At 43.3% G+C, this 72089-nt stretch overlaps 2 protein-coding genes and 1 long non-coding RNA gene across 7 annotated transcripts; 2 read left to right on the top strand and 1 right to left on the bottom strand.

Moving 5' to 3' along the window:
* Positions 1-31105: 31105 nt before the first annotated feature.
* Positions 31106-37165, top strand: pnpla4 (patatin-like phospholipase domain containing 4). Of its 4 annotated transcripts, XM_085448915.1 has the most exons (8): positions 31106-31207; positions 31591-31779; positions 32278-32372; positions 34122-34257; positions 34500-34565; positions 34976-35046; positions 35499-35651; positions 36253-36316. In XM_085448915.1, the coding sequence occupies exons 2-7, from the start codon at positions 31597-31599 to the stop codon at positions 35641-35643; spliced, it is 696 nt and encodes a 231-aa protein (XP_085305041.1). In that variant the 5' UTR covers positions 31106-31207; positions 31591-31596; the 3' UTR covers positions 35644-35651; positions 36253-36316. The 4 variants fall into 4 exon arrangements, with proteins under 4 accessions (XP_085305041.1, XP_085305038.1, XP_085305039.1 ...); XM_085448913.1 differs by lacking the exon at positions 34976-35046 and having other exon boundaries at positions 31116-31207; positions 36253-37165; XM_085448912.1 differs by lacking the exon at positions 34976-35046 and having other exon boundaries at positions 31108-31207; positions 35499-36318.
* Positions 37166-42730: 5565 nt separating this feature from the next.
* LOC146682248 (steryl-sulfatase-like) lies at positions 42731-65195 on the bottom strand. 2 transcript variants are annotated; one of them, XM_085448617.1, is made up of 11 exons: positions 65101-65195; positions 61351-61407; positions 58419-58591; positions 56868-56989; positions 56484-56606; positions 51862-52267; positions 51647-51783; positions 49331-49468; positions 47379-47538; positions 47033-47154; positions 42731-43196 (listed from the first exon to the last, which is right to left on the bottom strand). In XM_085448617.1, exons 3-11 carry the CDS (start codon positions 58571-58573, stop codon positions 42844-42846), a joined length of 1716 nt encoding a protein of 571 aa, XP_085304743.1. In that variant the 5' UTR covers positions 58574-58591; positions 61351-61407; positions 65101-65195; the 3' UTR covers positions 42731-42843. The 2 variants fall into 2 exon arrangements, with proteins under 2 accessions (XP_085304743.1, XP_085304744.1); XM_085448618.1 differs by lacking the exon at positions 61351-61407.
* Positions 65196-68138: 2943 nt separating this feature from the next.
* LOC146682247 (uncharacterized) lies at positions 68139-68810 on the top strand. Its single transcript, XR_014918293.1, has 3 exons — positions 68139-68306; positions 68401-68518; positions 68608-68810. It is a non-coding gene; the product is annotated as an uncharacterized LOC146682247 (long non-coding RNA).
* Positions 68811-72089: the final 3279 nt, after the last annotated feature.

Raw genomic sequence — 72089 nt, 5'->3', positions numbered from 1 at the left:
TGTGTGTGCAGCTTTTGTGAAATGCTGAAAAAGAGACATGCACTGATCGTACAACCTGGCGTCCCACGTGGAACCTGAGGCTTTTTGCGAGGCCAGCTGAGGGCACCAGCACCAACTCTCTGAATGAATCCTCCTGAGATTGAACCAAAACACGTGAGAGCTGCAGCTCATCCCTCATTATTGATGTGTAGAAGGCCCTGCAGGCCTTCAATTCACACTGTGCTGTGATTTCTTACTGTCAGTTTTTCTTTGTCTGCTATTTGCATGATACACTGGGGATAAGAGCCCTGAAGCTGGAAACATGAGTGTTGCACTCGTCTTCTGCTGCAAGAATATCATACTCTTTCTCTGTGCAAATATGTGTTACTGTCTAACAAAAAAAGAAGGGATAACACGGCAAACAGAAGTCTGCTGACTGATGAAACTGGAACAATTAAGAGGCCGTTCAAGTAGTTCTTCAATCAACACTCACTGGGACATATTCATGTTCAATGACAAGCGAGAAAAAAACTTCCTCTGCAGGATTTTTTTGACATGGCCCCAAATTAAAGCCCAGTAACGATTACTGAAACATCAATAATAGTTTAAAGCGCACATTCCCCTTGCTAATTAGCATGCCAGTGTCACCTCTTCTCCAACTCAATACTGTGACGGTGTGCATACAGATCAGTGGGTGTGAAGCTCTGCTAATGAAAACATTGGGCACCGTCATTAAAAGCTCTGGATCTGTTCATAAGGCTCGTCCATATATGATCGCATATCATCATAACCCACGGCTGATTAAAACCGTGACTACAGTAATTAATGTGTCATTATGAAGAGCACAGTTCAACCATATGCTGCTGTCTTTGACCTCTTTGACCAGTTAGATGAAGTTAGTGTAAAGTTAACTGAATTAGGCTAATTGTTAAATATGGATCTGTCGACTAGCCTGAAGCTCTGAGACATTTTTTCATTGCAGACTGTGAAGATGCTACAACACAGTGCCTCATGTGGAGCCTGGATGGGTAATTTAGAGTATTTTTTCTTCAAAAGTAATTAATATTTAATCCATGCTCTGCTTTCCTCTGCCATTTGCTAAGACCTTTTCATTCAGTTTGAAAGTACTGCATCACCAAGAGCTAGCTGATTAGGGAGAGACTATTATCCCCAGCACATTATGTGATATAATTTTATTATGATAAACATATATGCAAATGTTCAAATGTTTTGGTTAATAAGATCTTAAGTTTAAGAAAAAATGTTTTTTCTTCTTGCATGCACGTTGAATGGGCTCCCTGCTGTGCACAGGCCCATCTGCACTGCTTAGAATAATGCCCACTGGATAATCAGACTAGAAGCAATGTTTGAAAAATAATAATTTCTTTTGCAAGTTCGGTTTTAACAGAAGACATAACTGCAACACTGATTACGTGTCTATTGGAACATAGTGCAAAGTGATCGAAACATGCCTGTTTGGAATAGTGTGACTTTCAGCATGAGTGAGTGATTGGAGTCATTCATGGCAGAAGGGACAAGAATGTCAACAATATGTATCGTTTGACTGCCACAATGTAGCTATAGTTGGAAATACTGATCTTTAAATCGCTACTTTTGACTGTTTCCTTGTCTCGAGGGGTCACAGCAGCTGTTTGATTTGGCGGTTTTACACTGGATTCCCTGCCTGACACAACCCCAAAGCAGATTTGTGTCTCCAGCAGTTGAACCAATAACTTTTCACAAATGTAATAACCACTCCACCATCAATCAACATATATAACATGATCTAGGTTGATATTGTGTGTTATTCTAGCATTTAATGTTACTAAGGTTAGTTGTGGAGTTCCAAAGGGTTCCATGCTGGGTCCAATTGTTTACACTGTACATCATAGGTGTCAAACTCTGGCCTGCGGGCCAAATTTGGCCCACAGCCTAATTACATTTGGCCCGTGAAGCCATACCAAATTACTATTAGAGCTGGCCTGCTGGTATTATACAGCTAATATATATATATATTGTTTAGTGTTAAGCTTTGCTTGTTCCATATTCAGTTTTTCAGCAAAACTTGTTTGAGTCCATAAGAAAAGATTCATTCTTATATCTAGAGGAAGATTTTTTTTTCAGTAAATATTAATGTTAGCTCGCGACTTTGTTCCAGTTTTGAATTTTGGCCCACTGTGTATTTGAGTTTGACACCCCTGATATACATGCTTCACCAAGGCAGAAGGAGGCATAGCATCAATTACCTCTAGGCTAGACTATAGTCCTGAATAATCTTGAATAAACAGGCCCCATCTTATCTTAAAGACCGCATAGTACCATATCACTGCAACAGAGCGCTTTGCTCTCAAACTGTTACTTGTGGTTTCTGGGATATTTAAAAGTAGAATGGGAGGCAGAGCCTTCAGCTCTCAGGTCCCTCTTCAGTAAAACTAGCTCCCAGTTTGGATTTAGGAGACAGACACCCTTCTGTATTTTTAAAATGAGGCTGAAAACTTTTCTTTTTGATGAATAATATGTAGGACTGGATCAGGTGACCCTGAATCTTCCCTTAGCTAGGCTGCTGGGCGAGTATTTCTTCTTTCCTCACCTTTTTTCACTCACTATATATTTAGAAACCACTCTTAATGTAATCATTAATTATTTTTAATTTCATCCACAGTGTGCCTTTTATCCTGTTTTCCTCCCTTCAACCCCAACAGTCACAACACATGGCCCTACATATAGTAGCAAAGCATATAGTTAGGGCTGGATCAGGTGACCCTTTACGAATTTCTTTAACTAAATCCTTAGTTTGCATTTTAGACTTCATTCCTACAAGACTGCTCAAAGAAGTTGACGATTAAATAATGCTTCAGTTTCAAATATGTTTAATGTATCTTGATTAGCAGACTCCATGGCTGGCTTTTAAGGTGGCAGCAATTAAACCATTACTGAAAAAGCCCTTATTTGATGCAGCTGAGTTAGTTTATTATAGATTGATTTCTAACCTGCTTTTATTAAAAAACAAATTCTTGAAAGAGTAGAAATAAAATGGTTAACTTATAATTTGCAGAGGTTTATTTGAAGAGTTTCAGTCGGGATTCAAATGTAGCAGAGAAACGGCACTAGTGAAGCGTCTCGACACCAACTCTCTGCCATCTATAATCCAGTTTTGAGATCCCTCCCCAGACGCCTTAACGCCCACTCACATCCTGGGCCATCTGACCTCAGGACATCACATGATAAGGTGGGGCCAGGTTTCACAATGAGCTCACCCGAAACTCTGGCTGATTGTGACCCACACCCAGTTTCACACCTTGGCTCAGGCGATTAGAGGATCATCAGGGGGTCCTTTTGTCCCTCTGTGGGGGGAAACTCCCACTAGGTTTATATCTGGGACTCTCCACCATTTGACCTTAGAACTGAAGAAGCTTCTCGGATGAGAGGTGAAACGTCTTCAAGCAACTTAAAGAAGTCCAGACGCTTTTCTTTGCAAGCTCCTTTGACTACGATGACCTGGATGCCTGAGAACCTTCACAGACATGTCTCGATGCATGCTCAATCGAGAAGTTCATCTGGACGTAACGTTTTCTCCCACGTTATGTCCAGATTATAGAATCAACTTTCTGGGAGCACGAGTTAGGTTAAGCTTGAAAATGGATTCAGTGTTCTTTGCCCTACAATACAAAAATGCTTTGAGGTGACTCATGGGCAGAAATCTGTGCCATCAGAAACTGGATTTGAATAAATTAAATTTGAACCTGAATTGTAACTTGAATAAATGCTTTTACAAACTGAATATGAATTAGCCTAATTTGAAATTCAATTTATTGGTTTGAAAATGATCATCACTGAATTGAAATTGAATTTTATATTTTGAAAATGAATTCATTTGCTTTGAAACCGTATTTTATCCTTTAAAAATTTAGCTCTCGAATAATTTCAGATTCACTTCTCACCGTTCAGTTTCAGTTCCAAAATTCAGTTTTTTGGGACTTGCATCCGGTTCTGGTTCAAGAGTAATCGAGGGCAGATTAATAGAACTACGTTTTACTAGCGGACCGAAAGTGTTACTGACGGGAATCTACAGCGTCTTGAGCTGAATTAAGACTTCAGAAGTCATTCGTCATGTCGACTGACCAGCGGATAAACTCTCAGGTTGGTAATCCAACCAACCATCCAACCTGACCGGTGGATGGATGGATGGATGTTTCAGTATTTGCTTTGCTTTCTTTGTGTCATGGTCTTGGCTAGTTTCAGCTGTGTCTTGGAGCGCCTTCTCATAATTCCCTATATGTAGGGTAACTGCATGTAATATGTAATTATAAAAGAATTTAACGGCCTATTTCTTTTGTAGTTTTTTCATGTTTGCCATTTGTCCTTCTGTGGTCTTTCCCTTTACTGTGTCATAGACATCTCCATACAACTTAATTAAATGTTAGAAACGTGCAGGTTAAACTGAAAACTAAAGCATTGACATTTCTTTAATTCCACACTTCGCGACAGATCACAAACGCATATGCACATGAAAAAATCTGTTTCACAATAAAGTGCACAATCAATACATAGGTTTTTCACTTTTGATCAATTAAAAATGTACTATTTTAGAGTTGCCACTCTTTACAATCATATCTCTTAATCACACTGTTCCGGTATAAAAATGACAGTCGGTCTCCCACCCCAGCACCAAGGTGCTTTTTTTTAATTTACACGGTAGGCTTAATTACTGATTTATATTTCTCTAATTATTTTTACCTTATTTTATTTTATTATTTTTCTATTTAATTAAAAATGCCTTTTCAAGCTTAATCCCAGCAAAGGATAAAAATATGGAGTAGAGAACAGGGTGCTAGTAGTAGACCAGCCAGTTCTGGCATTCTCTGTGTTTGATCTGCATGCTGCTGAGCAATGAGCACAGGTCCAACTAAAGGATTGTGGGACCTCATGCCACTGTCATGGAGTTTGTTTCTCACAGTTCTAACTGGTGTCACAAACTGGGCTGCACGACTATGACAAAAACCTGCAGATGCATCGAAATGTTGTCCAGAAAATGATTTTATTTTAAGTAAACAAAACAAAACAAAAACAAGAAACCTTACACAAACCATGGCATGTGTAGTCAGTACAATCAGTGGTATAGAGGAATCCATGGGTGGAAGAATGGTGCATGCAATGTTGTTTAATGCTAAACCAAACTAACCCAAACCAAAGGCTACTAAAATCCAGCAGGGTATCTCAGGGGAAGCATCACCTAGCAACCCCAGGTATTGCAAGTGTCACTAATTGGGAACGGGAACTCCCAGTTAGTGAGTTGGGGGTCTGCATGCAGATGAGACACACAAACAGGCAAAAAGGAGTCGTCAATAGGATCTCTGTCCCCTGATACCAGTTAAACTTCTCGGAAAAGAAACTATCACCCTCTTCATCTGTTCGCATCAGCCCAGCTCCTACACCCACATAACTTGCAGCTACCATCAAAGGCTTCTTGGCAATCTGCTGACAACGCAGTTGAGCAATTTCCTGGAAAGCCAAACAGCATCACTTTATAAGAATACATCCCGGATGGAAAAATAAACATTGCCACTTCCTGTGCTCTTCGAAAAGGGAACCTGCTAATAGCCTTTCAATAGATCAAACTTGCTGACATACTTAGCCGCACCAACCTGGTTCATACTGTCCTCCATGCGAGGCAATGGAAAGGAGTCTGGTCTTGGGACCCTGTTCACCTATCCAAAGTCAGTACAGAACCTAGGTGTGTTATCACTTTTAGGCACCAATTAACATGGAGATGCCCAGCTATATGAAAAAGGCCAACCAAGGTCATGTTTAACCATGTATTCCACCTCAGCATCCAGATATTCACGCTTCTTGGGAGAAACTTTATAAAAATGCTGTACATCCCCAACATATATACCATGCTGTGCCCAGTCTGTCAAGAAGGCACATCATCAAACAAACATGAATACTATTAGTTTAATGGCCCAGAAGACATCCCAGATTCCAAAGAGTCTCTTCAGGCACCCAGACAATAACCCCTCACCTGGTTCAAGAACAACGTCGTTCCCTTGCGATGGCATTTATTGCACCAGCCACAAAAACAGGATACACAATTGTCTCCTTTTCTTGGGAGACAGGACAGGATTTTTTTTTTGGGCTCTTGATGAAGGTGGTCACACTTTTCTCCCTCTCCCTTATCTTTCCTGCTTGGCTTCTCATGTCCTAGTCTTGTCTACTTTTCTACTTTTACCCTGGAAGAGTCTCACGGTCTGTTCTACAAAACCTAAAAGACGAATTATGGATTTGATCAACTGGTCCCTGAATGCAATTGACACCCTCTTCTCAACGAGAAGCCTGCGTTCAGGAGAGCCTGAGTGTCCAGAAGGGACGTTCCCTGTCAGATACACGAAGAACGGGTGGAGGAACTGAAGGGTCGTGTGCTTGGCGGGACTGTCGATCGAGGACATTGAAGACATCTACCTTTTCTAAACCATGATAACAGGGTTCATGCTGATCGGAGCTGGCTTGACCCTGGCTTATTGAAGATTAAAGAAAGCGGAAACGGCTGTTCAAATCCCCACAAGGCTGCCCGCTGTGATTGAAACAGCCGTGGCTTCTCAAAATGTGCTCATCGAACGCAGCACGGACAAGATCGTGGAAAAGCTCGAGGCTGTCATGAGTCAGGCTATGCTCTTTGAGCACAGATTTGATACCATCTTAGAGAAGCTCACGGCTCCCCAACAGGAGATTGAGAGACCAGTGAGATCAACTGTAAAACTGACAAGCAGTTGTTCGCACTAAAGGAAAACCACCATCACTTCATGCGGCTACCATATCTGCGCCAGCTGCAGCCTCAAGGCTGGAGTTGGACAACAAAAAACTTTCTCCCTGATAACAGACTGTGTTTAGACTCTTCGTCCCCATCCCACGTCCCCCAACGTCCCCCAAATGCCTTCGAACGCTTATCTCCAAGGCCGAGGTCAGACGGCGGATCTGGGCGCAGCGTTGGAAGAATAGCTGCAGTGAGGATGGCTGTGTCTACAATTTGCTCACCTCTCACCCCCTACCCACCCCCATTACTTGTCATGTGCTTTCATGGTGTTGTGATGTGGAGATTTCTGTGCTTTCTGTGCAGAGGAGTTATTTTTTTGGTTTTCTGTTCTCACACTGACCTCCCACGAGGAGCCCAGTGTGAAAAGTCTCCCTTTCCCCCCTTCCTCCACTTGCCCATTGTATTGTACACTTCATTGTTCTTCCAGTTATTACCTAGGCTGAGCTGTGTCTCCCTCTGTGTGCATTTATAGTGTGTGTCCTCTTGTGCTCGTCACTGGTTCGTCTGCGTTATTCCCCTGCGTCTCCCTGCGTCTCCATTTCAAGTTTCTAGGTTTCAAGGGTTCAGGTCTGTTTTTGGTTAGTTTTTCCCAGTTTAGGTTATTCTTAGGTTTTGTTTCATGCCTACTTCCTGTTTGTTTCTCCTATCGTATTAGTAAAGCTCACTCGCTTCAGAAGCTGCCTGCATCTTGGGTCCTTTATTAAAACCCACATGGCTTGCCCCATTACCCGTGACACATGTGATGTCTGTGCTATGTATGTATGGTCAGGAGGGTCCCACACAACACACACTGCAAAAGCAAAATCTGTTCAGTCCTACCACTTTCCTGCCTCGGTCACACGTTCAAATAGCTCCCACCTTTGTTTTTCCTTTTCATGTGACATTTGCAACAACATTAGCTCTTTCTGCTGCTCAAAAATCAAGTTTCCTGGTGACACTCCCAGTAGCTGTATTAATGGCTGACCAGTTCCCTTTTCCCCAGCCACCAACACTCCTTTTTCAACCAACTGCAACTAAATCTTAGAATTTATGTCGTCTTTACGACACTTATTACCAAGAACATTCAAATCAAGTTCATACTCATCTACAGCTCTCAAACGCTGGTCTCTTTAGTGCAATTATCCAGCAACATGGCGCAGCAACATATTCCTCTGTTCCTTCCATGACTCTACAAGGAGCAGGCAGAGAAACAGAGCAGCATGTCTTTATCCTGTCTTCCTTCTCTCACCCCAACCAATCGCAGCAGATGGCCGCCCCTCCCTGAGCCTGGTTCTGCCGGAGGTTTCTTCCTGTTAAAAGGGAGTTTTTCCTTCCCACTGTCGCCAAAGTGCTGCTCATAGGGGGTCATATGATTGTTGGGTTTTTCTCTGTATCTATGAAGCGCCTTGAGGCGACTTATGTTATGATTTGGTGCTATATAAATAAAAATGAATTGAAATTGAATTGAATTGAATTGGTTGACACAGCTCTGCAATGTTGCGTGGAGATCCGGGGCGGTACCTCTGGACTGGCAGACCAGGGTGGTGGTTCCCATCTTTAAGAAAGGGGACCGGAGGGTGTGTTCCAACTACAGGGGGATCACACTCCTCAGCCTGCCTGGGAAAGTCTATGCCAGGGTGCTGGAGAGGAGAGTCCGTCCATTAGTCAAACCTCAGGTACAGGAGGAACAATGTGGTTTTTGTCCTGGTCGTGGAACACTGGACCAGCTCTTTATCCTCTCAAGGATACTTGAGGGTGCATGGGAGTTTGCCCAACCAGTCTACATGTGTTTTGTGGACTTGGAGAAGGCATTCGACCGTGTCCCTCGGGGTGTCCTGTGGGAGTGTCCGGTGGGAGGTGCTACGAGAGTACGGGGTGTTTGGCTGCGGTTCATTCGATTCCTATACAACCGTTGCAAGAGCTTGGTCCGCATAGCCAGAAGACTCAGACACGCTCCTAGTGGGCTCCGCCAGGGCTGCCCTTTCTCGGCAAAGGGCAGCCCTGGCATCTGTCATGTCTCGTTACAGTAACTCATGTAACGAGTTACTGCCCCAAATGAAAGAGTTTAAGTGTCGGGGTTTTGTTCACAAGTTATGGGAGAAGGGAGCGGGAGATCGACCGATGGATTGGTGCAGCTGCAGTGATGTGGACGCTGCACCGGTCCGTGGTGGTGAAGAGAGAGCTGAGTGTAAAAGCAAAGCTCTCAATTTACCGGTCGATCTACGTCCCTACCCTCACCTATGGCCACGAGCTGTGGGTAGAGACCGAAAGAACGAGATCGCGGATACAAACGGCAGAAATGAGCTTCCTCCGAAGGGTGGCTGGCCTCTCCCTTAGAGATAGGGTGAGAAGTTCAGCCATCAGGGAGGGGCTCAGAGTAGAGCAGCTGCTCCTCCACATCGAAAGGAGCCAGCTGAGGTGGTTTGGGCATCTGACAAGGATGCCCCCTGGGCGCCTCCTGGGCGAGGTGTTCTGGGCATGTCCCACCGGGAGGAGGCCCCGGGGCAGACCCAGGACACGCTGGAGAGATTATATCTCTCGGCTGGCCTGGGAACACCTGGGTATTCCCCCGGACAAGCTGGAGGAGGTGGCTGGGGAGAGGGAGGTCTGAGCTTCTCTGCTTAGGCTGCTGCCCCCGCGACCCGGCCCCCAATAAGCAGAAGAAGATGGTTGAATGGATGGATAAATAAAACAAAACAAAAATAAAGAAACCTTACACAATCCATGGCATGTGTAGTCAGTACAGTCAGTGGTGTAGAGAAGTGCATGGGTAGAAGAATGGTGTAATGCAAAAGTAACCAAGATCCATCAGGGTGTCTCAGGGGAGAGCACCACCCAGTACCTTAGCTCTGAAGGCTTTTATAGAGCACCAGTACACTGGGCCCAGCTGCTGCCAGTGTCACTAAGTGGGAATGGGAACTCCACCCCTCCAATGCCTGCAGACAAGACACACAAACAGGCCAAAAGTAAGGCAGGGTGGAGTGGGTCATCACACTGGTGGCCCACTGGAGGTGATTTTGTGGGACTGACAGTGTTTTGTTTAATCCCTCATGCCCAGAGAAGCAGATGCCAGTTCTGTGACTGGGCTGATGCCCTTTTCCAGTCCTCTCCCACTCTCCTATGTCATGGTATCTCTACTACACTCTCCCATTATGGTGGCACTAGACTACCTGAATGGACGTCTCATACTACCAGTAGTGACAACACAGTAACAAAAAGCAAAACTGGAAAAAAATCAGTCAGGACTGATATGGAGAGGGCAATGCTGCAAACATTTTTCACCTACCTTTTTCTCAGGTACGTAGGTTTCATAGGCATGTTTGCCGTAACCAGCCTTTAGTGTTATTTACTGTATGTTTATAGCCTCTCAATGTACTGAATGTATGAAACGCAGTATTTTTTAATGCAAGGGTAAAACTGAATTCTTGTCTCGTACTGAAAAAGATTCACTTAGGAACAAACCTTTACTTAGCTTCATCTCAGCTGATGGTTTGAAGCTCCTCTGGTCTACATCACCTGCTAAAATGATTTAATTTCACAGAAATTTCACCCTCACCACAATTAATCTGCATAAATCTCTGTACACATGGCTCCTACCTTCCACCCAGAGAGCCTGAAGTCTAATCATGAATTTAAGATCAACAGCTGAACATTCCTCTTGGCCTCCCTCAGTGATGGCAATCTGAAATGCTCCTCTGCTGTCTGTTTTATCTGTGTTAATATGGCTCATTACTCCCCGAGACTTGCTTTTAGCCGCTGGTGAGGAAAGATGTAGGACACCTTCAGATCCTCCCCATGTCCTATCAGCCTGCACTGCTCATCTCCATGTCCTCATTGGGAGAGAATATCAGCAGATGTGTGCATTTTAAGAACTGTGTTTATCCAGAGAGCGCTGCTGTGCTCGCTGCTGTTTTTCAGTTATTTCCTGCTCTCACACACTCTGTGCATCGACACCTGGGAGCTGCCTTTAAGTATATCACTCAGGAGCAATAGGATGGAAGCTGCTGAGCGAAGCAGGAGTGTTACTCATCACCTTTTCCTCCCACACAGTTCTTCAGCCACTGCTGTGAAATACAACATGCCAAGATGCTTGTAAATGCTCATCTGGCTGTCCTGAAGAAGAAACAATGCACTGGCAAAAAAAGAGGCCAAGAAGCCCTGCATTTCTTCTTATTGCTAAAATATTTACATTACTGATTTGTACTTTAATACTATTTTTGCTTCCAAATACTAGAAATCATAGAAAGAAATACTAAAGCGGGAAACAAGGATCAACAACAGGCTACAATGAGCTGCCTTATTTCTAATGTTGCATGTCATCAGATGATTTTGGGTTACAGATTTGTGGTCGTAACTGAGGGTGTACATAGGGAGCTGAACAGGATACAGCTGCCCCACCCCTGCAGTGTATCAAATCCACAGTGGTCAGGGACTTATGTGATTGATCAGGGTGAGCTTTACTACACTGGAGTTGGACATGTACACTGAATTGACTTCACCATCAGCAAGAAGTATCGCTCTTGTCATCCTTTAGAGGCACGCGCTATTCTTTGGTTTGTATTTATGTGGCAGCGGTTTCCTACTATGGGTGGCATTGTGGTGTGGTGGTCAGCATCATCACCTCACAGCGAGAAGGCCGCTGGGGTTATTTCCAGATACTCAGTTTCCTCAGTCCAAAAACAGGCAAGGGGTTAGGTGAATTGGTGAGAGTGAATGACTGTCTCTTTGCATCAGCCCTGTCACCAACTGGCAACTTTTACAGGGTAAACTCTGCTGCTCACAGCAAAATAATGAGCCCGAAAACAACACAAAGCTTTCCAACAAATATAGGAAGATGTGAGAATATCCAGGACTGCTGGATACGCAGAGTTCCTACAGTCACCAGAACTCAGGTGACTGTGTTGGAACTCTTATTGTGGCACTGAAACAAAAGCCAAGCATTATTACTGGAATAACATTGTTTATAATATGGCTTATTAATTAATATGGCCACTAATTTTCCACAATTTCCCTTCACTGTCCTAGCCACTCGCCTAGCTTGGGAGTCTCTGCAACTAGTGCTCCGATTACCACTGGGACCACTGTTACCTTCACCCTCCACATCTTCTCCAGCTCTTGTCTGAGCCCTTGGAACTTCTCCAGCTTCTCGTGTTCCTTCTTCCTGATGTTGCTGTCATTCAGTATCACTACATCTATCGGTTTTTGTCCATCTGCATCTGGAAGTCCCACAGGACATTAGCTCGGTCATTCTCCACCACGATCGATAGATAGATAGATAGATAGATAGATAGATAGATAGATAGATAGATAGATAGATAGATAGATAGATAGATAGATAGATAGATAGATAGATAGATAGATAGATAGATAGATAGATAGATAGATAGATAGATAGATAGATAGATAGATAGATAGATAGATATGGGGAGATTGAAAATGGAGCACAGAATCACTGCTGAAGGTGTAAAAGCTGGTTTCACACTATGGTGCACAACAAATAGGCACTCTGGCAGTGGTGAGTTGTGCACCTGAACTGAGTGCTAACTAGAACGCTCAACGCTTCAGTGAGAAAAGGGCTGGAAGTCACACTTAATCACAGTTTGCAGAGCTTCCCACCTTTACACTTTACAGTAAATTATGGTTCATAACTTATAATGGAGACCCCGGGGATTATAATCGCCTAAAAGACAAAGAAAAACACAAGCAGTTGCTCTACACTGATAGGAATTGTTATTACTTTTGCTGAGTCATGAATAATGGATTGAGTTGCTGTATAATCTCCGGGTGATTACTACCCAAATCAGCAAGGAGGAAAAGGTTTGAAACAGAAGGTGCTGAAGGAAACAAGAAGGAAGCGGCACTTGTGTCACAGGGCGACCGGCATTATGCAGCATCAGCCTTCCCTCTAATCAACCCAGGCTTCCCTATAGCAGCTGTGACATTTTATTGTTTGCAAATCCATCCACCTTGACCAAGTGTACTCTGCCAGCACACAGAGGTCTGACTAGAGATGTGGAGGATCGCTATAGCAACACGACTGTAGGATGTTTTATGTCCGCAGCAAATTCAGGCTGCTATCCACTCCATGGATGGATATCGGTAACATCTCTTAGGTAAGTGATTGTATTACAGCGACTGACGGGACTAAAGCACATCTATTTCAGAGCACTATTCTTTGGATTGTGTTAGAGAGCTGAATAACAAGCAGATTCAGGAGGGCACAAAGAGCAGCTGCAGAGCAACTGCTCCCCCATATGACAGTAGATGGTACTACAGTGTTTCAGAAGACACACCTACGCATCAGATGTAATTCAGTGCATGTGCCTAATGACACACACGTGCCTGTTACAAATGTCTAAGCTTAAAAAGCTGTTGACATTTGTGACATAACACATCTGATGAATACAATGAACACAAAAAAGGTAGCATTAAATTAAAAGAATTTACTCCACTTAATGTAAAGATGTCCTGTCCTCTGGTTTAATGATCTTACTGATTTTAAAGTTTAGCAGAGCTATTCACACTGCAACAGGAAGCTGAAAGACACGACAGGAAATGGATTTAGTGGGAAAATGAGCAAAGATAGTAAAATGAAAGTTAGTATATGTTCACAATTTGTTACTAAGTTTTAAATGCAATGATGTCACAGCTGAGTATATTGCCCCAAGCACACAAAATATCACACAAATTCTTCTGTTAAGCAACTTTTACACACACACACACACACATACACATTGAACGTGGTGCAGAAATTGTGATATAAACTCCTGAGGTGAAAAAAAATGTGTCAAATGAAATGCCATTTTGTAAAGAAAACTACACCGCTGAGCGGCAGGTTGACTTTTACAGAATAGTAGCCTAACCTTTTGGGGTCAGATTCACAGGAGAATGGAAACAGGCGAGAAAAAGGGGCAGCTGCATTCTGGTTGGTGTGCGAGAGAGGCTGTTCTTCTCTGACAGAGCAATGTCGAAACTCTCATCTAAAAATAACCTCATTGGATAAGACTTTGTTTGAGGAATAAAAATAATTGGCATACGGTCCAAACAGTTTATCACATCGTCTCATTGGTTACTGATGGTACAGCAACATCATGCAAGCTGAAACATTAATTGCAGTCATAAGGAGTGGCTAACTTTCTTGACTTTAATGGTTACTGTAAGTTTCTTTTAGTCACAAATAATTCAAACCAAGCCCAGCCTGCTCACTGCCAGGTACATCTGTTTAGTCAAAGTCACTGGCGCACATTCAGGAGGCCTGTCAAATACTGACTTCTAGTAACAGTGAGATCTGTGCCAGACCAGTACCAGTGGGTAAATGATCATACAGAGCTAATGTTGTCTAAATGTTTTATCCAAACAATAATAATAATAATAATAATAATAATAAACAAACCAAGCTAACAAGCAGCTTGTGGTGCCTTAAACTAGCGAGTGAAAGCAAATGTAAAAAGAATCTGTTTGTTTTGTCTGCAAAGCAAAATCTGTGGGTTGCAAAGTGGTCTGCAGCAATAGGCAATTTAAATAATGGAATAAGCTAAGCTATCAGCTGAGCTCCCTGACAAGCTTTGACTCTTATGAACTAATATGATGCTAGATTTATAATTGACATAAAGCATCTCTTCTAGGACTAATTTCCACAGCAGACATGCAGGAAGTCCATGGCGGCCATGTCGGATTGCTTTGACAGACCAGTGATCTGCCTGTGTCTGACTGGACATTCACGTTTCCAGACCAAATAAATCATTTGTTACAAGTGTCCTGTTTTATTGTTGCGACTGAGAATCCTGGGACATTTCTGCTGGAACTCCACAGAGCATCTGCTCACGTATCAAGAGCCTGCACCCTGTTGGAGATGTCCACAGATCACCCTGCAGTCCTTCACACATAACTGTTAGGATCTAGTCCCATTTTAGAAGGTAGCGTAGTGTTCCAGATTATTTTCCAATGACTTAATGTGTTTCAGACACAGACGATAACTGGAGATGCATTCAGAGGTGGAAATAAAGCTACAGAAAAATTAACCGTGTCTATGGGTTTGACGTTGAAAACATGGATTATCAATAACCCGTACACGGAGTTCCTATGGACATCAACACTACACGTTCAGTAGTGGTGTGGAAAAAGAGACATCGCCTGGCAACAACAAAAGAACCCTTCAGTGCACCATAAATGACTCCAACGTCACTTTGTGCAGTGGGCTAATGCACCAACCTGCTGTGGAGCACAGTATGTTCTTGACAAACTTACTGAGTTGATAACCACCTTCATGTGGTAGGATAAGTAAATTCTGTTGATCTGGCTTTGTAGTAACAATCATTTCTCTTGGAAAGCAGATCCACCAGAGACGCTGTCACGGCTGAATTCTGATTCGTTTTGATCCAAATAGATTAGAGTCAGAAATATTAGAATCATCGTGGACTGTCGTACTGTCCCGTTTATATCCAAAGCAGTTACAGGATTGCACTTGTTGTTTAACTTGTGATACACACTGATTGTCATCGCGCCTCAGTGATAGTGTAGTGATACAGTTTCCATTATTTTCTGCAGTTTTCTTCACCAGCTTTGGCCGTGTTGCTTCCAGCCTCTATTTTAGGATCGTAGGATTAGGCTGTACTTGATGTGGGATCATTTGCAGCTATATCTGCAGAGATTTGCGATTCATCTTCTGCCAACACCCCGTTTAAATATGAGTGCAGCTGTCGGCTTAGTGCAGGCAGGTAATGAAAAAGATATCACAGACCCAAGATGACTCCTTGGTGTCAGTGGTTGGGAGTACATGTAATTATTCTAAATCTTAAAGGAGCTTCAGGTAATTCAACTGATTCCAGTCGTTCGTTTTTCTCCAGGTTTTGTATTTACTAACACTGAAATTACAGTTTTATGCCATCAGAGGAAAGAATGATGATGATCCATCTCCAGCTCATCAGGTGTTCCAAGGCCTTATTCCACTTATCCATTTCAGCATGGTTGAACTGGAGTCTATCCCAACTGTTGGCCAAGAGCCCTACTACTATTATTATTATGATGAAGATTACAAAGATGATGAGGATCTTAAAGATTGTTGTTGTTATAAGACAATTGCTTTTCCGCTTTAAGTGGAGCCCCTTTAATTTCCCACGTGTGACTAATAAAGGTTTCTCTTATCTTACCTTATCTTACTAAGTCTCATCCATTGTTTCCATCATGCTCCTCCTCACCTGTGAGGAGCCTATCACAGTGAGAACGTTCCTGGTTCAAACCTCGACTGGAGCCTTTCTGTGTGTATGTTGTGTGTTCTCCTTGTGCCTGCATGGGTTTCCTCCAGGTGCTGCATTTTCCTTCTATAGACATGTGAGATTCACTGACTCTGAGCAGAACATGTGAGGAAGATAGAGTGTTGTGTATAAAACATGTGGTTTAGCCTGAAGTACCTTGAATGGCCAAGAAGAGTGGAAGTGCTGTGTAAACGTGAGTACATTACATCCTGACCACTGTAAAGGCACACAGAGGTTTCCCGGGAATTGTTTGGAAAAATCAGTAAAAAGACACATTTTTATAATACGCACACTTGTTGCCTACATCCTCTGCCAGTGTCCTGTCTCTGAATTTGATGTGTGCGTATGTGTGTAACATGTACACAAAGAGAGGGAGAGCAAGCGAGGATGAGTCAAAATGCACTGAAATACCTTAACTCTTGTGTCTGAGGAGGAAACGTTGATTTCCTGCTGAGCTGACATAAAAACTGCTTTTATCAAATAAATTGCTTTAGTGAAGAAGTTTGTCTGGCTGCTTTTCTCTCATCTACTCTGTGCTGTTGTCATAGTTTGGAGTCGGTGCGAAACAGAATGACAGGTTCATCATTGCTCACATGCTACTCATGTGTTGTAACCAGGTTTCCCAAGTGGGGCAAATCGGTGTATTGCTATAATCCCCAAAAGGTACAGAGGGAAGATGGAGAGTTCTGTGTGTGATCAACAATGCACACTTTATAAGCAAAGATGTTGCCATTTCATTTCAGTAATGATCAACAAAGTCAAGACCATCACTGGTCTAAAAAATGAGAAAGCCTGATGAGGGAGGGAGTAATCTAACCAAGATAATAGTGTGAGCACAGGTTTGACAAATCAAAGGAAGGCAGCTGAAAAAGATGTATTTCGACAATATGCAATTGATCTGATGCTAAAACGAAGCACGTCAAAGTCAGTTTGCTCAGATTTGTGTGTGTGTGTGTGCAGGTGCACTATTTAAGACACTGGTGCTTCGTACTCTGTGCAGCAGTGACTGATTTCTATTCTTCCTATTAAGCTGTGCTTTGCTGCATTAAAAATGTGTTTCTGCTGCAGTAAGTCAAGTTTGTATTGTAGCGGGTCAGGGCTGTTTGGGGTTTGACAGCTATGTCCTGTTGTTCCAGGCGGCAGCGTTACGGTTGCCATGGTTACAGGGTGACGCGCTCTCTGCAACTGTGTGTTTCTGGGTGGCGAGAGCGCTTTTGTTGTTGTTGTTATGCTAAGCTACGTTGGGTTTGTGCTCCCTGGCTAACTCGGGGAAGCAAGACCGAACGACACCTCTGTCTCCTCCTTGTCTGAGCTCGCCACAGCATATTTCCTTTAAATACCTTTCCTTTCAGATTTTGTGATCTGATGAATAAACTCTTACATATACAAATGCAATTAGCCACAAAAATAACCGCAGCAGTGAGAATTTTGCTATTAAAAGGAGTCTTCTATATCCTGCTTAAAGTTTGCTTCTACAAAGCAACAGTAGATCCAACTCTAACAAATTCTAACAAATCGTAACTATTTTTCACATCCACACACAAAAACATCCACATACTGACAACGTTCATATTCATCCACTGCACTGAAAGATCTTTTAAACTGCTCTTGAAGGTTAAAGAAGTGAAAAAAGGGGAGTCTTCACTTCCTAGAAGGGTTCCCTCTCATCAGTAATCATTATCCTCAGATGAGTCGTCGTGCACCTAGGGCTTGTTTTATGACATTAGACCTAAGCAGAGGCAACACAGATCATCTGATGACGGAATAAGTTTTATTTGTACAAATACAGACAGCTGTACATTAGCTATGCCACAGAACAAGGCTGTGCAGCAGCTAAATGTTTCCAAAGGAGTTTCCTTTCACGTTTCAGAAAATACTCATTTGGAGTCTCTTTTAATGTAATGTTAAGAGAGGAACACAGATTAGAAAACTGATCAATGTTTCCTGAGATTCATCACCGGGAATATGAAGTGAATAAAATTATTCCACCTTAATTTGGAGACAAATTTCCCTGAATTATGATCTTTGTCAGATGCTCTTCTTGAATATCATCAGGCCAAATCTGTGCAACAATGGGCATTCGTTGTCATTTTCTGTCAGGTAGTCACACTGTCATGACGTTCTCACGGCAAACGTTCCCTTTGTGAACGTAGTCGGGTTTTTGAACTCCATAAGCAGCGTCTCTCACAGCCCGCCATCACTGGTGGGACGCAGTAAGACGGTCATTTGGAATTTCTTAAATGATCCTGAGGGTTATGGAACAAAAACGTCAAGAGGAAAACCCCTGAAAATTTCACCAGCACTGAGTCGGAGGATCCAATTGGCTGTCCGTCAAGACACTGGACGATCCTCGACCCAAGTTAAGGCCGTTACTGGTGCCGACTGCAGCCCCATAACCATCAGACGTCATCTGAAACTGAAGGGCTTCAAAAACAAAAAATGTCTTCAAAGGCCTCGCCTCTTTGAACGCCACAGAACTGACTGTTTGGACTTTGCAAGAGAGCACCAAACATGGGACAGAACTTCCCACTACAAAACCTAGTTACTCATCTTTGTATATGGGATAACTAAAGAGTCTGAGAGGGATGCTTGGCAGCAGTGCACTCAGTGAAAGGGAGGAAGTGAGTTACTCATGGAGAAACCTGCACGCTTGGATAGGCTGAAATGGGCCAAACTGGCAGGTGTTACATGTGATGGCTGTCCAAATGTGACAAAAAAAAATTGGGCCTTTTGAAGTGGATCAAAAAGTGAGTGAAATTAAATGAGAACTGAAACTGATCGTTTTTGCTCTTATTATATACCAGAAGGTGTTAAAAATGAACCATCTTGTTGATGTTTTAGCTAAATTAGCTAACTTCATCAGGGACAGAGGACTGAATCACTGCTATACTGTTGCACTTTTGGAGGGACACAAGAGCTTGGTGACAAAGCCACAGATGACAGGTGGCTCAGCCCGAGAAAAGTGTTTAAAAGAGGAGAAAGAAAAACAGTCCTTAGAAGGTACAACACAAAAAGAGTTTAAACCCTAGTGGGAGTTGAGCCACTACTGATCATGTGCCAGACAGTTGGTATCACAGGCCACCCTGTGATACCAACCAGCCAAGATGGTCGTTCACAGTGGACATCGATGCTTCTTTCGCTCCACTTTAAAACCATTCGTCTTCTCTGCCCAAAAAATGTAAATAGTTTTTCAAACTTACTGACAGTGTCTGACACTCTTAATCACAATGGTTATTTTATTTGCTTGCCAGAATGCCAATATTTGGGAGAACATTACATAGACTTCATTGCACAGCAGTTACACTGTTCGTGGTTGAGGTCGGGATAATCACCAGTGGTGACTCAATCTCAGACGGTCATTTTTTGCATCAACTTTGAGTCTAAACTGGAATTATTATTTGTAAGTATGTAAAAAGGAACACAAGGCATGGTTATTTAATCAAACTAAAGAGCTTTCATACACACTGCAGTCTGTTTTCATTTTGAGTTGTGAAGTGGACACATTATACAAACGCAAATGCATCAAAAATATTTTGAAAGTTTAAATCAAATCTCAGTCAAACGACTCTGAAATCCATGCAAGCTGAATCTGTACTTTACAGTTAATCAAATGAAGCCATTAACAGTATGTCTGCAGGGAAAGGACCTGTGAGCTGCTTAGCATATGCATTTCTGTGCGCTTCTAATGACTGCTGTAGCTAATTATGCAGGTTTTCCTGGTCAGCATTTCCAGGCTTACTGTGATCAATGGAATTATCAGGAGAACATCCCACTTTGACCAGAGGCCTAAACAACACACTGGAATGGTTAATGTCAGTCTGTGTGGTCTCTCTGGGTACTGATCATGCATTGCCCGTGGAACTGTGAGGGAACTTGCTGAATGCTCTCATCCTGTGATTGAGCTCTGACATTAAAAACAAAATGCCTCGTAGCCTCCTGTTTATAATCAGTTTGTATGTTGTTCAAATTAGTCAGGACATGGAATCTGTCTCCTTAGTGACTTACATGCCCTGAGGCATACAAGCATGAAATGCTGTTATGTGTCATGCAAGAAAAAAGGATCCCCAGTGAAATTAGAAATGTACCAACATCTCTGACTCCACTGGTTTATTTTAAGTAAGAATCAGGCTCGCAGACAGCAGATCCGTTCTGGCAGAAAACAAACAAAACTGCAATTTTTAAAAAGCTCACATGTAGACAATCTTTAATGGCAAAGCGCAAAAGACAAAGGTTGTTTTGCAGATGAACTTCTCATCCTTGAAATAATTATTGGATATCAAGGAGCAAAGTATTTGTCAGAGTTAGTCCGTAGATTTGATTTTATCTGGACTGGATTCAAACCCAGCGCAGTCTTGCTGTGACTACAGTGCTAACTACCACACCACCTCGTCAGTATCTGAGCAGATCTATGGCTCAAACTGTGGTCAAAATTATTTTGTACTTGTAAATCAACAAACAACAAAAACAAACAAAACAAAAACAAATTGGTGTTTGTGTAATTATTTTACAAATCTTTTTTACACACACAAAAATTCTCATCTATGAATGCACAAATATAAAATTTCAGATATTTTTGTTTACAAGGTTACAAGGTTGTGAATAACATGTACATTTATAACGCACTGAAAGTGTTTAACAGAGCTGTGTATAAATGAAAGCCAACAAAACCCAAGTAATTTTAAATAGATTTGTGCTTATAAAGTGGTGCTCAGTACTCTCATTGACCCAGTTACACACATTCATACAGCTTAGTTTTCTGTGCATAACACTTACTAACCTTGACACACACACACACACACACTGATGGATGGATGGATCAAGAGCAACTGGGCGTTCCCTACCTTGCTCAAGGCTACCCTGCCATGCAGACTGGAAGAGTCCAGCATCAATCGTTCATCTGAAGGTTTAGTCATGGACTGTTTTTCATATACAAATTCTGCATTTTGGCTTAAATAACGTCATGTTTCCTTTTCATAATGCATGAGAAAAATGCAAAATGATTCCTTTTATGCAGTAAAAAATAATTTTTATTATCAATTATTTACTTTTAAATCTCTTTTCCACCTAAATACTGCTGCAGTGTTTACCCATCCACAGGATTTAAATATTCTGCTGGCGTTGTTTAGTGTCAAGACCAGATCACAGTAAAGCCAGTTTAACACTTGTCTCTAACTTATCGACCATAAAAACAAAAACAATACCACAAAGCAATGATATAAACCCAGAGCGGTGGAAAAGGGATGGATGCACAACAAAGCAACTGAATGCTGTCTGGAGTCTCGTGGAAATAAAGTTGATGACTCATAAGTGTTTGGTTAATGGAGGGAGAGATATAGACAACAGTGAAGATGCTCTGTGAAAACTGCCTGAGCAGCTAGTGTGGAAAAAGTTCGCACAGCTGTACTAAAGAAGCTTAATGGTAATGTGATGAAGATGGTACTGTTTATTGTTCATCAAAGTCGCATGATATCTGCCCTTTTCCTTCGTGGTGCCGCGCACCTGTGCCCCGCACCTGTGCCGCGCACCTGTGCCCCGCACCTGTGCCGCGCACCTGTGCCCCGCACCTGTGCCGCACACCTGTGCAGCGCTAAGTGAACAGAGGTCCCCTCTTGTCTTACATGTATGTTGATGTTGTGGTGGTCCCCAGTATATCCGCTGTATCATTTGCCTGCTGTCCTTTAATATGTGCAGAATGTTCTTTGATATTTATCTGGTTGCCATGCAACAGTAAAGCACCTGAATCAAGGTGGTCACAATGCTTTGGAAAAAATTTAGAAATTTCAGAAGGCAATAACCCAGACAAAGTCTGATAAAGAAGGATCTATAATACGAGATGTTTTGACCCCTCTGTTTGAAATGTACTTCAAAATTCTGGAGTGACCCTTTATTTCTGATGGATATATTTTTATGAGTTCACAGTATGAACAACAATCCACCTGCAAGAATACAATATCTTCAGGATCATGTAAATAAGAGCTCAGTAGAAAAAAAATAGATCGGGTTCTCTGTGCAGTGTTAAAGAAATACATTCAGACGTCCTCAAAAGCATTTATTTAAGGCTGGATGTACATATAAAAGCATTTTGCACGCGTACATTTTTGTAGGGTTAATTGAGGTTACATTTTAATATGCAAATGATTAATTTGAGGATATTAAGATCCTAATTATCCTCCTTGACATTCCAAATCTGACAAAAGTACATTTATATCTCTCTGTAGGGATCCATTTGTTTTGTTTTGAAATGTGTAATATTGCATACATACATCTGGTCCCTGGATGATGTGCTATAGTAGAATATATTGTCATATGGACATGGAACAAAAGAGAGCAAAGAATGTGTTTAAGGACTTATAATGATACAAAGTCCCTTCTGTCTTTTCCTCCCAATTCAGAGATGGATTTTCAGATTTATTTTTAGAAAAAAAGAGATAAATATTTAATCGGCTTGAGCAACACACAGAGTGAGGACACCGTCTGCAATTAGCTTCAAGGTTTGACAAATAGCAATTCATGACAATTAGTTTATTCATGACCATTTTTTATGTTTTGTTTATGTTGTAGGCTGCAGCCCCAGCAACTTTGATGGCAGAGGATGGATCAACGGACGGACGGATGGAGGGACAGACAGATGGATGGATGGATGGATGGATGGATGGGCGAACATATGGACAGACGGATGGATGGATGGATGGATGGATGGATGGATGGATGGGCGAACATATGGACAGACGGATGGATGGATGGATGGGCGAATGATGGGCGAACATATGGACGGACAGATGGATGGATGGATGGATGGATGGATGGATGGATGGATGGATGGATGGATGGATGGACGGACAGACAGACAGACAGACGGATGGATGGATGGATGGATGGATGGATGGATGGATGGATGGATGGATGGAAGGACGGACGGACGGAGGTAGGGAAGGACAGACAGATGGATGGATGAACGGATAGATGGATGATGGATGGATGGGCGAACATATGGACAGACGGATGGATGGATGGATGGATGGATGGATGGATGGATGGATGGATGGACGGACGGACGGACGGATGGATGGATGGATGGATGGATGGATGATGGATGGACGGACGGACGTAGGGAAGGACAGACAGATGGATGGATGGATGGATGGATGGATGGATGGATGGATGGATGGAAGGACGGACGGACGGACGGACGGATGGATGGATGGATGGACGGACAGACAGACAGAAGGACGGATGGATGGATGGATGGATGGATGGATGGATGGATGGATGGATGGATGGATGGATGGATGGATGGACAGACAGACAGATGGACGGATGGATGGACGAATGGATGGATGGATGGATGGATGGATGGATGGATGGATGGATGGATGGATGGATGGACAGACAGACAGATGGACGGATGGATGGATGGATGGATGGATGGATGGATGGATGGACGGACAGACAGACAGATGGATGGATGGATGGATGGATGGATGGATGGATGGATGGATGGATGGACAGACAGATGGATGGATGGATGGATGGATGGATGGATGGATGGACGGGCGGACAGATGGATGGATGGATGGATGCGTGGACAGACAGACGGATGGACGGATGGACGGATGGATGGATGGACGGATAGATGGATGATGGATGGATGGATGGATGGATGGACAGACGGACGGACGGACAGATGGATGGATGGATGGATGGATGGATGGATGGATGGATGGATGGATGGATGGGCGGATGGGCGGATGGAAGGACGGACAGATGGACTGACAGACAGATGGACGGATGGATGGATGGATGGATGGATGGATGGATGGATGGATGGATGGACGGACGGGCGGACAGATGGATTGATGGATGGATGCGTGGACAGACAGACGGATGGACGGATGGACGGATGGATGGATGGACGGATAGATGGATGATGGATGGATGGATGGATGGATGGACAGACGGACGGACGGACAGATGGATGGATGGATGGATGGATGGATGGATGGATGGATGGATGGATGGATGGGCGGATGGGCGGATGGAAGGACGGACAGATGGACTGACAGACAGATGGACGGATGGATGGATGGATGGATGGATGGATGGATGGACGGACAGACAGATGGATGGACGGATGGATGGAGGACGGATGGATGGATGGATGGATGGATGGATGGATGGATGGATGGATAAATGGACGGACGGACAGACAGATGGACGGATGGATGGACGGATGGATGGATGCACAGACAGACAGATTTTTTCTGAGCAATAACCTTTGTCCTATAATCAAACCTTGTAGTGGTTCCTCATGATGGAATAGGGAGTTTTTCCCTTTAATTTTTCTGTATCTAGATGACCACCAAAGTCAGCTCTCACTGGAGATCTGGGGGTAACAGTGTCACAAGTCTTTCAGTGTGAAGGAGAATATGCTGGTGATGAGAAAGAATGTAGTTCACACTGTGGTTATTTGTTGTGACACAACCAAATTAAAGCTGAGATTTAGAACACAGTAGTTTCTGTAAAGTTGTTCAGTAACAGCAAGACCACAAAACTTTTAGACCTTCTCTTTCAACTAAACTTGTCTGATTGCAGAAAACGATTGAGTTTCGACTGGGTATAATGTGATACAGGACACTGAGTTTTCTTTTTTCCTCCCCTGCCTGGGCATCCGTTCTAAAAATCGCAATTACAGTTGTTCCTCTTTTCTCCTCCTGAACGATATCCAATTTTCTCTTCCTTAAATAGTTTGTCCTCCAGTTTCCAGAGGAGACACTGTAAGATTTTAGAAATTGCTCTGAGACGCCGGGCTACTGCTCATTCCTGTGATCGATGCAATTCTACTTTTTTCCTGCTCGGCTTCTCAGAATGTTAACAGTCTCACATGGCGTGACACTGTCCTTTCACTTCGGCCTCAACTCAATCTACTCCGATGTTATTCAGTCAGGGCTGCTTGTTTCTATTTGTTGTCTGTAAGCAGCTAATCTTTAGTCCAATGGGAGATTGCTATGAAATACCACTAACGCAGAGCTGACATTATGATGAGTCATCTCCCAGTGAGGTGAGTAATTCTCACCTCCTCGTCCTCTGTATGCAGATCTGCAGCAATATGACAAGTACATGTTTGCACTGTGTTGATGTGATTGGCCTAATGGCCTTTCAGCCAACCATCACCTCTCATCTGTCGCATCGCGTCTGTTCTCCTTTTCTTGTTGTTGTTGTCTTCACACCCACATGCTGTCTTTCCATCACAACCTCAGCCTCTCTGCTCTGCTTTTCAATTTCACTTTGATTTTCTCCTCTCCCGGCTTGGCTACAAATTCCTTTTTTTATCTACAGGAACTATTTGATCTGTTAACAGATTTTCTTTATCTGTATGACCTTGTGATGGCTTTCCAGCAACACGTGTGGGAGTATATAGGGAGGACAAGGATGGGGTTTTCTTTCTCTATAATTGGCCTGTGGAAAAAAATTAAAGCTTTGTCAGCTGGCCTGAGCCCTGAGAAGTATAATTCCTCCCACAATTTCCTCCGGCCACTCAAATACAAAAACATTCAGCCCATGTTCTCACAGTAAATGTGACTTGAAGGGATAATGCTTCCTCCATCATTTTTCTGAAAGTGCCTCTTAATTATAACTTTGCTCTGGATAATGACTCTGATATCTGAAATTGGAGTTCTTCGTTTCTTTTATCCCAGAATTTCACAGACTGTGGGATGACAGTGTGTCACACGTACACTTTCTAACAGCTAAGCTTTGCCACAGGCTTTCCACTGAACAACTACCAGCTCCTTTGTCTAGAAGGATAATTAAATCACAGCTCAAGGCTAAACCTCTGCTGCTACTTGAACAATAATGAATGACTGAGGTTAGCATTGCTCTGGTACTTGTGTCACCGTGCTTGGGTATCTAAAAAAAAAACAAAGAGTTTCAAAATAAATAGATGACACAGCAGCAGGTACATGTTTTATTTGTGCTCATGAACATCTCTATTTGTTTCAGTGAGCTCCAATTTTTGTAGAAAGTGCTGTGAGCGGTGGTGAAGAGCATTCACTTAAGGAAAAAGAAAAAAGAAATGCTTTCTGGTTAGAGTGTGACTTGATTTACTGACCTTCTCGTATGAGCGCTCCCAAACCTTTCAAGGTCCTGTGGGCAGAGATTGCTGTAAAGTCTAAAGTGATTAGCATTTTCTATTTTCTTATTGACCACCACAAGCCTCACTCATACATACAAACACGTTGCATTTTATTTTAAAGGTGCAAAGCAGTTTCAGTATTTACCTGCCCTCAATGATCTAAGCACACAGAAGCAGCCGAATAATTCTTTGACAAGTGACAGGTACATTGTCTTCTTTATCAAAATGTTCCCTTTTCTGGACAGTTATACAACTGTATGAACAACGGCAAATGCACTGCAAACATATGATATAAAAGAAGACCTGCATAAGTATACATTAGGGGGTGGGGCGATTGTGGCTCAAGAGTTGGGAGTTCGCCTTGTAATCGGAAGGTTGTCGGTTCGAGCCCCGGCTTGGACAGTCTCGGTCGTTGTGTCTTTGGGCAAGACACTTCACCCGTTGCCTACTGGTGGTGGTCAGAGGGCCCGGTGGCGCCAGTGTCCGGCAGCCTCTCCTCTGTCAGTGCGCCCCAGGGTGGCTGTGGCTACAATGTAGCTGCCATCACCAGTGTGTGAATGGGTGGATGACTGGATATGTAAAGCGCTTTGGGGTCCTTAGGGACTAGTAAAGCGCTATATAAATACAGGCCATTTACCATTAGACATAATTGGTGCTAGATTAGATCAAAAACAAATGCAGTTGAGAAATTTTGCACAGTTTAGCTACACACCTGACACGCTCATAGAGTACAAAGCAGACAAGGTGCAATGGAACCTGCATAGTCACGATATGCAGTCTTAAGTTGGTGAAAAGAATTCTAATGATCACTGTGCTTCTTTCAATACGGCTGTGATTTTTTATGAAAGATATTTAGGGTCATTTCGACGAACAAATTCTCACAGGCACTGTTTCCTAATAAAGAAGGGTGCCTCTAAAATAATAACAAATCTGACCTCTTCAACTTTCAACCCTGAGAGCACAAGTGAGTCCCTCCCTGTTTTACAAAAGCCTAATTAGCTACTGCAACACACAAAGTAGGGAATCAAAAAAAACAATAGCACCACCTGTTGGTGAGATTTCATAAAGAAACAGGACAAATAAAACAGAACACATACAGTGGTTTGCAAAAGTATTTGGCCCCCTTGAACTTTCCCACATTTTGTCACATTACAGCCACAAACATGAATCAGTTTTATTGGACTTCCACGTGAAAGACCAACACAAAGTGGTGCACACGTGAGAAGTGGAACGAACATCAGACATGACTCCAAACATTTTTACAAATAAATAACTGCAAAGTGGGGTGTGCGTAATTATTCAGCCCCCTGAGTCAACACTTTGTAGAACCAGCTTTTGCTGCAGTTCCAGCTGCCAGTCTTTTAGGGTCTGTCTCTACCAGCTTTGCACATCTACAGACTGAAATCTTTGCCCATTCTTCTTTGCAAAACAGCTCCAGCTCAGTCAGATTAGATGGACAGCGTTTGTGAACAGCAGTTTTCAGATCTTGCCACAGATTCTGGATTGGATTTAGATCTGGACTTTGACTGGGCCAGTCTAACACATCCCATTGTTGCCCTGGCTTTATGTTTAGGGTCGTTGTCCTGCTGGAAGGTGAAGCTCCGCCCCAGTCTCAAGTCTTTTGCAGACTCCAACAGGTTTTCTTCCAAGGTTGCCTGTATTTGGCTCCATCCATCTTCCCATCAACTCTGACCAGCTTCCCTGTCCCTGCTGAAGAGAAGCCCCCCCAGAGCATGATGCTGCCACCACCATATCTGACAGTGGGGATGGTGTGTTCAGAGTGATGTGCAGTGTTAGTTTTCCACACATAGCGTTTTGCATTTTGGTCTCATCTGACCAGAGCAGCTTCTTCCACATGTTTGCTGTGTCCCCCACATGGCTTGTGGCAAACTGCAAACGGGACTTCTTCTGGTTTTCTGTTAACAATGCTTTCTTCTTGCCACTCTGCCATAAAGGCCAACTTTGTGCAGTGCACGACTAATAGTTGTCCTATGGACAGATTCCCCACCTGAGCTGTAGATCTCTGCAGCTCGTCCAGAGTCACCATGGGCCTCTTGGCTGCATTTCTGATCAGCGCTCTCCTTGTTCGGCCTGTGAGTTTAGGTGGACGGCCTTGTCTTGGTAGGTTTGCAGTTGTGCCATACTCCTTCCATTTCTGAATGATGGATTGAACAGTGCTCCGTGGGATGTTCAAGGCTTGGGAAATCTTTTTGTAGCCTAAGCCTGCTTTAAATTTCTCAATAACTTTGTCCCTGACCTGTCTGGTGTGTTCTTTGGACTTCATGGTGTTGTTGCTCCCAATATTCTCTTAGACAACCTCTGAGGCCGTCACAGAGCAGCTGTATTTGTACTGACATTAGATTACACACAGGTGCTCTCTGTTTAGTCATTAGCACTCATCAGGCAACGTCTATGTGCAACTGACTGCACTCAGACCAAAGAGGGCTGAATAATTACGCACACCCCACTTTGCAGTTATTGATTTGTAAAAAATGTTTGGAGTCCATCCATCCATTCGCTTCCGCTTATCCTTTTTCAGGCTCCAGCGCCCCGCTGGACCCTATCCCAGCTGTCATAGGGCGAGAGGCGGGGTACACCCTGCCTCTCGCAGGGCCAACACACAGGGACAGACAACCATTCACACTCACATTCAAACCTAGTGGCAATTTGGATTATCCAATTAACCTATCCCCACAAGCTGCATGTCTTTGGATGGTGGGAGGAAGCCGGAGTACCTGGAGGGAACCCACGCAAACACGGGGAGAACATGCAAACTCCACACAGAAAGACCCCGGCCTGGTGGTGGAATTGAACTCAGGACCTTCTTGCTGTGCGGCAACAGTGCTAACCACCGTGCCACCGTGCTGCTGTTTAGAGTCATGTATGATTTTCGTTCCACTTCTCACGTGTGCACCACTTTGTGTTGGTCTTTCACCTGGAATTCAAATAACATTGATTCATGTTTGTGGCTGTAATGTGACAAAATTCAAGGGGGCCGAATACTTTTGCAAGCCAGTGTAACTGTGCCTGACACATGACTGTCCGGCCTACAGTTAGCTGTTCTGGGTGTTTCTCATCGACTGGCAGCTGGTTCATCTGTGCTGCCAGATGCTTGTGGAGTGCAGTCAGCTTCTTCAGCCAGTAGATGTGAACCATGTCAGTGTCATGGTCCTGAGTCTGCCGACTCAGTGTTTCTTTATGCTTTTGTTTATTCTGAGTATGTTTTCTGTTATGATTTTGTTATAATGTTTGCCAGAAAACCATCAAATCTGAAGGAGTGAGAGAAATGTGCCAAGAAAGAATGAGTTGTATACAGTAAATCATTAGCGAAACGTCTTTGATAGAAACTAGAATAAGCAAGTGCAAATAAAGTAAATTTAAGAACTTGTAAAATACATATAAGAAAAGATCCAATAAAGCCACACCATAAAACACAGATAATAAAACATTAAAAACACAACATGGGTTTTCAACATTTGCTCTGTTGTTCCACTTTCCAAAGCAGTTTCAGTGAGGACCAGGTGCTCGTTCTGAAGTAGCAAAATGCCAAGACAGCAATACTCAAAATTATGTTCTATAATAAGATTATTCAATTATAACGTTTTGCTAATGGCAGGCAAAGGTTTATTAAATTTTAATTTCATTAATTTAGAGTTCAGATTAAATTTCGTGTGGACATTAGAAGGATTTTCACTTTTGAACATACATTTTGATGGTCTGTGAGGTTGGTATGTTGCACAGTACTCTCATGAGTTTATGGACTATACATGCTGACCAGAAAAACAACAACAACACAAAAAAATCAGTCCACTCTTCTATCTCAGAGAAGCAGACAGATTTCATAATGCTATGGCGATTTGTGTCTTTATCAAAAAACAAACAAACAAAAACATTATTATATTATAAGCTAAAGAAATTGATTCTTTTCTACTCTCCTGGAGTACTCAAAGCGCTCTATACAGCATGCCACATCATACACACAAGCACTCTACACTTTGTCAGGGGTTTCTAACAAACATACACTTTCATACTGGTGGGGGTTAAGACTGGGGGAGCCAGGAATCAAACCACCAACCTTCTGATCAGCAGATGACCTGCTCTACCTCCTGAGCTACAGCCATCACCTGCAGTAGCTAAAGAAAAGAAAAAAACTGAACTGAGCTGAATGCATGTGTTTAGCGCCAGAGTTTGGAGGGCCAGGAGTGACTAAAATATGCCATTAAATAATTAATTAAACGTTTCATTAAATAATTAAAACTGGAATTAATTAATTTAATTAATATTTCAATAAATATTTAAATGCCCATTCATTTTATTTAAAACATGTAATCAATTATTTATGTCTTCATTTCCAATTTTTAAATTAATGACACATTTAATTAACAATTAATTAATTACTACAATATTGACACATTAAATTATTTATTTATTAAAATTTTTAATTATTTATTAACAGATTTAAATCATTATTTAATGGTGTATCTACCCTGACCCTGCGGCTGTCTTCATGAATTTATTTTATCTGTCAGCCTCACCCATCAAAGTCAGGGGGTGGAGTCAACACCATTGCTTTGGCCTGGTGGCCATGTTTTAGTGGGTGTTTCTCAGTGCCAACAATGCACATGTGGAAATAACTGAACTGTACTTTGAAATACCCTGTTTGTATGTCACCAAATATACTTTGAATATTTTTCTAGCCGGGAATGTAGTGTTTTAGTCTTGAAATATCTGGTCGGTTTGTCAAGATTTGTCAAGAAATTGGAATTAATTGATTAAATAAATATTTCAATAATTAAATGCCCCTTCATTTAATTTAAAACATTTAAAAAATTATTTATTTATTTGTTTCACATCTTAATTGTAATTATTGACACATTTAATTAATAATTTATTGGTGTATTTAATTAATTCATTTTGTCACTCCTGGCCCCCCATCCACAGAGTTGAACTCGCGTTATCGCGAGGTTGGTCTTATTTTGAATTCAGGAGCAGGGCTTTGTTTACTTCCGGTGTACACAGAAAGGTTGAAAACGGCTGGTTCTCCAAGAAAAGGTACTCAATATGTTGACAGTGATGGTTTCAGCATTAACCGCGTTATAGGAAATGTGCTTTCGTCACTTTTTGTGTGTGTTTTCAGCGAGCTTTGCTTTTCTGTCCTGTTATCCGATCACGACGGTGAGATAAGCATTTGGCCCTAAAGCTGAAGTTTACACAAGTAACAAGCTTGGCGCGTACGCGATGAGGAGTGAAAAAAGGCTTTCTGATGGACACGTGCTTTCATGCAGTCATGTTTGCAGCAGGGCGGAGGGGTCAGACTTCCCTGCCTTCTTGGTTTATTCGTGCTACTCGTATATGTGGCACTAAATTGCAGTAATCACACGGCTGGACTCAACAACGCCACGTGTGACTCATGTCATGTTTGCATGTTTGTGCAGGTGTTAATGATGACGGTCCTGAATCTGTCCTTTGCTGCGTGTGGTTTCCTGGGGATCTATCACTTGGGTGCCATGGAGGCCTTTCTCCGGCATGGGCACAAGCTGCTGGGCTCCCTCGGGGCCTGTGCAGGTGCTTCTGCTGGGGCACTGGTGGCTGCTGTAATGGTCACAGCTCCTGAAAAGTTGGAGGTATGGTGTACAGTCCAGGGGTATGTGGGGTTAGTGAAACCCTCTGGTCTCTGAGCAAAATGGAGACAAACTATTTCTCGCTCCTGATTCTTGCTTCTTCTTTAGTACTGGCAGTTTTTATATGTGTGTGTACGGGACTAAAGACTTTGTCAGGGTGAATGATGCTCAGGGATACTTGCTGTTTTAGTGATGCACACTGTAACAGCCGATCCTATAAAATAACAACTCAGATGTTAGCGTACTCAGAGTGAGTAATTAGCTGTAAATTCAGGAATCTAGATGAACAACAAGCGATTGAGTGAAATGTTATTTACAAGGCGCACTGTGCTCATATATCCTCTGTTCTCAGTTAGTTTTGCAGATTTCAGACTTTGATTGTATTGAGATAAATCACCAGCTGTGCAGGAAAAATGAATCTGTGAGTGTAGAGCTGAGTGAATGAGCTTTGTTACACTAGTGACTGAATGATATGACTGTGCTTTTGTTTCCTTCTTCCAGCACTGCAAAGACTTCACCTACAGGTTTGCTGACGGTGTGAGACAGCAGCGGTTTGGGGCCGTCACACCAGGATACAACTTTATGCTCACACTCCGGTAACTACTTAGCAGAAGTCTCCTCAACAATCACCGGGCAATGTTACACGATGGAGGTGTTGATGTCTCCCATTGTGGACCTGCAACACGTGTTGCTGTGAATACTGGTTGGTGGTCAATGACCAGCTTAAACACTGAAAACACTGTGGAGATATTTTCCACCTGCTGCAGCGTCATAGCTCTGTGTCACGCAGTGGAAGGTGCACTGAGTTTGTTTAATGCCACAGTAGCAGTGGAATAGACAGATTCATTATCCCCTGAGGTTAACTTGCAGTTACTTTTATGATCCTCATGTTTTGTACCTTACACCATTATCAGGTCAGAAAGCTAAAGCCTTTACCAAACCAGTCAGTCTCTTCAGATTCAGCAGGCATGAAGCACAAGTAGTATCTATGGGTTAACAAGCCTGTTTCAAACATTCCCACAGTTCATACTTCATGTCAGGACTAAACAAACTACGTAACCCTGGAGCACCGTCAGCTGTAGCTGTGCAAAGATGTTTGGTTCTTTCTAAACAAGTCACTGTTTGGCTGAATGGAGCCTGAGCAAGACGTGTTTGGCCCGGGTGCGATCAGGACTTTGTGGAAGAACAAGATTCGACTGAACTCTTAACACGTGCTTTCTGTCAGTGAGCTCGGGACGTTTGTCAGAAAGACTCAGCTGCAGGTCTGTTAATCAGAGTCATAATGGCTTTTTAATTTTCATCTTTTTGTTTTCAGCTTTGTTTGGTTCCAGTTTGCTTGCACTGTGCGGTTTCATGCTTCAGTTTAGTTTTTTAGTTTTAATGCAGTTATTATATTTATATACACTGCCAGTCAGACGTCTGGACACACTTTGTCATTTAATGATTTTTCATTATTTTTACTACTTTCTACATCGTAGATAAACCGAAGACATTCAATATATTTAGATTCCTGACAGTAGCCGCCCTCTGCTGTGTCGACAGCTGCAAACCCTCGGCCTTCTCTCAGTGAGCTTCATGATGTCGTCACCTGACATGGTTTCACCTCACAGCCTGTCATTGGTGGAGTTTCTTGCCTTCTTAATGACGTTGGCACCATCGGTTGTGCAGCAGTCAGGTTGGTGCACAGCTGACAGCCCTATTTGACAACTGTTAGAGTTCATATTATGACAAGAACCATTCGGAGTAGAGAGAAACAACAGCCCATCATTACTTTAAGAACTGAAGCTCAGTCTGGAAAATTGGTCAAACTTTGAATGTGTCCCCGAGTGCAGTCGCAGAAACCATCAAGACCACGATGAAACTGTCTCACGTCTCAAAGGACAAACACAGTAACTGAAGCTGAAAGCACACAAAGAACGACAAACAGCACCCAGGACTGCAGCACGTCAAAGCTTCTTAGCTGCTGATCTTGGCCTAGTATTCCTAATTCTTCCAGCTTTAGTCTCAGGTGTGTGTATGCTATTAAAACTCATCAAATTATTCATATTTAATGATTTTTCATTTGCTGCTGACCGAGTTTGTGATAGACACAGAAAACAGGTAAAGAGGCAGGGGGCGACCTGCTGCTGGCGGTTAGTTTGTCAGTATCTATGCTTGAAGTGTAAGCTGAGGTGTGAGGAAGGCACACGGCAGCTGAATAAGGCCAGCAGGCTTCGGTCAGTGTAAGTGCTTGATAGCTTGATTAATAATCGCACGTCCCTGTAAAACAGTGTTTACGATGCCCTGTGGAGATGATTCCATTAAAGCTCTGACAAATGAACATCTGCGTGTGGATTTTCCCACAGGGAGGGGATAGAAGAGATTCTCCCCACAGAGGCTCACAGTCTGGCCACTGACCGCCTCTACGTCTCAATAACACACTCAGAAAGTGGCACGAACCACAGCGTGTCGACGTTTACCTCCAGGGAGGAGCTCATAAAGGTTCGCACCCCTCTCTGTAAACACACACAGTCCGTTTCAAACATGGTCATAAATGTTTATGATTGTTTTACAGCCTTGTTTCTCTCCAGTCTTCAGTTTAGTGCTTTTACTACTATAAATGACTCCGTGCTGTATATGAGCTGTTACCTGACTGCACGCGCCTCGTGACCAAAATGTTGAGCGACGAGCTGCCGAACCAAGTGTTTTTGCCGGATAACTGTCCCCCTCTTGTACCTGTCCAGGTCCTGTTAGCCAGCTGCTTTGTCCCAGTCTATGCTGGACTCAAACCAGTAGAGCTCAGAGGAAAGGTAAGGGTTTATGCCGGTGTCAGAACAAAATCAATTGGTTCATGATGTTCCGCAGGAACGAGCGACAGCTTGCTAGACTGATAAATCGAATGCTTTGCTGACTTCAGAGTGTTCGGTGCTAGAAAATGTTAAACATACAAAAGTAGATTATTGAGTGTGAGGAATGCTTGAATACATGTCAACTCTACTCTTTACTGGTAAAGACAACAGCCAGATATCACAGTCCAGGGTTAAAATGAGCTTTAACATGTGGGCATGAAAGAGGTTCTGAATAATACCTGAGGTTTTGTTACAACGAGCCAAAATGCCTGGTAAAGAAGATATTTGAATGTGTCTTGAGCCACTTTTACACATGAATTGTGGACGACGATGCATCATCTGAAGTTAATAGAGGCCTTTCCTTCAAATAGCACATAACAGGTCCTCTTCAGATGTGCTCTTACTGCTGGAAACCAGTGGAAACCCTGTTCCTTTGGTTCAGGTGAGGGTACACGCCACACCCACTCGCTGTAAATCCACGAGGCCTGTGCTGTTCTCACGTGGATGTAACCTGACATCACGTGGAAGTCATAGAGCGGACAGCTTTCTCTGCTCCGGCTGCTTCGTGCACTAGATTTGAACGTGTCCGTGCTGGTTGGGTTGTAGGAAAGTTCAGGTTTGCAGGGCTTGTCTACAAAGTATTTAATGACAGGATTATTTATGCAGCTGTAGCTCAGGATGTCAAGCAGGTCATCTGCTAATCAGAAGGTTGGTGGTTCCACCCTGGCTGCTTTTCTCTCCAGGCCATCCATCAGAGTGTGAACGTCAGATAAAACACACCAGCTTCCCTGTCCTGTTAGCATGTTTGTGATTGTCTGAAAGTCTAAACAGCTTTCTTTGCTCTAAACCTTTTTGTAGCTGTTGTGTGACCAGAAGGCTCTTTGTTTCCTGTAGAAATGGATTGATGGAGGATTCACTGACAGCCTGCCGATCCTGCCTGTGGGACGAACCATCACGGTGTCACCCTTTGCTGGACGGCAGGATGTGTGTCCGATCCACAGGGGGCGGTTCAAAACTCAACTCAGCTTGGCCAACATGAACATAATGGTGAGAACCGGAGCATCTGATTGGTCTGTAAGGAGAAACCTGGATTCCCAGATTATTCTCCACCTTCAGCTTTTTACCATAACTGAGCAGCGTGTACGGCTAATAGTGCTAAAGATATGTGCCAGGCAACAAAGCTTTCTCACTCTGTGAACTTCCTGTCAGTGCACGTGGAGCACACCACCACCACCACCCAGTGCTCCAACCTGCTGGTTGTATTCAGCTTCTTCAGCAGCTTCAAATTTCCGGAGAGTCCGAAACCAAAGTGCTGCAGTTATGAAACAGAGTCATGTTCAGATATGTGGAGGGTGCGTTCAGACAGAACTGACCGGTGTCCTTCACACGGTCACAGTTCAGATATTAGTCTTTGACATTACGTTAATAATAAAGGTAAAGAGTTCTGTAATCTTAGATGTGCTGCCAGAACCATAAATCTTTTGATCTCGTTAGAAGATGAAGTCGAGCTGTAGATGTTATTTGACCTGATCCAGCTCACAGCACAAAGTGCAGCACGTCCAGCCGTGAATGGCTGCGTGTGCGTGCAGAAGGACGTGTTTCTGTCACTTTGTTGATGTGAACGCAGTCTTTCCGTTGGCTTCCTCAGCTTTCCGTGGAGAACCTCAAACGTCTGAATCAGGCTCTGTTCCCTCCGTCCGCCGGCGCCATGCGTTCGTTATGTGAAGAAGGTTTCACGGACGCCGTGAGGTTCTTAAAGAGAGAGGGCTGGATGGGCTGAGCGTCACACATGGACAAATGGAGCGTGTGAAGCCTGGAGTGTCGTTTACCAAGAAGGAATAAACATTTTCTGTATTTATACGTACTTCCTGGGTGATTTTACTCACCCAGGAAACAGACACATGCTAGAAAAGTAACTGCACCGATGTTTGCATGCAGTGATGTTGAAGTGATTCAGCCTTTGACTTGGTGCATGTTTGGAAAGATGGTACATTGTGGGCTTCACTCAGATTACTTTGATCACACAGGCGTCCTCTCTGTGACAGCATGTGAACCTGGACTTTTATCATAGTTTCTTTTCTTTTGACTTGAAGCAAAGTGAAAAATATCGGATATCCGTGACCCGCCTCACAGAAAGGTTTGTGCCGCCCTCGTGGATGCCGGCGGCTCCCCCAGGACACGAGGCAGCACGAGTCTTTGAAGGGTTGGATGTTTGTGCAGGTTTGACTGCTGCTGGGTCACCGTTTGATTTCCTTCAGGAGCGACTTGGCGTGTGCGAGAGCTGCTCTGCACTCAGCCAGGCGAGGCAGCAGTTACACACATGCAGCAGACTGCAGAGGACGGGCTGGGATCAGGATATTCCAGGAACCCTCAGTGGCATTTCCATCTTTTCTATACAGTCTTTTTGGTGAACAGCAGTGTGAAGGCTGCGATGGGGCTGTCGGTGCTGCTGATCTTTAAAACCAGGAACTCCATGTGTTCTGTTTTTTGATGTCCTTTAAATGATGTTTGTTGTAAAATGAGTGATTTGAACGAGTAAACAAAGGAATGTCAAATAATAATGTTCTTGTCGTCGCTGTCATTATTCTCTCAGACCCGAGCCGGCTGTTGGGATGTCTTCGCTCCCTTATGTAGCACGTCTGTGCTGACATGATGCCGTATGAAATCCATCATAGATACTGTGCATACTGACGAAAGTGACAGGGAGCGCCGCAGCTTCATTTTAGGCTCAAGACGTGCAGAAGTCCACCCAGGGATGTGCATCATGAACAGTCCTGAGTAGTACAGAACCTGAATGTTGTATCGTAGTCAGTTAAACATTATTAGTAACAGAGATCTGTGAAGATCTGCTGCAAACACAGAGGTCATCCTACTGTCTGCTGTCATCAGTCAACTTTTATTCTTACCTTTAACAACAAAGTCTTCAACACTAATGTCAACAGACAAACATGACCTGAGTCACCAGGACAGGCTTGAGTTTGTGTTTGAGTTCTTACTGAAACGATTCAGGATTGTTTTGCATTTTAAACTTGTAACATCTAAATTTGATTTCGACACACACACACACACACACACACACACACGTATCCCACTTGTGCGTATTGTGTTATTATGTAAGCTCACCTGCTGCTTGTGGTAATAAGGCTCATTTAAAGCTTCCGCCTGCGGCAAAGAAACCCCAGCTTGTGTTTTTCTCCCTAATGTTGAGTCTCGTAATGAACTACAGTAGGGGACTGCTGTGTGGACGGAGGCCAGCTGAAGGAGCTCATTTGTTAGTGTAATTATTCAGCTGCTGACTTCAGTGTATGGGACTGAAAAGCTGTTGTTCACACCTGCAATGTGTTATTTGTGTGATAAGCCGTTCAGATCCACTGGAAAGCAGAGAATGCTTTTCAGCTCCTGGAAGTTTTTCATCTGCGAGCTGCACTGTCCTCTGGTCCTAAACGAATGCAGTGGAAACTGATTCTACAAAGGCCCAAAGAGGATGGAGGTCTAGTATTTATGCAATCCAGGAACATCCGTGCCCTTTGTGCTGTTCTGTCCACAGTTATTTGGGGAAATGGGATTCTGGGCTGTAACCACAGTACTGCAGTAGAAGCTCCCGCTGAGCCCCGGGGCTGCTGGGAGATCCAGTCGGCAGATATGATTGGTACCTTTGCACAGGCTAATAAACAACTCCACAAGCTGCAAAGATTTCTTTGTTACCCTCGCCTGCACGCTGAAGAAATAAGCAAAACATAACGGCTATTTCCTGATTGTTTTCTACACTGTACTGTCTGAGCATGAAGGAGCGTGACACGTATTAAAGTATATGGCCTAAACTGAGGGCGAATCAGGACGCGTGATATCCCACCCTGTGTTCTCAACAGACGAGCTCTGATGTGACTTACGGTCTGCAGTCCTCATCATAGTCAGCCTGTCCACGTTCCCTCAAAGCAAAGAGCTCACTGCTGAAACACACCAGGCTACAGGTCTGTTAGCGATGCTGAGGGTTGGTTTTATTTTTTTTTTTGCAGGCACATTCAGACAGTGTATCCAACTACAACAGGGCTGTCGAACTCCAGGCCTCGAGGGCCGGTGTCCTGCAGGTTTTAGGTGTCACCCTGGGTCAGCACACCTTGACCAAATGATTAGTTCATTACCAGGCCTCTGGAGAACTTCAGGACATGATGAGGAGGTCATTTAACCATTTGAATCAGCTGTGTTGGATAAAGGACCCGTCTAAAACCTGCAGGGCACCAGCCCTCGAGGCCTGGAGTGTGGCCAGGGGTGTCACACTCCAGGCCTCGAGGGCTGGGTACTTCAGACCCAGCAACACACTCAGACAATAACTAGAACTGAAGAAGCTTCTCGGATGAGAGGTGAAACGTCTTCAAGCAACTTAAAGAAGTCCAGACGCTTTTCTTTCCACGCTGTGGGCAGGTTTTATGCCTGAAACACACTGAACACATTTACAGGTCACGTGCCCCGATGCTCAGCCCCAGACTAAGCTTTCATTGGTTGTTTGTTCACACGCTCACATTCTGTGCAGTTTAGGCTGATTTCTTTGGATATTGATGAGTTCAAATTAACTTTTTTCCTCAGCTCTGAGGAATGAATAGATACTGCTGTTCTCTGATCTCTCAGTCCACTACCACCAGTGCCAGATATGATCACAGAGGTCCTGCGACTGTCATCAGCCACAGACGCACTGTTCATGGAGCTTTTCAGAGAAGTCAGGCTTGAACCTGTTACGGTGCTGCACAAGATGATGTTTTTCAGCCGTACATCTAAATGTGGTTCCAATAAGTTTATTTGAATTTCGAGCTCCAGTGACTGAACCTGAACTGGAACACACAGACACAATAACTGATGGTTAAAAAGATGCTAGGGCAGGTCCTGACTTAAACATGGGGTGAAGGGCTCAGATAAGACTGGCTGCAGGGGCCCGGGAGCCCCGCCCCTCCCTGAGCATAGTTCTGCTGCAGGTTACTTCCTGTTAAAAGGGTGTTTTTCCTTCCCACTATTGTAGAGTGCTTGCTCACAAGACATTTATAGTTTTCACTGTAATTATAAAGCACCACTGACACCATCAGTGAACTGGTGCTATAGATGAGTCTTCTCTGGGAAAATAACCCAAACGGCAGCAACATGGCTCTCTTCCTGGTGCTGCTGAAGGTTGTCACTGTCCCCCTGGCTGAGGTCAGCGTTATCTTGGATTCCAAAAGGTTTCATGCCATCCCACAGAGGTTGATTATCTTGTTAACAATTTCACTTCTTTACTGTATACGAATCTGCTCCTCTGAAAAAGAAATTCTCACATCAGAGGTATAACTTTCAAACACTCACCTGAAAGCAGATGACTCGTAAGCTGGAGAGTCACAAATTTAGAAGATCATCATTTAGCCTGGAGAAATAGTTTGCTGCTTTATAAGAAAGCCCTCCGCAAAGCCAGAACATCTTACTATTCATCACTGATTGAAGAAAATAAGAACAACCCCAGGTTTCTCTTCAGCTCTGTAGCCAGGCTGACAAACAGTCAGAGCTCTGTTGAGCCAACCATCCCTTTAACGTTAACTAGTAATGACTTCATGAACTTCTTCACAAATAAAATTTTTATCATTAGAGGAAAAATTCCCAGTAATCATCCCACAGATGTAATATTATCTACAGCTACTCTTAGTACCATTGATGTTAAGTTAGACTCTTTTTCTCCAATTGATCTTTCTGAGTTAACTTCAATAATTACTTCCTCCAAACCATCAACGTGTCTTTTAGACCCCATTCCTACAAAACTGCTCAAAGAAGTCCTGCCATTAATTAATTCTTCGATCTTAAATATGATCAACCTATCTCTAATGATCGGCTATGTACCACAGGCCTTCAAGCTGGCTGTAGTTAAACCTTTACTCAAAAAGCATCTCTAGACCCAGCAGTCTTAGCTAATTATAGGCCAATCTCCAACCTTCCTTTCATATCAAACATCCTTGAAAGAGTAGTTGTCAAACAGCTAACAGATCATCTGCAGAGGTTTATTTGAAGAGTTTCAGTCAGGTTTCAGAGCTCATCACAGCACAGAAACAGCTTTAGTGAAGGTTACAAATGATGTTCTTATGGCCTCTGACAGTGGACTCATCTCTGTGCTTGTCCTGCTAGACCTCAGTGCAGCGTTCGATACTGTTGACCATAATATCCTATTAGAGCGATTAGAACATGCTGTAGGTATTACAGGTACTGTGCTGCAGTGGTTTGTATCATATCTATCTAATAGACTCCAGTTTGTGCATGTAAATGGAGAGTCCTCTTCACACACTGAGGTTAATCATGGAGTTCCACAGGGTTCAGTGCTAGGCCCAATTCTGTTTACATTATACATGCTTCCCTTAGGCAGCATCATTAGAAGACATAGCATACATTTACACTGCTATGCAGATGACACCCAGCTCTATCTGTCCATGAAGCCAGATAACACACACCAATGAGTTAAACTGCAGGAATGTCTTAAAGACATAAAGACCTGGATGGCCGCTAACTTTCTGCTTCTTAATTCAGATCAAACTGAGGTTATTGTACTCGGCCCTGAAAAGCTTAGAAATATGGTATCTAAGCAGATTCTTACTCTGGATGGCATTACCTTGGCCTCCAGTAACACTGTGAGGAACCTTGGAGTCATGTTTGACCAGGACATGTCCTTCAACGCACATATTAAACAAATATGTAAGACTGCTTTCTTCCATTTGTGCAACATCTCTAAAATTAGAAATATCCTGTCTCAGAGTGACGCTGAAAAACTAGTTCATGCATTTATTACTTCCAGGCTGGACGACTGTAATTCATTATTATCAGGATGTCCTAAAAACTCGCTGAAAAGCCTTCAACTAATCCAAAATGCTGCAGCAAGAGTCCTGACAGGGACTAGAAAGAGAGCAGATTTCTCCTGTTTTGGCTTCCTGTTAAATCCAGAATTCAAAATCCTGCTCCTCACATACAAGGTCTTAAATAATCAGGCCCCATCTTATCTTAATGACCTTGTAGTACCATATCACCCTATTAGAGCACTTCGCTCTCGCTCTGCAGGCCTACTTGTTGTTCCTAGAGTATTTAAAAGTAGAATGGGAGGCAGAGCCTTCAGTTTTCAGGCCCCTCTTCTGTGGAACCAGCTTCCAGTTTGGATTCAGGAGACAGACACTATCTCTACTTTCAAGATTAGGCTTCAAACTTTCCTTTTTGCTAAAGCATATAGTTAGGGCTGGACCAGGTGACCCTGAATCCTCCCTTAGTTATGCTGCAATAGACGTAGGCTGCCGGGGGATTCCCATGATGCACTGGGAGTTTCTACTTCAGTCACAGTTGACATCATGTTCATACTCTGCATTCAATTATTAGTTATTATTAACCTCTGTCTCTCTTCCACAGCATGTCTTTATCCTGTCTTCCTCCTCTCACCCCAACCAATCACAGCAGATGGCCCCGCCCCTCCCTGAGCCTGGTTCTTTCTTCCTGTAAAAAGGGAGTTTTTCCTTCTCACTGTCGCCAAAGTGCTGCTCATAGGGGGTCATCTGATTGTTGGGGTTTTGTTCTGTTTCGTTTGTGTTATTGTAGGGTCGACCTTACAGTATAAAGCGTCTTGAGGCAAATGTTGTTGTGATTTGGTGCTGTATAAATAAAACTGAATTGAACTGTATACAAACATGTCAGACCACACTACACTTTTGAAATCTAGCTGACGTTCTGTTTACAGTCCAAACTGTTGCTCAGCTCACAGATGGTCACCATATTCTCTGGAAACTAGTTCAACCAAGTCTCATTTTCTTTACCTCAGCTGCCTCAACAAAACCAGAAAATCAGTATCAGATCGTGGGTATCACAACATTTGTTAATCATTCATGACCCCCCCTTTGCAGCTCGTACTGTATCTCTTAGACTTGTATAAGACGATTCTCTGAACTTGTATTGAGGTCTAAGTCTCATAATATATTTTCTGATTTGACAGCTGACAACTTTACTGTGTTAGTCGCTCAGCTTTGTTGTTATCCAGTCTATTGTATTTTATAATTGCCACCTGTGTGCTGACTAGATTTCTAAATATGAAGCTTGTGTTACTACATCGAGTGACATAAAATCAGTGCAACAGATGACTGCGCCTGGACAAAACAAAGGTTTAATCGTGGATTTGAGAAGTTCATATGAAGTGTCCATATTCAGATTAGTGTGACTCTAAACAGCAGCAAGGATCTTCCAGTGCCGCCTCCACAGAAGCTTACTGGTACAGCTGGCACTGACAGAGCTGCATGACTGTGGAGCAGCAGGGCTGCAGCCAGGGCTTCCACATCAGGTTCGCGTGACTTAACTGGTTCTCCACTGGCTTCAGTGAGCGCCGATGCATCTTCACAGCTTCCTTCATTGTGGCCAGGACAGAGTGAAAGGCAGGCTCAGTGTCTGGGGTCAGCGGTGTGCTCTCTGATGGGTCCTTTGAGAGATCGAAGAGCAGAGGAGGATCGTGGAAGGTAACGTACTCCGGCGTGCAAAAGCAGATATGTGTATGGAAACACCCCGTCTTGTTTTCTGGGTAGAAGTTTGGAGTGAAGTAAAAAGCTTTCCACACCGAGCTACCTGAGAACGATAAATGAAAGCACTCAGTGCCACTTTCCCTCCATGAAGCAGGGTGCTGAAGTGCAGACTTTCAGCCTTAAATGTAAGACTTTTACAAACCACAGGAAGCACAACATTTATACATTTTCAGATGCATTAATTCAACAAACTAACAATTTTATTTTAATGCTTGGATGAAAATCTGTTGTAGAAAATGACCAGCTGGAGTCTAAAACCCATGGACATCAACAAATGCAGCTTTTCTTCCTGAGAGACGCTCCGTCAGGCATTTACTGCATCCACCTTCAGTTTGTGGATCCTTCTGGTTATCAACTGAAAAGCTGCTCTGCAAGATTTCGATCAGGTTTCTGCAGCATTTGTCTGAATCTGAGCAGAGTACAGCCCTGTGCACGTCACAGCTCGCCCTAATAAAGCTAACATTAGCTTCATCGTGTTTGGGCCTCTTATTTAAAATTACAGCAAGAAGCTATAAACTGTTAATTCAATATTTTCTCCATGGACGCCCCTCTCTGCCTTACTGCTGCTGTCCCAAAGTGTTAAAAATAGCTTTGCAAAGTCATGTTTTCCAGACTCATACATGTTAATGACTTTGGTTCTTATCTGTTCTAGAGTGTATTTTGTGTCATGATGTGTAACTTTTTGAGATCTTTTATCCTCCTTGATTCATCAGGTCACACAGTATCCAGTTAAACTCAGCTTTCCATAAAAATGGATTCATCACAGTCAGTTGCTGATTCGACATGAGGGGGGGATTACTTGAATAGCTATGGCCACGTAGGTTTAGTTTCTTTCTCCTAAATCATCATTTGGAAACTGCATTTTGTATTTACTTTGTCTTTGTCTAATATAAAATTTGTTTGATGATCTGAAACAGGATGTGGCAAATGCACAGCACTGTACATCTGATACATTTGATGAGGGAATAACCTCGCATGGTCATGAAACTGCTTGTCATTGAACTACCTAATTCATTTTAGATCTCTGCATGAAAGTGGCTGTAATTCAGTTAATGCATGTTTGTAAAACGCCTTAAATGAAAGCTGAAATACTTCAGTCACATATGGTTTGAAAACTACAAAAAAATGATGTCTTTGTCCAACAAGTTATGGACCTAACTGTAGACGAGCAGCCTACTGGATCTCTGCAGCAGCCACATGTTATCAAAAGGTTGATGAACAGAATCAACCTTTTGTAAAGTGTGTAATGTATGTTTTGTCAAATAATATCAAAGAGAAACACATTTTCCATTTGCCTTTTTTCATGACCTGATATGGTACATTACAAAATTACACCCTGCACAGGCCGCCACTCGGTCGCAGAGCTAACACTTACAGGCAGACAGCCGTTCACACTCACAATCACACCTATTCACAATTTAGAATAATCAGTTAACCTCACACTCTGCACACAGTGCTAACAACTAGCTGTTCGATATAACCATATATATCGATGACGATATAAAAGCGTCCATCGTTTCATTTTACGCTGTCGTTTGTTTCGTGGTGTCGCAAAATAAACTGTTTACAGCAATATTTTTCATTGTTTTTCATCGTGGCTCCGCTGTCCGCTTGTTTGTTTTCCACATAAACCTTTCACAATAAAGTTCAAGATCCTTTTGAGACTTTTCTAAATAAACTGAATCACGTGAAAGAGCATGCAGAGAGTTTACGGATGAGAAGCAAAAAAGAGCCGTCAGGTGCTAAAAAATAAAGCTTAGACTCAAAGTTTGAGAGAAAACGGCGCCGTTACAACTTATGTCTAAAAATGTATCGTTTCATGCATCGGTTAAAATACTCGACTCCAGGTACATGACGCGCAGTTTATTCGCGCCAAACTTCAAGATGCCTTTGGCTTTCTTACTAGTTCTTTCTCTCATACTGTCAGGAATCTGGGTGTCTTGTTTGACAGCTCCTTTAAACTTGATAAACAGGTGTCTGCTGTTGTCAGATCTAGTTTTTATCAGCTTCGTCTCATCTCCAGGGCCAGACACTATATCCCGTATAATGACTTAGAAAAGCTCATTCATGCTTTTGTAACGTCAAGACTAGATTACTGTAACTCACTCTATTCTGGTCTCCATGCTACCCTTCTACATAGATTACAGACAGTTCAGAATGCTGCGGCACGTATTCTAACTAAAACCAAGAAGTTTGACCATATTACTCCGGTTCTTGCTGAGCTGCATTGGCTGCCTATCAAATACCGTATTCAATTTAAAATTTTGCTGCTTACTTTTAAAATTATCAATAATACTGCACCAACCTATCTTAAGGAACTTTTAAACCCTTATGTCCCTGCCAGGGCTTTAAGGTCATCCTCGCAGTTATTGTTAGTTCAGCCCAGATCTCGGTTGAAATCTAGAGGCGATCGATCGTTTGCCTTTGCTGCACCTGAGTTATGGAACAGCCTCCCGATTGGCATTCGGGAGTCTGATTCTATTTTTTCTTTTAAAGCACGCCTTAAAACTTATCTTTTTGAACTTGCCTTTTTTACCCGTTAAATGCTGACTGTTAACTGCGACCTATTGCATTAACTTTTTACTATTCCTTCATTCTTGGTGTTCTCTATCATGCGGCACTGGGTCTGCTATAATCTATGTGCTGTAGTCCATTTTATTAGTGGCTTTCTACTGTGAACATTGTCTGCTGTTCTTATTATATTTGATATTAATGCTCTTAACTGTATTATTTTATTGTTTTTCTGTAAAGCACTTTGGTATGCCTAGGCTTTTAATGTGCTCTATAAATAAAGGTTGTTGTTATTAATCTATTTCAGAAGTGGCCAACCCGCAGCTCCTGAGCCGCATGCAGCTCTTTGCCTGGTTTCATGCAGCTCTTATATTGAAGTTTGTGGTTTTTTTAATCTGCGTGTTCGCTTCGTTTGAGTTTAACACTGTATTTTCATCAAATGCAAATGTGCGTGAGATGGAAATACCGCAAAGTTTCCCAGTAGGTGCGAGTGTCATGATGGGTGTGACCCTGTGTTTTGTGTTTGATTTATACTTGATTATTGCAAACAAAGCTTGGAGTTTCTGTTTCTGTGCCCTCCCCATGCTTCACGTTTGGTTCCACTGCATCATCCACAGGGAGCAACTCGCGTCTAAATCACTGAATTTAGACAACGTCATGAAGCCTGTGATGGAAATCATCAACTGCATCCACACACATGCACTTAACCACATGCAATTCAAGAATCTCATCGCTGAGCTGGACCCGAGGCTTCCAGGTGACCTGCTGCTGCACTGCACTGTGAGGTGGCTGTGATAAACCCAGGCACTCTCTCGCTTCTTTGAGCTTTTGGATGCCATAATAATAATAATAATAATAATGGATTGCATTTATATAGCGCTTTTCAAGGCACCCAAAGCGCTTTACAATACCACTATTCAGTCACTCTCACATTCTCACACTGGTGGAGGCAGCTACAGTTGTAGCCACAGCTGCCCTGGTGACAGAAGCGAGGCTGCCATATCGCGCCATCGGCCCCTCTGGCCAACACCAGTAGGCGGTAGGGTAAAGTGTCTTGCCCAAGGACACAACGACCAGGACAGAGAGCCCGGGGATCGAACCGGCGACAGATACGCTTCTCAACCCCCTGAGCCACAGTCGCCCATGAAACTGTTAATGGTAGAGAAGGACTATCTCGAGCTCTCGGACCTCAAGTGGATTATGGATCTGGTCTCTCTGGTCGACATGCTGTGTCACTTGGACAGACTGAACCTGACCCTGCAGGTTAGGTTAAAAATGCTGCCTGACCTGGTGCAAAGTGTGTTTGCACTTGTCAACAAACGGTAGAGGTTATCAATACGGCTTCATCTTTCTCTGTTGCACACTTACTGTTTTGGGGATGCCATCTGACAGCGTTCAAGTTGGCATTACAGTAGTGAAAGAGAAATTCATGCTTGGAACGTCCAGCTCTCCCCTGTAGCAAATCCATGAGGTCATGACCATCTATCTCCCTGCAGACAGAAAGTGAACATGAATTACAATGGTGGCTGCAACTGATCAAAGCCTCTGGATTACCTTAACACCCCACTCTTCATTAGAAAACATGTTTCCTCTGCTCACATCCAGGATTCCCCTCACTGTGAATCGCTCTCACTGCCTCTCCTTTCTTTAAATGTGACCTAGATTTCAGGCTGACATAAGGAAGGAGCACAGTCTCACCGCTGTGCAGCCTCACCTGTCCTCTGGGACTGAAGCTCCACTCAGCTGCACCACAGTAGGAAACAGGTCCATGTGGCTGGTGGGCTCATCTATCTGTCTGCCACCAGGGATTTTCCCAGGCCAACGTAAAATTCCAGGGACCCTGATTCCTCCCTCCCAATTCGTGGACTTCCCTGCTGCTCGGTAAAAGAAAAAAAAGAACAAGAAGTCATGAAAATAATTCTCATCCGGCTACCAATTAAGCCTAAATGATAGCACTGCACCAAATCCCCACTGAGCCGTCTGCACAGGTGGTACTGTCATTGTCTACATTTGCTCTGCCGGTGTGTCTGCGGTGCTCTGCATCACGATTACAAATGAGCTGATCATGTTGAACTTGGAGCTCATAAATCTTAAACAACATTTGAAACACAAGAGAGCATAACGGCACAGAACCACCTATTTTACCAACATGAGCTAGACTTACACTCCAGGCTATTACGTTTTCCTTCATTAAGTTGAAATCCCAGTGGAAATCAATATATTGTGTTTACAGCACATACCAATCGAATGTATTACAGTTGTAGTGGTCTGCGTAACTGCATTCCTGTTGAGCGCTATGCTGGCAAAGCTTAATGCAGTACTATACATTAAGCATTGCCTTAGCATGTGCAGTGTGAAAACAGTGCTGGGTTAGTAACTAAAGGCACAACTGGCTTCTTAAGACTCGCCTCCTGCAGAGATGAAAGGGCAGCGAGTGGCTGCCTTATAAAAAGCTGCTCTTTGAATCAAACCTGCTGAGTCCCAACAGAATCCCTGACACGGGTCTGCTCACTGCAAACTAGTGAATGTGAATCAAATGAAGAATAATATTGCTAACATTTTTAGATATGGAGCTTTCGGCACATCCAACAGCAGAGCTTCATTGTCTCATAATTACTTGTGAATTTTCCTGAAGGAAACCGAACGAAGCTCAGAGGCAATGATCTGAGTCCTGCGTGCTTGCAGTTTATTCCAGTGCACTGACTCTAAAAGCAACTCACTTTAAACCACTTAAATATTTCTTTGTTTCTCTGTTTGCTTGCAGGTCATTTTCTAACACAGCCAGTCTTTTAAATGTAAATGCTTATAACTGGTACGTATTGTAATATATTGTAAAGCACCTTTAGCGCTCAGTAAGACTCGAAACATGTCGTACAAATGCTACTCTATTATTGTCAAAGGAGCTTGCACAGACATATTGCTACTCTATTATATTCTGTTTACATAATCTACTTCTTTAGCTGTCACCGGGAAGAAAACGTAATACTGTAGCAGTGAAATGACATAAACACACTCAGCAAAGTTAACTCTTCAACACATTTAGCCATCTGCACCACCCTGGTTGTCAAGTCCAGAAACTCCACATTCACAATGTGGCTGCCCCCTCATTAGATCAGTAACCGGCTTTGATTGATTGATTAATCACCTCACGACCAGCTCCCGATCATCGGTCGTTTGGTTGTAAGAAAATCCAGCACGGCGCATGCCCAGCTTTACATGCCCTCCAGAGAGCCTGTTCTTCAACAGCTTCACTGGCTGCCCGTAGATTATACAGTCACTTGCTAAATATTGCTTCAACCTGGTCCCTCCCTACCTGTGCTCCTTTCTTAGGTCTTTGTTCATCGCTCACCTTGTTGTTCCCTCTGGCCGTCTCACCACAGAGCAGAGCTGATCTGTTCCCCGGCTCTGGAATGAACTTCCTCTTGATATCAGGAATATCTTCCTTATTCCAAACTGGCTTACTCTCTTCAAGCACTGACTCTAATTGTTTTCTATCCTTTCGCTATTTGTTTTTATGCTTTGTAACGTGACCTTTGCTTTTTTCAAAGGCACCCACAAACAAAATGTATTATAATTATTAACTAAATGGTTAAAATCCTGCTGATGTATACAGGCAGAAAGGTCATTACAACCAAGAACAGTTTTCCGTTTTCCTTCTCGGTGTACCTTTATATATTCCGTTCGATCCCCCGTGGACATCGCCTCTGGCAGAGATTTCCTCCAGATGCGCCCCATGATCTGAAGTCAAGTAAACAAGAGTTTTTCCTCTCAAGCTGAGTCTGTCCAGCGTCTCCATGAGCTGACCTGAGAATACACACAGTGCAAACTCCAGTCTGTAATTATTTGGAAACAGTTTTCCGTTTGAGTATGAATAACAGAACGAGAAAGAGAAACTGTAAAACAACACGTGTTAAAGCTGCCAGGCTGGAGGAAAAGAGGAAGACCTCAGAGGAGGTTCGTGTTTGTCGTCAATGATGTCATGCAGGACAGTGGGTGTGACAGAGGCAGAGGGACAGAGCGGGATGGATGCAGATGAACTGTGGTGACCCCTAAACGGAGCAGCTTAAAGAAGGAGGAAAAATACATCTTCTATATTAGATTGGTCAAAGTAGGGATCAGTGCTCGCTGGCTGCTCTGCTTTCTTTCTGTGCCTCTCTCCTCTATCTGTGCACGTGTGTTTGTGTCCTCATCTCATCAAGGCCACTCTTCACTGGACCGTTCAACAACACAATGAGTTAAACCTTCTGTGTTTGTGGTGCCTCCGACATCCTCGAACACTAAGTGTTTCTTCTGTACATTTCCCTGGATTCCCCTCCTTGGTGTGTGGTGGGTCGAACCCTGAGGTGGACGGTTTTATGTGGGTTCTCTTCCCCCCGGACCCCTGGAGCACTATTCCACTATTTGCATTATGTCTTTATGCAAATATACTTTCACTGTAAACAAACACACTGAACTTTTATCTCCTGAGTCCAGCGTGCCCATCAGCCTTGACACAGCGATTGTATTGATCATGTCCATCATTACTACTGGACATTAAGTTTTTTCAGTCGCCAAAAACATCAAAGAATACTGTGTAAGAGACACTTTAATTCAATTCAACTTTATTTATACATCGCCAAATCAAAACAACTGTCACTTCAAGGGGCTTTATTTTTAGATCCTAATATAGAGAAAAACTGTTGGCTTTGAGAGTGCTGATGGAGAAGTAATGACTTATAATTGTAATGACAGAGAGACCTATTAACACATAGTGAGTGAAGAAGAAACTCCCAGTGCATCATGGGAATCCCCGGCAGCCTACGTCTATTGCAGCATAACTAAGGGAGGATTCAGGGTCACCTGGTCCAGCCCTAACTATATGCTTTAGCAAAAAGGAAAGTTTGAAGCCTAATCTTGAAAGTAGAGATAGTGTCTGTCTCCTGAATCCAAACTGGAAGCTGGTTCCACAGAAGAGGGGCCTGAAAACTGAAGGCTCTGCCTCCCATTCTACTTTTAAATACTCTAGGAACAACAAGTAGGCCTGCAGAGCGAGAGCGAAGTGCTCTAATAGGGTGATATGGTACTACAAGGTCATTAAGATAAGATGGGGCCTGATTATTTAAGACCTTGTATGTGAGGAGGGAAGGGAAGCAGGAAAACCTGCTCTCTCTTTTGAGTCCCTGTCAGTACAGTAGTTATGATGATGCAGTTCTTCACTCCTATTTATACTCCTCTATACACCAATATTGCATTTAATTATTAGTAATCCTTACCCCAATCTAGTCGGCTCAGATGGTTGAGCTTCCTGAGCCTGGCTCTGCTGGAGGTTTTCTTTTAAAAAGGTGTTTTTCTTCCCACTGTCGCCACGTGAGACTCATAGCGATTTGTCTGATTAGGGCTTCTCCCTGACATGCAGTATACTAAGGTCAGGTCATGATAAACACTTGAATTAGGGGCAAACCTATATGGGTACATTTAAAGCTGTTATAACATATTATGAAATGCTTACAGCTGCACTAATTTACAGTCTTAACAGGTTTTATAAAATAATCAGCTCAATCTTTTCTAATATATTTGTGATAAATAATTTGAGCTGATGATTTGACGAGAAATGTATAAACAATATTTCCTATTTTGACTACAAAGCACAGTGAGATCAGTTCTCCATCCACAAGGTTTTAAGTGGATCTCCTCACATCTTCCACCTCGCCTCACTTACTGGTTCTTCTCTCCTCTGCAGCAGCAGGTGAAGCTGGGGGGGTTTCACAGAGCCTACCCTCCTAACATGATAAGATCGTGACAAGATGTAATTGCTATGACTACACACTTATCTTCTGTTCCCACTTTAACGAATATTCCTGAAGGCTCTTTCTTTCTTAGTGTCATTTGACTGAACTGGGCAAAGAGGAGAGGTCGGAAGCTTCTGGGCTTTTTTTACTGGATTTGAATGAACTGACAGACATAGAAAAGCAGCTTTTCCTTTAAACAGACAGAATGACCTACCCACACTCCAGTCCACCTCCTGCACAGCGTCCCCGTAGATACCGTGGCGGCTCGTTCCTCTGAAAGCGGCTGAAGCAAAGATGGCTGTGTGGACTTGGAGGAAAGAGAAAAGGAGCAGGAAAGGCCTGTTTGAAGTTCTGCAGAAACAAACAATGAATATGAAACATTGCAACAAGAGTTTTCAGATCCAGGTGAATCAGGAAAGCTTCACGTACCGCTCTATGAAGTCCACTGCCTCGTGGACCATCCTCTGTGTCATGTTTTCAGACTTATATGGCTGCTCCACAATGCTGTGGTCCCTCAGGAGAACACAGTTTAAGTATGGGACAGCCATGATGAACGCTACTGGCAAACCAGTGACCAAAAGCAACAGAAACATCAAGCTCAGGATCAACCTTCTGCCGATGACCCCTCTGTAGTGCAGCACAACTGCAGTGAGCAAAACGATGCCCATTGTTCTGTATGGCAAATTTTTATGGAAGTGGAAAATGGTGCCATGTCCAGGCTGGCAGTCCTTCAGGTTAGTCAGAGGGATACCGAAGAAATAATTGAAGCCGTGGTTGTTAGGGTGGTGGCAGTGATCGTCACGGCTCTCACAGTTCAGGCCCAGGTGCCATTTTCCTGCAGACAAGAAGAAGAAACAAAAACTCAGAAAGTAGAAACGCGATTAAGCTCGAAGCCACAATAAAAGAGTAAACTGTACACTTCCTATAACAAACAAATCTCACTACGGTTACGGGTATAAATATTGACATCAGTGTGAGCTGCTAATAACGCTCAAAACTGTCTGTGATGAGCACACGAGACACTCGGCCAAAGACCTCTTTATTCAACTTGTCTGACATAACATTTAAAGCTGTACTTAATAGACTGGCGCTTACATAGCACCTTCCTGCTGTCTGCATTCATACACCAGCTTTTTCTGTGCCTAAGCACTTTTACCCGCATGTTCACACACTCACAGGCACTGGGGTCAACTCAGGGTTCAGCATCTACCTCAGGATACCTCAAGACAGAGCCTAGGGGATCTGGGGCATTCACCACCTCTCTCCTTAACCTGGCTTCAACCAGTCTTTCCCATAGTGTACTTCTGTCATGATCCTGGGTCTGCTGACCCAGCGTTTTGTGTTTAGTTTATGTAGCCTTCAGGTTTCCTAAGTTCATCGTTATCATGCCTAGTTGTTTCCAGTTAATTTTACCCCTCGTGTTCCCACTATGTTAAGTCTCCCCTGCTTTTCATGTATTTCATGTCTGTGGCTTATGTTGTCAGTTCAGGTTGTCATGTCTATATCTCACTGTGTTTCCTGTTTTATTGTGAAGAGGTCTGGTGTGTCTGTGTTCATCATGTTCAGTTACTCTCCCCCTGTGACGTAATTATGTTCATGTGTCAGCTGGGTTCCCATGTGTTGCCACTTCCCTCATTATCCTCCTGTGTCCATTTAGTCTGTGTGTTCTCAGTCATTCTTTGTCAGGTCGTCCGTTGTATTCGTCTGTTGTACTGCTCATCCATGTCTCATCTCCAGGTACCCATGTCACTTCACTATGGTTAAGGTTTTTCATGTTTTGTTATTAGTTCACCCAGTTTAGGTTATTGTTTAGTTTTCACCGATGCCCTATTATTTTGTACCCTCGTTGCTAGCCTCAATAAACGGCTTGTTTTGTTAATCCACACCACGTTTTGGTCTGCGTTTGAGTCCTCCTCTGCAACACATACGGTCTGCCCCAGCCAGACCGTGACAACTTCATGGTATGGCTCATCAGCATTAAAGCTCTGTAGTTACTACATCTGTGCACACAACCCTTGTTCTGCAAAACTCTCCATTTCTCAGGCATCTTCTCACTCTCTGTGACTGTTAAACAGTCAAAGGTCCACTGCCCTGTCTCCTACACATCTCCAACCAACCACCTTTTCACTCTTCATACACCTTCATAGCTGCCCTCACTTCCTCCTTTCTTAACCTCTGCACTTCCGCATTCAGCCATTCCATCCTATTTGCAAAATCCACACTAGGGCTGGGCCATATTATACCGTTCACGGTAATACCGGTATAATGTTAGGCAACGATAGGAAAATGAAATATCGCGATAGAATGGGAGTAAAACGCGCATGCGCAGTGCCTTTGTTTTCATACGCACATGGCCGATTGTTGAGTGAAACAAATGAACCAGAATTGGTTTGTAAAAATGGTGCAACTTCAGTGATGTGGAACTGGTTTGGTGTTTGTCCGTCAGATACACGACAAAGCACATTTTTTTGCAGAACATGCAAGCGGCCGTCGTTATTGTCATATTTGTCGGACTAAGATGCTCTTAAATCTGGGAGTAATCTGGGTCCTAAACTCCGTATGCTTCAGGTCAAACGAACACTGCAGCATCACTGAGAGTTAAAAACTGTCTAAATTCTTTCATCTTTAATAAAACGATCAGCATTGCTGCTTTACGAGGTGTAACTATGAAGTTTAACTTCCAGGCATCCATGAAAACAAAAGTTATTACATTTAACGGAGTTAGAAGTTAGCAGGAAGCTAGCGGAAGTTAGCTCGCTAGTTTCGCTAGTTACCTAAGCATGATATAGCATGTTCTGACTGAGAGATTTCTGAAAAAAAATCAAACGTACAGCTCTGCTATCACTTCCAACATAAATGAAGACAGGAAACTAAACAGCAGTGACGTTTGTAGGGTTACTGAAGTTGGGCTACCTGGTATATAATGATGTGCTACGTGATCGCTAGCGACACAGCTATGTTAGCATAACATAAACAGTGAAGCTGGAGGACGAACACTAACACTTTTCCACTTATAAAAGTTAACGTGAGGGTTCCTCATGGTTAGAGACAAATGCAATCGCATGGCAGGATGCTGTAAACGGACCAAACTTCAGTCAGGAGAACAACTGAGATAATCCATCCACAATACCAGGTTAGTCATTAATATACTGCAACAACATGGGAATAGAGCAGCTGCAGAGAATTCAACATTAATGAATCAATGGTACAGAAGTGGAGGAAGCAAGAAGAATGAGTTTAATAAAGTTTGATTTATCTGACTGCTTTGTTTCACTTAATGTGCCTTATAATCCCGTGCACCTTATGGTCCGACAAATGCGTACTGCACACTGCAGTTTAATGTTGCAAAGCACCTCTTTTTAACTTCAGTGGATATTATACATGGTTATGCTCAGGATATGTCAGCCCATTTCTACTGGAAATGCCTTTTGGTTAAACTTTCAGCAAGGAATTTGCATTTGCACTGTTACATTTTTATAAAGCTTTAATGTACATAAAAACCAGCTTCTTGTTTAAGTGAAAATAAATGGAAGGTTGTCTTTTTGCGCTAGTAATGTTGTGGAGTTGTATTTTGTCTCGCATCAATTATATCGTCAGTTATATCGTTATCGCAAATTTTCAAATATATATCGTGATAAATATTTTTGGCCATATCACCCTGCTCTAATCCACACCATCGGTCCATTTCTCTCCTTCAATTCAATTCACTTTTATTTATATAGCACAAAATCACAACAGTTGCTTCAAGGTGCTTTATATTGTAAGGTAAAGACCTCAAAAAGAAGACGCCACACATGTCCATTAAATTCTGCTTCAGTTACCATGCTGGCAACATTCAACGTCATCCTTTTGATTTCTAGCTTCAGACTCATGATCTTGTCTGACCCTCTCTTCACCTGCAAAACACTATTCACATAAAAGTAAAGATTACCACGACACTATTTCTTTCACCGTGGCTCAGGGGGTTGGGAAGCGCATCCTTAACCGGAAGGTCGCCGGTTCGATCCCCAGCCTCTGTCCTGGTCGTTGTGTCCTTGGGCAACACGCTTCACCTACTGCCTACTGGTGTTGGCCAGAGGGGCCGATGGCGCGATATGGCAGCCTCGCTTCTGTCAGTCTGCCCCAGGGCAGCTGTGGCTACAACTGTAGCTGCCTCCACCAGTGTGTGAATGTGAGAGTGAATGAATAGTGGCATTGTAAAGCGCTTTGGGTGCCTTGAAAAGCGCTATATAAATCCAATCCATTATTATTATTATATTCCATGTAGAAAGTGTGAATCAAGCTGCCGTGCTCCTGGCTTTGCTTCTCTTCCACTTGGTCTCCTTCCATCAGCACACTGTTGGCCAACAGCACCAAAGGCAGTTATCATTAACCTGGGCCCCCCACAGTGTGGAAATCTTACTCTTAATGATTGACATGTTTGATTTGGCAGAGACTTTACACCAGAGGGAATAAAAAAATGCACTGGCTTGTACCTGTAAATGCACTGTGCTGTCACGATCTCAAGCTCTATACACACAAACAGAATTTAAACTAATAATACACAAAAATCTGATTCACAGGGAAGGATGGAAAAATCAAGTCTCTGTACTAAGACCTGTCTACAAACACAGCAACATAATTGTCATCATTAAGTCATATCAGCAACGCAATCTAAACTGCAGATGTTAGAAACCTTGTTCCAAATCACTAAGTCGAAGGTAAGCAGGACTGCACTGCAGTGTGACCAGTGTACCAATGGTTAGACTCCCAATGACACTGGGAGTCTGCCAATGAAATGCCTATCCACGGTATACATTGCTCATTTCTTTCACGCCGTGTCTAAAACAGCTGCACTGGTAAGTTCACAGAGTCACCAGCTTAGACGCTACATCAGACAAATCACACCAAAGTACAGCACTTATAATGTCAGCTTCTAAACATGTTTCTTGGTGACATAATGCTTTTTCAGCGTTTCCACATATTCATATTCATTCCTAACAGATGTGTAAGGGTCTGACAAGCTTTTTGTTGTTTTTGCTAATAAGACACATAAGATTCATGCATCATACCTATGAGAGCAGTCTCGTAGCCTTGTTGTTTGACAACCTTGGCAAACGTAATCTCCTGGCTGGGGAGACCTCCAGATGCTGCATTAAATAAAAAGTCACCTGGTCTGATATAACCAGCGATACCTGGAAAGAAAGAAAAACAAAAACAAACGTGTGACTTCAGCATGCATAAAAAAATGACTCAATTCACAACAATGTGCATAAAGAGTTTTATAGACAGTTTTATTGTAATTGGGCTCAAAGCGATCTTAAATAATTCACTAAATGAATGGCCTCTGTTAAAGGTGTTTAACGCTCCTGTATTCTGGAAACTTCTCCACCAGGCCAACATTGAGCACTGCTCCTGTCGGGGAAGCTTGTTTCTGTCTGCAGCTTTTAACTGGCCTGATCGCACTGGGTATCGTCCGGTGAGAAACGCTGCCCTGCTGGGAGTGCAGAGGCTGGCTGCAGCAATGTGGTGGGTCAGCTTCACCCCTTCCTTTGCCAGCTGGTCAATATTGGGGGTCCTGCAAATCACATCATCAGCAATTACAGAACAGGTTTCTCATCAAAGCAAAATATGTCAGACTTGTCAATGCCTGAAATAAAGTTAAAGCAACTTATCTCCAGCTGTTGCCCAAGAATCTCTTGCTCAGTTCTTAATGCCCAAATTTTCCAATCAATCACAAATCACCACTTTACTGTTATTTTACAAAATCAGTGTCCCTGTTTCATAAAAAAGGTCTTATCAAAGAAAAACTATGACTTAGATAAAAATCAGTAAACAAAACTAACCGGGACACGCCGCTGTGATCATTCTGAATCTACTCAAACACTGGAGATGAACGTAAATATTTGAAAGCACCGACGTCTTTGCAGAATTAAAGCTCTATTAAAATTCCACTCACCTTTACTGTAGCAAGACAGAAAGAAATATCAGAAAGAGAACCTCGACAAATAAAACTTACTGCATGGAAACAAGAGCACAGGAATAAAATCTCATTCAACAAATATAAAATGGCATGTATGTATTTTTATTATTGCACTTGGATGCAATAATAACTGCTCAACAGCAGTCATCTATAATAATATTGCCCCTACAAGCCAAAACTCCCCAATGGGCAGCACTCGACAGGAAGAGACCTTGAGTAAAACCAAGCTCGACGAAAGGCTCTTCACACAGAGGCCACAACAGGAAACAGGACAAGAAACAAATGAACAGACAAAGAAATCTTTATTCTCAATTAGTCGGCCCCAATTAAGTCAAAGGAGAATTTTAGAGTAGTACATTGAGACAGAGGTAGTTTGAGATTGATCTGAAAATATCTTTTAAAAAAGTTCCCTTGATTTTTGTACTTAGCTCACATAGGCTTCATATTAGCGGATATTCTTGGGTAGCGTCACTTTAGTATAATAAATGCTAAATGTAGCATTAAATAAAGCAATAAATGCTGAATTTATGTTGTTTGCCCAGCATCCAATACAGTGAAGTAATCCCAAATGATAATATCTCCTGTCATGGTCCTGGGTCTGTGGGTCCAGTGTTTGTGAATATTCTTTCAATTAGTTTGTTTCTGGTTATATTTGCCAGTCTTTTATGAGTCCTCTCTCCTCTACTGGGCTTCCTGTAGTGTATATCCAAAATATCAGAGGAACATGTTGTGCTCTTCTACCCTCTCTGCAGCCTGCTGTCCTGTTTATCTACAGATTCAGTAGTCTAACCCCCCCCCCCCCCCAGACAACTGTGAACAGTTGAACAGTGAACAATCAACAGAGCCACAATCAAAGATATTCACTCCAGTATGGGAACAAAACGGCCTACAATAACAGGAGGTCAAATGAAAGAGTTCTGGGAGTAGCAGCTTCCCCCCATTTCTGCCAATCACGTCTCTAAGAACCAGTAGCCAAATTACACTTAAGCTTCACCAGCGTCAGTGAGAAGCAACATGTTCTTACCTCAGTGAGTTATTGCCATAACAGCCGAGGTCTCCAATTCCCAGGTCATCCACCATTATCAGGACAAAATTAGGCCTGTTGGTCTCCTGCAGAGAAGCACTGTTCACCTCTAAGAGCAGCAGCAACAGAGAGGACAGTGGCCACGTGGACTTCATGCTGTCAGAGCAGAAACACTGGAAGAAAAATCAAACCACATGTAATTGTAGTGTAAAGATACACTGACAGGTACCTGTATTACAGCCAGTAGTATTCTGGAGTTTCCCATCAATGACTCTGAAGCGTCCGTCAGTCGCTGTCAGTTACCGATGAATATAATTTAACTGACCATAGTTGACCATAGCTTTGACGCTACAGTAACATTTTCACAAGCATTTCACAAACCGTGGTGAAGTCATTAACCACGGACTGTACTCGTGTCTTCTTCTAGTGCTTTTAATCATGAATAATACAAACTGGTTATGATTCCAGCACACGGTCGAGTGAAAGGTTGACAATGAAGACTGTTACAGGCAGCATTAGCAACACGTTCTCACTCCCAAAGCGGAACATTTTACGCTAGGTGACACATCGTCAACATATTACGTTTTCACCTACCCACCACGTTCCTAAATGACGACCTCGGAAAAATGAGGAAATATGAGAACAGTCTGGACTCAATCTACACATGTTCGCTCTTTTTCTTCAAATCGCTTACAAACACACTATTTAACATCATTAAAGTCCTGGTTAAGGTCGGGGATAAGGTCATGTTTAGGGCTGGAATACAGGGCCCTAAACACGCGGGAGCGTCATTGCACTGGATTTCATAACCCTCTGTGTACCATAAGAAGGACCAAAGGTCTCCTTTCACGTTCCTCAGGAACGCCGCGGGATGTGACAAAACGTCGGCATGTTATGCCTCGGGAGTGAGAACGGGCTGGCAAGAAAGCTGAGAAAAAGCTACTAACTCCTTTTACTGCTTTACATTATATTTTTATTACTTTTTTACATTTACACGCTTAGTTCCTTAATTTTAGAAACACGGGAAACTTGAACTGTCTGGATCAGTGCTTAGAAACCATGGTGGAAATGGTGTCCTCACACTTAAAGCAGCCACAGCCTAATCTTAAACAGGTAGGTTAGTAGGTTAGTAGAGTCCATGTGAGTAAACTGGTGGCACAGCTGTGGATGCATATAAGGCAAAACACAGAGCCTGTTTCTGTGACATGGGAACATCAGGAGATGTCAACAAAACACCAGGAACAGAACTGTGGAGCTCCATAAGTGTGGCTCAGTTTGAATACAATTGCAATTAAGAAATACAGATAGAAAGTTAACAAATATGTTTTTATATTTATCAATCTAAAAAAAAATAAACATTTAGTCTGATTTGATGTTACAATTAAAAAAGTGTTTTTATCTGAAGAGTAAATATGTGGTTTCAACTGTATATTTGATGATTGTCAGCACAAAGAGAGAGAGAGGAGCAGAGAGGGAGAGAGAGAATGAGGACAGAACAGATGAACAAGAGCAGGTGAGACACACATGTTAGTCAAATGGTTGTTTACCACAAGTATCACCGTATCACAGGTCCTCATGTATCTCGTACCTAGTGTTTCTTTTTAGGTTTGCTATTTTTCAAATTCTACATTTATTAAGTTTTGCAGCTTGTTTGCACAACAAGGATAAATAATTATATAAACTTTTCTCAATCTAAATATTGGACTTTGGTAGAATTAAAAAATAAGTGTAGTGCAGGTCTATGATGATTTTTAGTGCTGCTATCATCTAGTTCTGATTCTGGTTCTGTCTTGGTTAAGTCCTCAGTAGTCCTGATTTTGAACTGTTGTAGTCCTGTTTTAATTCTGGATCAGTTCTGGGTCTGGTTGAATTGGGGTTTAGTCCTCATGTCTTGATACAGCCCGACTTTGTTCTGCCTCGCTGCTTAATTAAAAAACTAGTTTAAGGTGTCCTGCACATGTGATATTTATTTTTCCTTATATGAAGTCATTCTTTTTTGAACAAAACTCAAAACAGAGCCTATTAATCTTTCAGTCATTTGTACCCCCCCCCCAAAAAAAGAAAAAAAACACGTTTTGTGTTTCTTTTTGGGTTCATCTTGTGTTTGGTATTAATTCTTTGGGTTGGTTGTCGTGTCTATTATCCCTACCTGTGTCTCCCCTCTGTGCTCCGTTCAGGTCCCTGCGTTTTGTTGTAAAACAGTCTGTGTGTTTCCGGTTTTACTTTGTATGTCTGCTTCTCATCATGTCCATTAGTGTCAGCTGTGTCCACTCCTGCATGTCATCTCCTCATTACCTAGTGTGTATTTATAGTGTGTGTTGGCTTCTGTTCATCGTCGGATCGTCTGTGTTTCTTGGTGTAACAACGGCTTGCTGCATTACCTGCTCCCCGGTTCATGCTCAGGTTTGTCATTTAGTTTTCCCAGTCTAGGTTTTCAGTCATTCGTCTTTTCTCACTGCCTGTTCAAGTCGCTCCACTTCTGTAAATAAAACATCACTCTCATCACCAGTCAACTGCCTGCATTTTGGGTCCTTTTCCTCCTACACCACACGGCTCACCCCGCCAGCCGTGACAGTAACGCCACGAGTCCCAATGATCCACTTTGATTAGAAATGTTCCTAAATGAGAGTGATGACCAGAGGTAGTGTAGTCGCCATAATAAGAGATGCTCCAATTCCCCAAATACTGAGGAAAGGAGCTTTGGTGCTTCCTATATCAGCTCTGTTGGAGCAGCATACACTGGGCCATCTTTTCTTAATAGAGAGGAGAAAATGCTGTCCCATGATTCACTGGGACAGACCCTCCGGTCATTCATGAAAACAACAACATAATAAGCAAAGTTGTGCAGATCATGTAACTGTTCATTATAAATGCATATTTGCATTCAGTTCAATTAGTGAGAATTGTGTGATTATCATAAATTAATTTTTACCTCAGGTCTCGTGGGGTAAGTGATGGATGGAGGGAATTTTACTGCGTCACAGAAATCCTAAACAAGGAGGAAGGAAGACATTCCACTAGATCAAAGCAGTTAAATAAGTAATCAGGACATTTACATATAATATTTAAATATTAACAAAAATTCCCACCTGTGGGATTAATAAAGGTATCTTATCTTAAAATAACATGCATTTGATTTTATAGGCTAAAGGGCAGGATCTACTGTGCTATAATTTATATATTATGATGCAGTCAGTTTGCAGCAATAACTCGCATTCTGCCAAGAGCAGCAAAAACTAGTGGCTCAAAAAACTGCAGCCCTGAGCAGGGAGAGTCTCGTCCCATCCAAAATCAGTGTAAGCTCAGGCTTCACGCACATTTGCCTCTTAAAACAGTGAGGCAGTTCGAAGGAGCCTGAAGGGAAATCAATGTGGTTTTGATGGAAATCTCTGACCACTGTTTATTATTACAAACTGCAATGTGTGTGAAAGCAGACCTAACATCATTTGCCATCAGATCCAATCCAATCCAATTTTATTTATAAAGCACTTTAAAATACCCAGCACAGGAACAAAGTGCTGTACAGAAAATAAGTTAAAACAATAGAATAACAAAAAACAGCAAATTAAATAAATAAAACACATAAGACATAAAATTAAAACAGCCCTATGTTAAAGCAAAAACAAGATAAAACAGCATCGAATCACCTAAAAACAACTAAAATAAAAATAAAAAACCAACATCTCACGTGGTGTCAAAGGCCAAGGTAAAGAGGTGGGTTTTCAAGAGTGACTTAAAAACAGATAAAGAAGTGGCCTGTCTAATCTCTAAAGGAAGCTCGTTCCACCGTTTGGGAGCTGCTACAGCAAAAGCACGATCTCCTCTAAGTTTACGCCCAGTCCTGGGTATCTTCAGGAGCAGCTGATCAGCTGACCTGAGAGAGCGGGTGGGTGTATAAGGCTGTAGCAGCTCAGAGAGATAAGATGGAGCTAGGCCATGGAGAGCTTTAAAAGTAAATAAAAGAATTTTAAAATGAATCCTAAAAGAAATGGGCAGCCAGTGAAGTGAAGCTAAAACAGGGGAAATGTGCTCAAACTTTCGAGTGCCAGTTAAAAGACGAGCTGCGGCATTTTGCACCCTCTGTAGATGACTAATATATAATGCACTGACCCCTATATAAAGTGCATTACAGTAATCCAGCCGAGTGCTAACAAAGGCGTGGATCACTGTCTCAAAGTGCTGCCGTGAAAGAATTGGCTTTATTTTTGCCAGCTGCCTGAGGTGAAAGAAGCTAGATTTTACCACGGCCTTAATTTGATTATCAAACTTTAGATCACAGTCCACTTTGACCCCCAGGTTTGTGACAGTTGGCTTAACATACTGTGCCAGGGAATCTACATACACATTGGGGGTCTCAGTGGGGCTGCCAAAAACCATCACCTCTGTCTTTTTATCATTGAATTTTAAAAAGTTAACAGACATCCAAGCCTTAATGTCATCGAGACACTGAAGTAATGGCTGTGTAAGGTATCTGCCTTTTTTCTTTAGAGGGACATAGATCTGACAGTCATCAGCATAAAAGTGGAAAGCAATGCCGTGCTTTCTCAGTACAGAACCAAGAGGAAGCAGATATAAAGAGAAGAGGAGGGGGCCTAGAACTGAGCCCTGTGGGACACCACACAAGAGGGGAGCGGAGGACGACGCATAGTCACCAAGGCTGACACAAAAAGTTCGCCCCGTCAAGTAGGACCTGAACCACTCCAGTGCTGTGCCCCTAATGCCCACCCAGTGCTCCAAACGAGAGAATAAAATGGCATGATCCACGGTATCAAACGCAGCTGTCAAATCTAAAAGCACAAGAACAACACAGTCCCCAGCATCAGTCGCTAAAAATATGTCATTAAAAACTTTTAAAAGGGCTGATTCAGTGCTATGAAAGGGTTTAAAACCAGATTGGAAAACCTCTAAAACATTTTGCTTTTCCAGGAAGGCCATTATTTTGTTGTAAACTACCTTTTCAAGAATTTTGGAAAGAAAAGGTAGTTTGGAGATAGGCCTGTAATTTGCAAGAACCATAGGATCAAGAGCAGGTTTTTTAATCAGGGGTTTGACTACTGCATGTTTAAAATCTTTAGGGACAACACCTGACATCAGACTATGGTTTACCAGCTCAAGCACCAAAGGACCAACTGTAGGTAACACCTCTTTTAAAAGTCGAGGAGGGACAGCATCATTTGGAGACCCTGCAGGCTTAAGATGACCAACAGTCTCCTTTAAAAAGGAAAGAGTCACAGGCTCAAACCTGTCAAAGACAGCAGAGCAGGAAACAGAGACTGAGAGGTCGTGAGCATGAGGAGAGATTTGAGCCCTTGTGGAGGAGACCTTCTCGATAAAAAAGTGTAAAAAATTTTCACAGGCTTCTGATGAGGGCTCAATACAGTCAGTATATGGTGCATTAAGAACAGAGTTAATAGTATTAAATAAAACACATGGGTTATGGCAGTTTGACAAAATAATGTCAGATAAGTGTTTTCTTTTGGCATCTTTTACAGTTCTTTGATATCGACGCCAACAGTCCTTCAGCATCTGGAATGACACTTGTAGTTTGTCCTTTTTCCACTTGCGCTCAGCTCGACGGCAGTCGCGTCTGACAGCTCGGGTCAAGTCGTTCAGCCAGGGCTCAGATTTAGTTTTAGGCAGTCTGGATTTTAATGGAGCCACAGTGTCCAAAGCAGTCCAACAGGTAGAATAAAACCATGAGCTCAGTTCCTCAGTCTGGCTACATAAAAAATCCGGGATCTTACAGATCTGGTCAAAGACTGTTGAAAAGTGTTCAGCAGTGGAGGAGTTAAAAACACGACAGCGCTGAGCAGCAGCGCGAGTTTTAACTGAGGCACAGGCAAGAGGAACTTCAAACAACACAGGACTGTGGTCAGAAAACACAGCATCACAAATCAGATGACGAGACGTTCCAGTTACTTAGTAGCACATTATCACATGGAGATTAATCGAACGCACTAACACGGATTCATTCATAGGACATTTCACTTGTATTCGTTACAGATTCTTCAGCCAGACGTGGCTTGCTGTGTGCGCTCTTCACACCTCACTTCCTCACCCTGAGTGATTTAGGACAGAGAGTTTTGGCACTGCGCTCACAGCTTAAGTGCCAATTATGCAATCGTTTTAAAAACATCTGCCACTCCTTAAAAATCTCGAAATCTTTATTCTAAAAATGATCAATATTGTTTTTTCTTATCCAAGTAACCTGCAAAGATCAACAGGGTAAGAACACGTTGGTGAAGCATTTCTACAATTTTGTTGGCACATGTTCAATGACAACAAAGGTCTATTCTATTCTATTCTATTCTATTCTATTCCATGTGCATGTTGTCACCCATCTTCTCCATACTGTAGTTTCCACACGGCGAGCACGCAACATCACGCATCACGTCAGGTTGTTGTTGTCAGAGGACCGTCCTTTCCTCAGTCAGTGTTCAGGACTGTGTGTCTGCATGCGGGAACATTTATCTTTAATGTGTGGCTTTATCCAAACTGCTATAAATGTATTGTTGTTATTTATTGTTGTTGTTGTTGTTGTTACTGGTCTCCATCCTCTAACAGAGGAGTTTTAGTAGCAAATAACTTTTGCCTTTGAGTTTTACTTCTAACCTGCAGATAAATGAACAGAGTTCGAGTATCCGCACATTTGCTCCTGCAGACAGACGGAAGTGTTACTCACCTGCTGAATGACAGACGGTGATCCGGAGCGCAGGCTGTACTGTTGCTCTGTGGGACGCTTCTCAAATCTTGCAAAGTTGTTTGAGCTCCTGCTGTGAAGCCAGAATCACGCGAGAAGTGGGGGCTACTCTGTTTTTCTGTTTAGCTTTAGTAAATAGAAGTACTTCCTGTCATGAATTTCAAAACAAAACTCCACAGTCAGACCAAGGAAAACAATGGAGAAAACGTAATTAAAAATTCGCCCATCATATTTGACTAAGCCTGCACCGCCTGTCTTTGATGCTCAGCTCAGGGTTACACTGCTGCTCACAGTACAAACTACTGACAAATATGTGACCGATATGAGTCATGAATCAGGCCACTTTTTAGCCCTTTTTCGATTTAAGTCATTCAAGAACGTGATTATGATCCTGTCTTATTTCACCACCTCGGTGATTATTTATTGTACTTTTCTTTCTTTCAGAAGTGTCACTGACAGCACCAATGTCTCAAACCTACACACATACACAGAGATGGTACAAAGAAAATGAAGTGTTTATGTAGCACCCTTCTACTCTGCTTGAGCATTCAAAGCACTTTATACATCATGCCTCATTCACCCAATAGTGATGGGATTTCCGGCTCTTTTTAGAGAACCGGCTCTTTCAGCTCCCAACCGGATCTTCAGGTTGTTTTGTTGCTTTAATTAATTTATTATTAACAATAATATAAAATTATGCACAAAAGGAATTACTAATGTAAAAAAACGTGGTTTTATTTATATGTTTATATATAAATATATACGGTGGCCCCTAGAGACAAAGCACGTACAAACTCCAAAACACATTTCTAGCGTTAACTGAACTTCCAAACAGAGCTACCTAGATCACTTAAATTACACAGTTGAAAGCATGTGTGTATTGTTTGTGTGTTTATACACAAGCACTCATATATATTCAAATAATTTAAAAAAAAGTTCATTTACCTGTTACTACCACACACCACATCCGGTCGTTGGTAGTGATGTTCGATTCGTGAACGAATCGTTCAATACTCGAGAATCACTTTACTGACTCGTGAATCATGATTCACAAGCCCAACTGACTCACTGACTCATCCCTGTTGCTGTTAGCAAACTAATTCCATTATCGTAAGCATAAGCGAATCACTCAGGACTCACTCACTCCCTCCCTCCTGGCTCACAGCTTCTTCTTCTTCTTGGTTGGCAGCCAATGTTAAGGCGCATTACCGCCCCCTGGCTCACAGCGCAGTGGACATTTAGATGAGAAAATATATATTTGACACACTTAAGGAAAATACTAATAAAATACAAATAAACAAAATAAATGTTTATTAAGCAATTTTGATAGGAAATTGCTTAATTTTAGAAATGTTTTTGCTTTTTTTCTCTATAAAATAGTTTTGGTTTTTTTTTTATCATTCATCTTAGCAGTGGGATTTACATGAAAAGGGAAACAAATTAAGTTTGAGTGAAAATGTAAAATTTTTGCACTCTCTGGTCAACTGACTCAGTGAATCAAATGACTCAAAAAACCCGATTCACTTTGGTGAGTGACTCATTAACACTTGATTCAGTAAAAAGAATCAAATTTACCATCACTAGTCGTTGGTACTTGCTGGCTTGTGTAGCCACTAGGTAACAAAAGCTCAACACTGCCCCCTAGCATCCTGGAGCACTTCTGTTGTGTTTTGTACGCGTTTTGGAGTTTTTATGTGTTTTGGAGTTTTTACGTGCTTTGTCTCTCTAAATATACTTTTATTTATTCACTCCACATAAAATGTAATAAATAAATCATATAATACAAAAACCGACTATTCACATTTCAACTTTTAACTAATTAAATTTTCAGCTTTTTCCTTTTAAACAAATTTAAAGTGAAACAACACAAAACACTGCAAGACACAACACAATTAAATATAAATGAAAATATGAAAACTAAAAGAACATGCATATTCTCTGTCATATGGACCTGCATGAATAAACTTTCTGAATCCTTTATCATCTGCAACTGAAAATAGTTGTGGATGATTACTATACCTTTCTAATGTGACGTTGTTGTCCCTGCTCTCTCTCTCTCCCTCCCGCTCTGTTCCTGTGCTACTGAGTGTAACTACCGCCCCTCCCCCCTCTGCCCAGCACAAAGCACAAGGCTGGCGTGCAGAGTGAAGCGGGAAAAAGTGCGAGAGAGAGAGAGAGAGAGAGAGGGTGAGAGAAAGAAAAAGAAACCATGGCTCCCAATAAGGAGTCGGCTCGTGTCGTTGACTTCAAAGAGTCGGCTCTAAGAGCCGTTTCGTTCGCGACCGACACATCACTATCACCCAAGCACCAAGTGCTTTCTATGTAACATTCACACATGTTCATACAATGATGAACGTATCAAAGAGCAACTTGGGGTTCAGTATCTTGCCCAAGGATACTTAAGCATGCAGGCTTGGGCAGCCAGGGATTGAACCTTCAGATTAGTGGACGACCTGGTCTACCTCCTGAGCTGCAGCCGTCCCCACATAGATGGAACTAGCACGCTTTCCATTCACAAACTTTGCTCTGCACTGTCAACATATGCACAAATATTTGATTAAAGCATGATTCTACGAGTATCTGTAAATAAGACGACACAGTGATACTGGTCAGTGCATTTCAGAGAAAGATACCACTAGCTTCTTTCTTGGTGGTGCTCTCACACTTTTTTGCTTATTAGGATTCAAATTTATTGTCTTTACACATGTGTGAATGCAGGGTGACGAAAAACAGTTTGCATCTAATAGGAAGTGCAAAGTGCAGTAAGTGCAATAAGAGCCGATTATATACAGATAAGTTAAATAGAGAGCAAATACACAGATGTACTGATATATACAGTTGAGGGTCGTTTAAATGGTGGAATAGTTATGCACTGATTATGTCCAAAGAGACCAAATATACAGATGAACCACAGACAGATATACAGATGATCTGTATATCTATATATGCAGGTGTAATATGAACAATTATACAGATGTGCTACATATATTCAGATGTATGTGTTAGGAGGTGGTGGGTAGGTGTATTGTTGTTGTTTGGGTTTTGTTTTCCTTTTTGGTTATAGGTAGGCGAGGCGGGGCTTGATGGCATTCCAACACACCTGCGACGCATCGGACGTCATCAGTGAGCGCTCTTAGGGAGCTGAGTCACGGACGTCTGGTGTCGGAGTATTGTCGCTGTCACAAGTGGTAACTAGTCAGCACAGGCTGCATCTGTTGATTTTACGCTGTGGAGCTGTATGTTTTAAAGGATCCACGTTTCGCCTACTTTTCTTTGTCTTAGCCTGTTCCATCGCCTGCCCGCCTACCTAGGATTTTGTGTTGACTATTGTGGATCCGCGACGGAGTGCTACGTACCATCAGGCGGCGTTCACCGCAGCGGCTGTGGTTTGGGTGGTCAAGTAAGCTCTCCAACTCTCTCCGTCCACTTGTGTTTAACGTTCGGCTATCAACGGTATGTCATAAGCCCTGTTTTGTTCCCTGTTGTCAGGTAGCTCCGGTGCGTCTGCTGCCTACCTGCATGCTTCGGCTCCGTCTCATCGCCTCGGTGTTTACCTCCTGGCACATTTTTATTTATCACTGTATATAGCCCCTTCCCTTGTAAATATTCCCCCTTACTCGTGTATATAAAAACTTGCATCACTAACTATTCTGCGTCCGTGTGTGTTTCTGCCACGTAATCCATCTGTGTAATCCAGCCCACCTAACAGTATGAGGTAAACAGATCTACAAAGTGCTATGAATATATCTACAGTAGTGGAAGCTTAGCTCTCTGAACAGACTATAATAGTGAACAGTGTAGGCACTATAACAGAGACTATGTCCGTGTCCTAAACCAGCGGTCTCCAACCTTTTATGCGCCACGGACCGGTTTAGGTTTGGCACTATTTTCATGGAACGGCCTTTAAGGTGCAGCGGATAAACACAACAAAATCAAACTGTCATGATTCGTTGTGTGGCAGGCAGGAGAAGGACCCAAGATGCAGACTCACAGACACGGGGATAAACTTAAAGATCACAGTTTTAATGCTGGCTTAAAGGTGAAACACAAAACAGTACTGAACTAAACTGGAAAAACTAAACATGAGATGTACCAGGAACCACGGGGAGAATAACACACAACATGAGGGAGAACGCGACGCCGAACAGAGGGAGACGCAGACAGAAATACACAGAGGGTTAACGAGGAAAGTGGGAACACACGGGGAACACAGCTGACACAGATAACCATAACGAGACAGGGCGGGGTGAACATAACACTGACGGGAGACGGGCAGAGTCAAACAGGAAGTACACAGAGGTTCAGACAGGAGGAGAGAGAGCACGGGGAGAACACAGACATAACAGGCTGGGGAAAACATGGAATAAAACACGAAAGGGGACAAGGGCTCATGAATACATAGAGGGGCACACAGGGGGTGAGAGTCACAAAGGGAAAGCACACAGGGAACAACATAACAGGGCAACTCCGGAAACAGAACCTAAACAGGGAACTGAATACAAAAATACAAGAGAACTAAGAATACTGGGCCAACCCGGCCCAGGACCATGACATCACCCCCCCCCCACAAGGGCTGGCTCCAGACAGCCCAAACACAGGAAAACAAAAACCAAACAGAAAACGACCCAGGGCGGGTGGCGGGGGCCCAGGACGGAGGGCCCGGAACAAAAAACAAAAACGAACAACAGAAAACACAGGAGCACAAGACCATAGTTCAAATAAAGTTCAGGGGGCCGACCCAGAGCCCACCGGCACAAAAGTTCACGGGTCACACGGTCGGGGGGCCGACCGGGCGGGTGGCCGACCGGGCGGGTGGCACAGGTGACAGAGCTGGTCCGGAGGCCGGCCGCGCGGAGGGCAACGGCGGCAACGAAGGAGACGACGGAGCAGTTCAGGGGGCCGGCTGCGCGGAAGGCAGCGGCGGCGGCGAAGGAGACGACTAAGCAGTTCAGGAGGCCGGCCGCGCGGAAGGCAGCGGCGGCGGCGAAGGAGATGGAGCAGTTCAGGAGGCCGGCCGCGCGGAAGGCAGCGGCGGCTCTCCAGTGTCAGGCGTACTGGCCGAGGCCCGGTGGGCACAGGACCAGTCGAGGCGGGACCGGTCGAGGCGGGAGACTCTGAGGCTGGGCCAGACGAGGACGAAGTCTCTGAGGCTGGGCCAGACGAGGACGAAGACTCTGAGGCTGAGGCTGGACCAGGCGGAGCTGCAGAGGCTGATGGAGGTTGAACGGGCCCCTCGGACCCTCCAGTGGAGACAGGAGGCTGAACGGGCCCCTCGGACCCTCCAGCGGAGACAGGGGGCTGAACGGGCCCCTCGGGCCCTCCAGCTGACGTGACGCGAAGCGGTGGCGTCGCCGCAGGGTGCCGGATAGGCACACCTGGGAGTCCAACAGCAGACGCAGGACAAACTGTTATGAAGGCCCCTGGCTGGACTAGGAGCTGAGGAAACACAGGCTGCTGAGGCACAAACCCAGAGAGAGAGAGAGCAGGTAAAAAACAGTCTATAGGGCTTAACATCTTAACACAAGAAACCATGAAGTGGACAGTGGTAGGGACCACCAGTTCTGAGCCAGCAATCATTAGGTTCCCAAAGTCTGCATCAGTCCAAAGTGGCTCAGAGGTTACTAGCCCAGTCTGTGTAGTCCTAGGAGAGGTCAACATAAGCTGGTTGGACTCAACCGGTGGTAGTGTGCGGCTCAGAGGAGCTGGTTCGACCATACGGAAAACAAGAACCACCACTCGATCCACAAAAACAAAGCTTAGATCATCAGGAGCTGACTCCTGGAAAAACAGTAAATACACAGATATGGACCTAACTAATGGCACCGTGGTAGCATGACTGTGGTGTGTTGGATGGATGTGTTTGTTGGAACCCGTACCCGCAGTGATCTGTGGTTTCAGAGTGTTAACCCTATTGAGTGGAGAGACAGATATAGGTGAAACAGTACGTGAACCATTAACTGAAGCAGGTGACACTTCAGGCTGAGAGAGGGTGGTTACGACATTGTTCGGGGCCAAAACCCTATCTAGTGACGAGTTCATAGAGGCAGGAGAAAATGGTGTCACATAAATCCTGACCCCAGCTTCCATCTCCTGAGTGGTGGTTATGGTGCTGGAGCAAAACAGTTCAGAACCACCTGGTTTGTTATCTATGGGGAGACAGGAGACGTGTTGCGACATTACAGTGTCCTGGTCACCATGATCTGCTGTTATGTGTTCATCTTGGTAACATGCTAGGGGTTCATGACCAGTGTTCACAGTCTCTGGTTCGTGAAAAGCAAGTGTAGCTGGGCACACCGGAGCACTAGCTATGCTTTCGTTGCCTTCATTCAGTGACTGATGGAGGAGCAGGGCCAGCTCAGGAGGGAAGAGAGAAACCACAGGCAACTCAGATTTAGTTGGAACTGCAGACACGGAAAGAGACACCAAAGGAAACACCTCCCTACTGCTATTAAAACCAAAGGCGGTGGGAAACCTTGTCAGTCTGTGAATCGAGTCTGTGGTCCCTGCCGGGTTGAGTGAAGCGGGAGCGGAACTGTCTCTGGCCTGCGGCTCGGTGAACGGCTCATTGCTAGCCACCTCACCGGCTAAGTCCGTAGCCTCCTCACATGCCTTCCGCTCAGAGGTAACTTGGAGCGACTGGACAGTTTCACTCACCTCCGAGCGTCGGGCGATGCGGTGGCGACGCGAACGTCGTTTTCTTTTGGCCGTGGGCCCCGTAGACGTGGGAGATGGAGGCTCCTGAGGCGTCGCAGCGGCTGAGGAGGCGGTAGTAAGCGGAGTGGCAGGCGGGAGTCCCAGGCAACTCCGGGTGCCCCCGAGGGCTAGCCGTGTCCTGCGGAAAACCTCATCGTAGGGGGGAGCGAGCCATGGCTCCTCTCGTAGCTCTTCCTCCAGTTGCGCGCATACGGCGCGCTGCCGCTCCTCGAGGTCGGAATCCACGCCCCCCACAGCCACCTCGTGTTGCTCAGTGG

The sequence above is a fragment of the Copadichromis virginalis genome, linkage group LG23 (assembly GCF_057382275.1).
Source record: "Copadichromis virginalis isolate Kocher_CV1m ecotype Utaka linkage group LG23, C_Virginalis_male_GT1.1, whole genome shotgun sequence".
Taxonomy (NCBI): Eukaryota; Metazoa; Chordata; class Actinopteri; order Cichliformes; family Cichlidae; genus Copadichromis; species Copadichromis virginalis.
Note: the sequence above shows the minus strand (reverse complement) of the source record. Positions and strands in the feature narration are given on the sequence as shown.

Bases quoted from the DNA above. Each gene is read 5' to 3' on its own strand.
- pnpla4 (XM_085448912.1), top strand. From the start codon at position 31,597: ATGATGACGGTCCTGAATCTGTCCTTTGCTGCGTGTGGTTTCCTGGGG. The intron at 31,780-32,277 runs GTATGGTGTACA...TCCTTCTTCCAG, and splicing joins CAGCTCCTGAAAAGTTGGAG to CACTGCAAAGACTTCACCTA. The intron at 34,258-34,499 runs GTTCGCACCCCT...GTACCTGTCCAG, and splicing joins CCAGGGAGGAGCTCATAAAG to GTCCTGTTAGCCAGCTGCTT.
- LOC146682248 (XM_085448617.1), bottom strand. From the start codon at position 58,573: ATGAAGTCCACGTGGCCACTGTCCTCTCTGTTGCTGCTGCTCTTAGAG. The intron at 47,539-49,330 runs GTACACCGAGAA...TTTACCGAGCAG, and splicing joins ATCGAACGGAATATATAAAG to CAGGGAAGTCCACGAATTGG. The intron at 43,197-47,032 runs GTAAGTGTGCAA...TATCGTTCTCAG, and splicing joins CAGATGGCATCCCCAAAACA to GTAGCTCGGTGTGGAAAGCT.